Source organism: Argentina silus (genome assembly GCF_951799395.1).
Source record: "Argentina silus genome assembly, chromosome: 1".
NCBI lineage: Eukaryota > Metazoa > Chordata > Actinopteri > Argentiniformes > Argentinidae > Argentina > Argentina silus.
Window position 1 is genome coordinate 15,578,322 of NC_139655.1, and position 60,948 is coordinate 15,639,269.

The 60,948-nt window shown below is 42.9% G+C and overlaps 5 protein-coding genes across 7 annotated transcripts in view; 3 read left to right on the top strand and 2 right to left on the bottom strand.

Annotated features, from left to right (window-relative positions):
• ephb3a (eph receptor B3a) overlaps window positions 1-5,500 on the bottom strand; it is a gene marked incomplete at both ends in the record, with an annotated part of 20,092 nt that extends 14,592 nt beyond the window's left edge. The window contains one exon of the mRNA XM_083679844.1: window positions 5,437-5,500. Coding sequence (XP_083535970.1) covers window positions 5,437-5,500 — 64 coding nt within the window. The remainder of the gene's footprint in view (window positions 1-5,436) is intronic.
• Window positions 5,501-16,529: 11,029 nt separating this feature from the next.
• On the top strand, window positions 16,530-17,864 carry LOC310807347 (neuromedin-U receptor 1-like; the record flags this gene model as incomplete). Its single annotated transcript, XM_083673784.1, has 2 exons — window positions 16,530-17,460; window positions 17,563-17,864. The coding sequence occupies 2 exons, from the start codon at window positions 16,530-16,532 to the stop codon at window positions 17,862-17,864; spliced, it is 1,233 nt and encodes a 410-aa protein (XP_083529910.1).
• Window positions 17,865-22,372: 4,508 nt separating this feature from the next.
• LOC310806697 (UAP56-interacting factor-like) lies at window positions 22,373-27,165 on the top strand. 2 transcript variants are annotated; one of them, XM_083672893.1, is made up of 9 exons: window positions 22,373-22,577; window positions 22,888-23,022; window positions 23,209-23,375; window positions 23,474-23,634; window positions 23,880-23,952; window positions 24,197-24,252; window positions 26,020-26,094; window positions 26,208-26,340; window positions 26,527-27,165. In XM_083672893.1, exons 1-9 carry the CDS (start codon window positions 22,505-22,507, stop codon window positions 26,626-26,628), a joined length of 975 nt encoding a protein of 324 aa, XP_083529019.1. In that variant the 5' UTR covers window positions 22,373-22,504; the 3' UTR covers window positions 26,629-27,165. The 2 variants fall into 2 exon arrangements, with proteins under 2 accessions (XP_083529019.1, XP_083529020.1); XM_083672894.1 differs by having other exon boundaries at window positions 26,530-27,165.
• A 488-nt stretch (window positions 27,166-27,653) lies between these two features.
• On the bottom strand, window positions 27,654-43,964 carry LOC310806362 (TSC22 domain family protein 2-like). Its single transcript, XM_083672418.1, has 3 exons — window positions 41,451-43,964; window positions 30,197-30,248; window positions 27,654-29,642 (listed from the first exon to the last, which is right to left on the bottom strand). The coding sequence occupies exons 1-3, from the start codon at window positions 43,340-43,342 to the stop codon at window positions 29,247-29,249; spliced, it is 2,340 nt and encodes a 779-aa protein (XP_083528544.1). The 5' UTR covers window positions 43,343-43,964; the 3' UTR covers window positions 27,654-29,246.
• A 4,112-nt stretch (window positions 43,965-48,076) lies between these two features.
• Window positions 48,077-52,970, top strand: LOC310806883 (profilin-2-like). 2 transcript variants are annotated; one of them, XM_083673160.1, is made up of 3 exons: window positions 48,077-48,351; window positions 49,418-49,610; window positions 51,325-52,970. In XM_083673160.1, exons 1-3 carry the CDS (start codon window positions 48,223-48,225, stop codon window positions 51,420-51,422), a joined length of 420 nt encoding a protein of 139 aa, XP_083529286.1. In that variant the 5' UTR covers window positions 48,077-48,222; the 3' UTR covers window positions 51,423-52,970. The 2 variants fall into 2 exon arrangements, with proteins under 2 accessions (XP_083529286.1, XP_083529287.1); XM_083673161.1 differs by lacking the exon at window positions 51,325-52,970 and adding an exon at window positions 50,994-51,318.
• Window positions 52,971-60,948: the final 7,978 nt, after the last annotated feature.

Sequence of the window (60,948 nt, forward strand, 5' to 3'; positions counted from 1 at the left end):
ACCTCCCTCCCCTACCAACCCCTCTCACACACATACAGAAGAAACCCGGAAGACACTGACACCTCCCTCCCCTACCAACCCCTCTCACACACATACAGAAGAAACCCTGAAGACACTGACACCTCCCTCCCCTACCAACCCCTCTCACACACATACAGAAGAAACCCTGAAGACACTGACACCTCCCTCCCCTACCAACCCCTCTCACACACATACAGAAGAAACCCTGAAGACACTGACACCTCCCTCCCCTACCAACCCCTCTCACACACATACAGAAGAAACCCTGAAGACACTGACACCTCCCTCCCCTACCAACCCCTCTCACACACATACAGAAGAAACCCGGAAGACACTGACACCTCCCTCCCCTACCAACCCCTCTCACACACATACAGAAGAAACCCGGAAGACACTGACACCTCCCTCCCCTACCAACCCCTCTCACACACATACAGAAGAAACCCTGAAGACACTGACACCTCCCTCCCCTACCAACCCCTCTCACACACATACAGAAGAAACCCTGAAGACACTGACACCTCCCTCCCCTACCAACCCCTCTCACACACATACAGAAGAAACCCTGAAGACACTGACACCTCCCTCCCCTACCAACCCCTCTCACACACATACAGAAGAAACCCTGAAGACACTGACACCTCCCTCCCCTACCAACCCCTCTCACATACATACAGAAGAAACCCTGAAGACACTGACACCTCCCTCCCCTACCAACCCCTCTCACACACATACAGAAGAAACCCTGATGACAGACAATCTGTCATGAAACAACTGTGATGCCTCGTAATTAAGGCTCTTTTACATCAAAAGAAACGGTAATGGAGAAAGATTATTTTTTTCTTCTAGAATTTCTACCAAGTGTCCTGATATCCTTTTTGATTAAAGATGAGAAGATGTAAGATGAGAAAATGTACCCATCTTCCAGGAGAAGAGAAATCATCTTGATTGAATTTCAGACCTTTATTTCTATGCAATACTGCAATCAATCACAACACCCTTGAGGGCTGAGCTATTACTGGTAATTTCTTCTCTCACAGAGAATGACCTCTCAACCTCTCTCGCGGATCATTGTGTGAGAGTCAAGAGATTGAGATCTGTTTGTTCCTGGCAACAGGTGACTCAAGTGTCTTTTCTTCACCTCCCTGTCTACGACTTCTCAACAAGGTGAGAAGGGTTACACAAATAAAAAAGAGAAAGAAAGAAATCAATAAACATTGTTGTCCATACTTGTCTTACATCTCCTTGGTTGACAAAGAGGAGGTATTGCTACAGTTCCAAGGCTATAGATGCTTCACCAATTACTAGCACGCCTGTGGTGAGAGGTTTGATTTAAATGAATATTGAAATAAATGTCAATGCAGATTCATCCTTTATGACGCAGAGAGCATTGAATATCTGTCTCTCCTCCACATTCAACAGGCTTTGATCTTGGGATTCAGTCTGCTTCTTGGATGTCAGATCTATCGCTCCACATGCCTTGAGGCAACATGAAGGCTACTCAAACTTAAGTCGCAGTAGACCTCACTGATGCTTATTTAACGGGGCTTTGCCTGCGAAGAGTTCTTCAGTACAGCACTCACTCTACCACACAAAGCACATTAGCCCATAGTGGTAGACTAATATGTCCATAGGCCTAACACATGAATTATGTTTAGAATAATCAAGAGGATCAAATACAAATTATTCAAACATGCTTCCCTTGCTGTGCATGAGAAGGACCACTGTTGTTGACATGTGATTCCCTGAAAGCAGCTTTGATTGAACACAGGGCCTTAGTGTAAAACTCCCTACCCCTCTATTTACATGTGCCAGTTTCATTCCCTAGCTGCTAGAATTCAAATCTGTCCTCATAAAACTGCAGTAGTGTTGGAGGAACCTTCCTCAGGGTAAAAAAACTATGCTTCTAAGGGAATTTGTTGTCCTTATAGTATCACAACCCATGGTATTTACTGTAGCAAAAACACTTGCCATAACTCACTGCTATAGGAGTACATACATACATATCATTTGTCCCCAGAGCCATACAACTCTACAATAGGTCAATCAAGGGCAAAGAGATGGACTTCTTTGCATAACCTCCACCCTCTGTATCACATCACCATCATGTCACTGTTTCACCTCATTATCTACAATGTTTACTAGCTATGCTAGGTCTCATACACAGCCCCTACCTCCCTCCACCAGCCTGGACTAAATGCACTTTAAAAATAGTCCATATTTATGTAGCCCGTATTTAGTTTTTAGTATTTAATGCTATAATTGCACCTTACCTTTTTGCACCTCACCTAACTGCAAAGACATTTACAACTGCACCTCGCCTGTATAAAATACTGTTAATGTTGTATGTTGTATGTGTATGTTATGTGTGATACCCCTATGTCTGTATGCTACTTGGAACCTGAATTTCCCCCTGGGATAAATAAAGTTTCTATCTATCTATCTATCTATCTATATACACACACACACACACACACACACACACACACACACACACACACACACACACACACACACACACACACACACACACACACACACACACGCTAATGTTTCATTCACTTTGTGAACTGGGTACACTATGAAAGGAAGCCCTCTCCACATATTAATCTGACACACACATCCAACAAGCAAATATGTTAAATATGTAAGACACAACATCATCTCTACTGATTTGTGCATGATCAAATACATGAATAGAAGATCCACATGCAGATATTTTGGGTGGGAACAGTAAACTCCGGAAGCCAGCCACACTGTACAGCTAGTTCTGAAAAACCTTTAACAAGTCAAGCTGACCTAATTCAATATCTGCTTAGGGCTGTTTGCATCTGCTCCTATGATTCAATTGAGAAATATTCATATTTACATTCTAATGTATGGAGAGGACAAATAAACCCTCCATTGATATGGAAATGCTCATGTAATCATATAGACCTGTACATGCAGAAACAATTTAATATGAATGCATTATCTTCTTCAATCATGCATATCAGCTATTTCTATAGATGGTTTTCTGAGTAATTAGTTATGGACTATATCACTGAACTTTCCAAATAGCACAAGCAAACAGAATTACTGTGAAAGGAGCTGAAGCAATGGATGAACCAAAGGATGTCGTCTACGGTTGGGGTCATTTCCATTTCAACTCTTAGGCTAACTGAAAAACAGAGGGTATTTTTCTATTCACTTATTCAAATGCAATTCATCTCTTGAAATGACAGAAAATTAACCAACTGAAAGGGCCTTGGCCCCAAGCACCCCAACGCTGACATACATCTGCCCTCCACCTATCCTTAGAGGACAAATATTACCCAACATCCACTGTTGTGTTACGGTTGTGTTTCTGTTGAGTGACTGTTGAGAAGTTGTTGGTTTGGAAACTGGCTGATCATCAGGCCATGAGAGCCCAGTGGGACCTGGGAGGTTGCTGCTGCTGCATTGATTTAGTTGCTGACACCAGAATTGATGAGGGATCAGGCTGGCCACGGTCCAGGAGAAGCAGATTGTACACAGGGAACTAAGGCATGGCAGGCAGGGTGGCAGAAAGGAAGGGAGGCAGGCAGGGAGGGAGGGGGACGGGAGAGAACTGGGAGATAAATGTAAGTACAGAAGAGAGGAGCAGCCCTGGTGGATGAAGTTGCCTTGGTGCAGGTGGGCTCCTCCCTAATGAAATAGTTACACAGAGGAAACATTGCTTGCCAACCATTGACCCTCTATTCATTCACACGTGTTATTCTGCATGTTTCACATGTGTCCTATGACACCATTGCCATGGATTGGCTGGTAACTGTACCTGCACTCCTGCCTACACAGTCGTCCCTTGTGGCATAAATAAGGTATTTTGAATTTAATTGAACTAGGAGTGTATAATTTCCTGGTACTTGCTGTTAGTTTTGAACATACTTGTTTCCTTTATGTGAAATGAGTGTATTCATCATGTGGCATGAATGTAGCTTCCCCATCGGTGTCAGTGTGTAGTGAGAACTAGTTTCTGACATCCGTGGGAGCATAGCTGCATGGAACTGCCTAATGGCCTTGGTCATTCATATTGAGTGTAATGTCTCGCTCTGTTCCTTAGTTTATGTTTGTCTTCATTCATGTTATTCATTAATTGTTTCCTGTTTTATTTTGTTTTTCTCACCTTGTCTCTCGTTTCAGACACTTCACCACCTGCCCTTGTGTGTTTCCCGCCTGTGTGATTGTCGACCCCGCCCTGATTGGCTTTACCTGTTCCTCATCATCCTTCCCTGTGTATTTAGTCTGTGTGTTCCCCTGTCTCAGTTCGTCTTTGTACCTTTGTGTCAGCATTTCCTAGTGATAAGTATTCCTGGTTTTTGATCTCCGAGTGTGTTTCTGACTGCCTACCCCTTATCACACAGGTGTCAAACTCATTCCATGGAGGGCCGAGTGTCAGCAGGTTTTTGGTTTTTCCCTTCAATTAAGACCTTATCAACCAGGTGAGGGGAGTTCCATACTAATTAGTGACCTTAATTCATCAATCAAGTAGATGGGAAGAGCAAAAATCTGTAGACACTCGGCCCTCCATGGAATGAGTTTGACACCTGTGCTTATCGGATTATCTGCCTGCCTTTTTGTACTGCCTACCTGTGTACCAAACCTTGCTTTGCCTACCCCCTTCCTGGATTATCTGCCTACCCACTGACTGCCTACCTGTGTACCAAACCTTTTTGAAAATAAAGACTACTCTGTTGGATTTAAGTTTTTGTCTCTGAGTCATGCATTTGAGTCCTCTGCCTGAGTACTCCTGCCATTACACTAAGTGGATGAGGAGAGCATCTTCAGCTAGTGGGAGTGACAACAGAGAAAAGAGGACTTAACAACAGCAATACTGCTGCAATGACATAGGGGTGTGATACATTCAATACACACGGAGGACAGAGAATGTACCCGTGTATTTTGTGCTGAAGGCTACCAAACTGTTGCTGTAGCCTATCGGTAGGTGCTTTTTAAATTCATAGAACAAAAAGCAAATAAACACTAAACTTCAAGATGCATTTAACAGTATGAGACCACATTACAATGACTGAATTGTAAGAGAACAGTTTTGATAATGATAAAACAATCAGTAACTTTGTACTTTTTACCATTTTTACACCCTATGGAAACATGAGGAGTTCTTTTAACTGTTTTATATATTGACGTTTTCAACCAAAAAAGCGTCCAGCAAAAGATAGCATTAGAATCGAAATAACCGTTCTAATGTGTTATGCAAAATATTGCATTTACGCATGAGATCATTCTATTTAATATAAATATTACAAATCATTATTGCCTTCGGCGTGGAAGACCATTTACAGCAGATTATTTAGAAACATATACATCTCTCGAAAGAAAAGTTAATAAAAAACGAAAGAAAACGATTTCACATCGAAAGAATATGATTTCACATACCTTCAACCGCTAATACCACGGGGAGCACCAAACTGCATACCCATACCAAGCAACCCATTGTCATAAACCAGGATCTTGCCACATGAAGGGTTTAGACTGGACTCTTCGGATGGTGAGACAAAACACACACCACCTAAAACACCACAGTCGTTCACCGTTTCACAGCTCTCTTAATTCTCATATCTTGGAATAGTATAGGCCTAAGGAACTATAACAATTCCATCCCACTAATTCCAATCGCCGACAGTTATCAAGCACTTTTTGTTTTTCATTCAAAGGATCTGATAATTCCACGACGTCAAAATACAATACTACGGACCATCACAATGCGCCCTGTCTCTTTCGCCTTTATCGCGCTTTACCGATGCCAAATTATTGTCCAAAGGCGCATCCATGTGCTCGCGCATTGCCCCCAATATACAGCAGATCTTTCCATCCAAAAAGTCGATAATCCACTTCGCTAACTCCGTGTAGCTGTTGCTCCTCAAGGAGTGTGTATGTTGGAATGACAATTGGGACAGAGAGAAGCAGAGGGGGGCTGGGGGCTGGAGGCGTAGGAGGGTGAAGAGTGGAAGGAGGGGGGTGGCATAGGCTGAAGCAGCTGCCTGCTCCGCGAACATGCAAGTCACACCCCTTCGAGACGCACAGAGAATGTCATAATGGACTTAGGGGACCAGCATTACAGCGAAGAGGTCCACGGTGGTTCAGCATTCCAATTCAAACCCTAATCAATTTTGGTACCAAATGAACAGTGGATGAATCGTTGACGAACGTCAATTCCAAGCTTTTGCAATGGGCTGACAGCGCCTCCCGCGGGTTATTGAGTGTCTAGTGAGACTGATACCGTAGCCTGCTGTGATTTCAATTACAGTTGGTCGAACGAGCTTCACATCGAGAAAAGCTCCTTACAACAGAAAGAAACATTATCAGCCATAGTAGCCTGTACGTCTCCTGCAATGGCAATCTTTCAAAAGGTTTATAGTTGGGTGTATGAAACATCATCATCATCCTATTATTATTATTATTATTATTATTATCTCCTTAGCTTCTCCCTTCTCTACTCCTCTTTAATCCTTCTCTGTGGGCCATCCTCCTCTCTGACTATAAGTCCATTACACTAGACCTCTTCTCCTTCTTCTCCTTTGTCCCTCCTCTGTCTCCAGTAGTGTGTGTCGGCAGGCAGGCCACGGCTCACATTAATCTCATGGTGGTTCAAACAAGGCTCCCGTTCACACTGCTAATTCATCTGTCTACTCCCCCCTGACTCAAGACACTCTTTACCCCCCTGGCTCCCCCCTCCCTCTCACCAGCTCCCCCCTTACACCCTCTGTGCTCACCCCCCACCTCCACTCCTTTTGTCTCCCCCGGCTTTGTGCACTAATTAACTACAGTTCAGTTCCCAGCAGGCTTGGGTCAGCCCCTCTATTGAAACACTGATGGACAGAGCTCTTTAACCACCCCTTTCTATATGACACTGGACCAAAAATATGACAGTCCTCTTCATAGAATCAATGAAATCATTGTAATTGGGTCATCTAAACAAAACATTGAAATATTGAAGTACTTTTGGAGTTTAGAATCAACTGGTTGCTGTCGTTAGTTGCTTTCATAGTGTCAAACGTATAGCCAAGTGATTTGTTAAATGGTTCCTTTCGTTGTTTTATGTGTATTGAGAAATCCTTGCATAAGAAGGGGGAGAGAAAGTAAGTCTCCATCCTGCCATTTCCCTGTAGACCAGTGCAGTAGTCAGTTGGAGTGGGAGGGAGTCAACTTGTTATGCTCAGAAGAGGATGATCTGGACAAATGTTACGTTTTCAATTAGGGAATTCACAGCTCCTAATACACATACACACACACACACACACACACACACACACACACACACACACACACACACACAAAGTGGCTGGGTGGCTATGACAACAGGTTTTTATAAAGAATAATGCATAAGATGACCTTCACCTCTTATTGCAGAAAAAAAAATCAGTCGTTGGGATGAGAGAGAGAAAAATACATGTTTCACAGAGCATGGAGCGGAGTCAAAGGTCAGTCTCGGAATAGAGAATTGTATTCCAAGTATCGGTTGTGAAGCAGTGGCTGAAAGGGAGGCACAATGGCGGTAAGCCGACAGGAGAGGATGATAGATCAGCACAGTAGAGCTCTCCCGCGAGCCACTGTTGAATTATGGAGTCACACTTACAGTGTGTATTTTATGTGTGTGTGTGTGTGTGTGTGTGTGTGTGTGTGTGTGTGTGTGTGTGTGTGCGTGTGTGTGTGTGTGGACACAAAAGTGAAAGGGCCTAGGACCAGCACTTGTTTATTATTAAAGACCAGACCATAAAACATAAAACACAGAAGAAAAAAGCTTCACAAAAACACAATATTGGGTCTTGGTTTCAAATTTTGTATTTTGAGAATTATGGAAAAAGTCCAGTTTACAAGAACACTCACTAAAGTTAATGATACTGACTGATGGATGTTAAACCAAGTTTCTATCTACTGTATATTTCAAAACTCCCAGATAATTGAGCATATATTTGGATATCTGGGAACCATTCTTATTATCCTTTTCAGAGAACAAGGCCAAAAACAAGACAGACTAGGCTCTACTTTAGCGCTGAAATGACAAGAGAGATGTTGGAGTTAGTGCATCATTGACTGCTAGACACTAATGATACGTGTGGGGAAAGAACTGGTCGGTGCCTGAAGGCTTCAAGACTGGAGGTTTTTTTTACAACATTAGTACACCACAGTTTTTATGAAATATGAATCAATGCTTGGAACCCTCAATGTGTTTGGCTCATTGAGAATGATCCTGAACCTGGATTATTTATGAAGCTGTCAGTGTCAGTGTCTCACCTGATGCAGTTGAGTCCTTCCAGAATGTCAGCACATCCAATGACACCTTGCCGCTATTCAACTTCTGTTGCTATGGGAGACGTCTTTGTTTTGGGAGGAGGACTAGCCTATTGTGCCCACTTTTTCAGAGTGTGCTGCCTGCGTGCATCTCTCGGAGCCCGCTAATGCAGATGATGAAAACAAAGCGAGACACAAAGAAAGAATAATAAAAAACTCCATGTAGGGAGTGATCTTTTTTCGGCAGTGGAGTCTTTTTCCTCAGAGTATTCACAGGAGGCGTTATTGATGATTCGCCACATTCTGGCTATTTTCCCACCATTCTGCTCCTCCATTATTCATTCCCCTACTTTTTAATCTCCTGTGAGCTGACTCAGAACTCGGCTTCCATTTGGAGACTGTTCCTCCTGTATGCACATGTCTATAGCATTGATTAAGTGGGCCCCAGTGGACTGCGGATTACATTGGGGGTCTATTTGAAATGGCATTTCGGAGTGTTTTTTCATTACTAAGCGTAGTATGGGAATTTAGATAAACTTGGCCCTTTCAGTTTTCTGCTGAGTTTCACCTCGTTCACTTGTGGCCCACCACAGCTAGTAACAATTATGGGCCTCCACTGCTTCCTAATGCTATGTTTACATCCCTCAGCCTGATTCGTCAGCCGACAGGACTCCCATAGGAGACGAGTAGGGGGGAGAGAACAAAAGACAATTGTTGTTGGGGTTTTTTATCAAATGAGACAGTGTGAGAAGATTAGACAAATTAGATTGTGTAATGGGGCCTGTAATTGATGGTGTAAAACTCAGGGCCCAGAGTATTGGATATGCAAAAATAGATGCAAGAACTTGAGCGCTCTTTGCAGTGAGAGAATTTGTAAAGGTGACATCAGGCCAAATACTAGAGTCAGCCACCCTCCTGATCCTTCATCCAGCTCTTGAGTCCTCTCCTTGGGAATCATCAGTCTCAGTTCCAATTGTATTCTCTCAATAAGTGTTCTAACCTTGACATAACTGTGTGGTCTATCTACGCCTTGTGAATAACAGGCTGCCTATGGAGAGGTCACAGCCAGCCGGCCTGCCTGCCTGCCTGTCTGTCTGCCTGCCTGTCTGTCTGTCTGTCTGTCTGCCTGTCTGCCTGTCTGTCTATATGTACAGTATGTATGTATGTATGTATGTATGTACTGTATGTGTGTGTCTGTCTATCTTTCTGTCTGTCTGTCTGTACGTATGTTTGTATGTACAGTCTGTATGTATGTATGTATGTACAGTATGTATGTACAGTGTGTCTGTATGTATGTATGTATGTATGTATGTATGTATGTATGTATGTATGTATGTTTGTATGTACAGTATGTCTGTCTGTCTGTCTGTCTGTCTAGGAGAGGTCAGAGAGAGCCAGTTTGTTCCCTGTATGCATGAGTCAAGTGCCTTAAGAAAAGCTCATTTACTTATGAGTGGATGACTGGGTCATCTCCCTCAGGATGAGTAAGTGTGTCTGAGGGTGTTGATGCCCCTAATTCCCTGTGAATCTTTACAGCTCAAAACGTTATCTTCTCATCCCCAAACAGGTGACACAGGTGGGTTAGGGGAGGCAGTTATGACACAAACCAGCATTTGGAAGGGAGGATTGGAGGGGGGTTGGGGGGGGGGGGGTTACTCAAGTTGGCATAAGGACATTGGATATGTTACCCTCACTGGAACTGGCTGACTATTTAGCTTAATCACATTATTTCATTCACTTGTGGAGTGCAGGCGCCATCTACTGCTAGATAGACACACTGCATTCAGAAATCACTCCCATCTCAAAGCCAATTGTAGTGTATTGTTTTATTTGTATTTGTTTGTTTGTTTGTTTGTTTGTTATTATTTTCTTGCGGCTATAATGTGTAGTAATGTGTTATTTGTGGCATGCCACTCCAAGAAGTTCTCTCACAGAAAAATACAGTTCTTGAATAAGTAGATGATTATGGTTTATGAGAATTTATGATTATAATGATTGTCACACTGACACTATGTCATGTGTTACACATGACATAGGTCATATCATACAGATCTTGTAGGCTTTGAATTTTGTAGATACTAGGGGTACAGTACATTAAAGGTACAATGGAGATGTGTAGTATAGGCTATATCTACAAAGGTACATAATGACGCTCATTCTCATGACATGACATCCCAGGTCAATGACTCCCAGCTTAGTTCTGTTATCATAAAAGTACCATTGAGCAATCAGAAAGTGAAGTGGTGGAAAGGATGTTATGCCACTTCAGAGAGGATGTTGTTGCTTATCTGGTCTCTTATATTGTGGAGTTATTTATCTGAACCCAAGTCTGCTTTCCCATGACCAGCCCATCAATAGAGAACATAAATATACCCCACCACTATGAAAAGTCAAAACATGACTGATTGGAGACAATAGCGCTGCTGTTATTAAACTGGACACATAAACCACAAAAGGATAGGATAAGGACATGTGGGAGGAATATAGATAGGACATTACCGACCATACAATGCCCCCAAAACACATTTGTCAGTGCATCTCACCTGTTCCATTTGGTTAAGGAATTCTTTGTGCGTCAATACAATGATCTTATTTCCACTTTCTTCCTGGTAGCTTTTGCCATTTCTTTCTGTTGTCGTAAATATGGATTATTCTTTTGAAAAATGCTTTGAGCACCTCAGCCTTTCACTCAACCCATCGTCTTTAGGCTAGGCTAACCCTAACCCCAAAGCATAACTAAAAATATAACATTTTCTTCCCTGTTGGATGAGAGAAATTCAGTCAATCCTCTCACTATGGTTACCTAAAACAGAGAGAAAAATATGTATGGGCCGATCAATAATGCTCACAGACCTTAGATTATCCATTTAGGCCTTTTATCAAACTGACCCTGCCGTGAATCTATTTGACTAAAGCTGAACATTTTCCACCCACAGTTACACTGTCTGGCACATAGAGGGACATGAAGTTATTGTGATAAGTACTTACTTATCAAGTACTTACTTGACTTTACTTTTCGAGTTGGATGGGGTGTGTGTGTGTGTGTGTTTGTGTGTGTGTGTGTGTGTGTGTGTGTGTGTGTGTGTGTGTGTGTGTGTGTGTGTATGGGTGGGTGGGTGGGTGTGTAAGTGTACATTTGTCAGCACATGCGTGGGAGAGAACAGAACAGAGAGATGATTCAGTGAGTATACACAGACAAAACATAAACAAAGATCTTTTCTCCCATAACAATTTAAAGGAGTGGAAAAACAAAGGAGGCAAGATTTCGTACCCCATCCATTGCCTCATCCACCCACTTCCTCCCATCCAAATATGCAAAATTTTACACAAAAACACTGAGGACAATGACCTGAAGTGCACCTTTGTGAAAGTGAACGTTTCCTACGAAGCCTGTCATATTGGAGATCCTTGAAGTTAGGAATACCTATATTTCCTCTAGTCTTTATTCAGCAGCGGCTGTGTCCTTTGAAGAGACAGCATAAAGAGCTTATGAGTCTGATGCGTGAGGCCACATTGTAGCGTGAGGCCTTCCATGCTCCGACCTCCGTGCTGAGTGTGCTCCCTCCACCATTCTCTCTCAAGCTGAGCATCATTGAGAGATTGACAGGTTCAGAGTGTGAAAAGCTGCTTTGAGACTCAGCTGCACTCATCAATGTCTCTCCTACAGTGCCACTCAAATGGCTGCTCTGGTGTGGTCATGCTGCTCAGACTGGAGTGACAGAACAGATTTAAACAGAAAGAAAGCATCTGCACACACACACACACACACACACACACACACACACACACACACACACATACACACACACACACACACACACACACACACACGTGAACTACACTGCATTAAATGGTACACATTTAGACTATTGTCAGTATTTGTCCATATAACACTCAAAAGACGTTAATGTGTCACACGGTTTGTGTAAATCATTTAATGGTATCAAGTGGGTCCCCTTTTAAGTGTCCTCCTGTTATAATGTCTGGATAATTGTATTGATAATGACCCTTAATCAAAAACCACTTAGTGAGGTAAATAGATTCTATACACACCACTGTGTTTTTGTGTGGACTAGAGGCAGCACTGCATTTTTTCCAAAGTAACTGCTATTTGCTATTCTGCGATAACGAGCACTGGTGAGGAAAGAAGGTCAATGGATGAGAAGCACAGTATGCACTTTAGCTATCCAGGTAGAGAGATGCCCCACTGGGTGAACATTCACTCCAAATGTCCTTAGAAACCAATACTGTCAAATAGTAACTTTGCCATCAGTGTAACTTTAGTGTAACTGAATACGGTTCATGTAAATTATAGCTTGATGAATACCTGCTTGGCAACATAATGGTTACGAATAATATGTAAACAGTGGTTGTTGCTACAATAGGCAAGAGACAGGTTCCATGGAAGCAAGCACACATGCCTCTGTTGAACTTGTTAGGGAGAAATACCAGAACAAAAATGTCAAATACAAAATATGCAGAGGACTAAGTTTAGACTGTATACCGTACAGATTAATTCACTGACTTCCAGCCAAGATTCTTTTAGAATACCAAGGAACCCTACCAAGCACAGTATCCCAGAGAGAGAGAGAGAGAGAGAGAGAGAGAGAGAGAGAGAGAGAGAGGCTTACCAAGTTGGCATAAGGACATTGGATATGTTACCCGCACTGAAACCGGCTGACTATTGAGCTTAATCACATCATTTCATTCACTTGTGGAATCATTGAAGACAAATGATGAACACAGATGATCATCCTTTGATCCCTTCTTTGACATCTGAAGAGGAATAAGAAAGGACATTCAAAAAGGACTCATTTTAAGGTAGGTGAGTTTTCATTTTCAAATACTTTAGTAATAGTGTGGGTATTTGTGCATGATGTTGAGTTTTACATGGTTTTGTTAGAAAATGTCCAGTAACAAATCCAGCACAAAGTGCCCATCGTTGATTCCTGGCTGGCAAATACAGTGAGTACGTTTACATGCACGCTAGTAATATGATATTACCCGAAATATGGCAATACTCGGAACAAGGCATGAGTCATGTAAACACCTTATTCTGGGTTTGTTACTCCGAATTGCTCCTCTAGTGTCCGCACTCTGATCTTGTACGACAGATAAAACATGCCTTTGGATAAGAAAACTTATTGACTGTGCAATTGTGCACACCAAACAGGTCGGCGATGATGCGGTATTCGGCAGGGATATTTATCTTGTAGAGCGCATTTGTAGCCTATTATTTATATTTTACAAACAACATAGTAACAATAAAGGAAATTGTAGAGCGCAATTGCCACTCGTATCTCCATAGGTACTGACGCACGCACGCTAATCGGTGTATGCACCAGAAATATTAGGGGAATAGTTCTTTTTGCAGATCATGTAAACAGCTTAATCGAAATATTGTCTTATTCGGAGTAAGGGCAATAATCGGAGTAGGCCTGTTGTGTGCATGTAGGCTAAACGTACGCCTACTCAGTGAGAGCAGCCTAAACAGTGAATCACGGAAATGTACAAAACCGTTATAAGAATGAGGACAAAAACATGCCCATGATGAATGGGCAAAGGTAAAAGTCGAGTCATTGACCAATATAGTAATATAAACTATGGGATAGTGGGGTTAGCTAGTTGGTTTGATTGAATAAGTCACAGGCCTATTAGTTTAGTCAGGCTGCGGTGGATCGTACGGCTGGGTCGGTGGCTGTGCTGGTGTGGGGCAGTCTTAGGCAGTTAGTGTGTGGCTTCTTCCAACTGGCAACTTACACTAGGTTAAGTGTATACAAAGGTCTCCATTTGAGCCATGGTTTTAAAGTAGTAGGTGCGCATTAGCAAAATTAGTATGTGCTTGGATATGAATCATATTGAAATGGCAAATAACCATAATCCTTTCTCTCTCCTGATTTTATGGTGGATTCACTCACATCTGTAAACATGGGTTTTGAAAGACAAGCTCAGATTTGTCTGTCATGTCCGTGAGAGAAGGTTCTGTCCTTTATGCATTAGAGGTTCTCCCTGTCCACAGACAACATGTGTGCAGCTTATAAATTGGATTTAATATAGTAGTAGCATTTCCCATCATTTTATTGTTTCATGATTTGAGTGGAAAATAAACTTTCATAAATTAAACTCAGTTCTGTTTCTTTTATATCTGAGAAAAAATATGTTTCTATCTTTTTACCTTGGTGCATGAAATGGTTTCTAAGTGGCCAAGGGAACACATCAATTATCATTATTTAAGAGTAAATGTAATCAGAACTTTAATGGCTTGACACAAATGTTTATACTTCAGGCCTATGATTCATACTGTATGTTTTAGCACCATGTTGTGCAAAACCCCAGTGGTTAACATTTTAATCATAACATAATTCATCTTGAAACCCAGAATCTCTTCTCTTTTAGTGAGACTATAACACCATGAACATCATAATCACACAATAACATACATTTCAAACAATCTTATTTTTCTCGAAAACATGAAATCTCCATAAAACATGGTGCAGGCAAATACAACAGGGTGAATATTCCCCACCACTGGCAGATGTTGTTTGTTCAGCATGCAGATAAATAATAATCACAATCATAATAAGCTTTATTTATATTTTTTAAAACAGTGTTACAAAGTGCTTTACAAATAGATAAAACAGATATGCAAATAAAAATATAAGTCGAAACAGTAAAACACAACACATTAAAAAGAATAAGAGCAGCATAAAAAAACAAAATATAAGTAGAAAACAGTAAAACACAACACATTAAAAGGAATAAGGGTAGCATCAATTAAAAGCTTGTCTATAAAAATATGTTTTAAGAAGAGATTTAAAAGAAAATACCTAATAGCCTAATATCCTCAAGCAGGTTGTTCCAAAGTTACCTTTTGTCTTCAGTCTAGACTCCGGAACGGCCAGAAGGGCCCTGCCTGAGGATCTTAGGCTGCGCTGAGGAACAGGATTAAAAGGTCAGAAATATAGTCCGTTGCCAGATCCAGCTGAGCCTTAAAAGTTATCAAATATAGTTTGTAAAATATTAAAATAAATTCTAAAACTAACAGGTAACCAGTGTAGGGAGGCTAAAATTGGGGTGCTCTTTTCCTAGTTCTGGTTAAAAGTCTAGCTGCTGCATTTTGGACTAGCTGTAACCGTGAGAGGGACTTTTTACTGATGGAAGAATAGAGGGAGTTGTAATAATCTAAATGAGATGAGATTTATGCAATGATGACTTTTTCTAGATTGGCAAATTAGAAGAAAGGTTGTATTTTGGAAATGTTTCTCAACTGATAAAAACATGACTGTACAACTGTTTTGATTTCTATCTCGAAATTTCATTAGGAGCTAGGAGATTTCACTAGGAGCTAGGAGATTTCACTAGGAGCTAGGAGATTTCACTAGGAGCTAGGAGATTTCACTAGGAGCTAGGAGATTTCATTAGGAGCTAGGAGATTTCACTAGGAGCTAGGAGATTTCACTAGGAGCTAGGAGATTTCACTAGGAGCTAGGAGGGCCAAATATGAGTACCTCAGATTTACTGTCATCCAATTGTAAAACATTTTTTTTAAACTGATGGGTCCAGACTTGGCTTTTTAAGAAGCGGTTGGACAAGAGCATGCTTAAATTAAGACAGAAAAAATGCTGGGCAGACTGTTTCCGTTACTTCCTTTAATAATCTAGTAGGGACAATATCTAGGGGACAAGAAGAGGATTTCATGTGTGATACAATCTTGATAAGGGTTTCATCTGATACAGGAACAAATTAATCCAGGTTTGTCAGGTCATGTATGGGAGGGATGATCTGTTCTCTGACTTTTAACTTTGATTTATTTTCTTAATCAAGAATTGCGAGAACTTTTCACATTCTTCGGGAGAATGGTTGGTAACCTTGTTTGATGGAGCATTTACAATTCTGTCGATAGTACTGAACAGTATTCTTGGATTATGAGAGAATTTCTCAGAGATCAGATTACAGAAATACTTTTGCTTTCTTTACAGAAGCATTCAATTCCATCATCAGATGCTTCAAACGACTGTGAAAAATGTGCAGAAGAGATTTAAAAGAGATATAAAAGAGATTTAAAAGAAGTCTACAGGCCTTCCATTTTCTTTCAGCCTTTCGACAATCCCTTTTTAAGGTGCGGGTGCTTTCATTTAGCCAGTGATGTTTCCCCCTATCACAAGTCAACTCACCCATCTACTCTCTTAATTTTCCCCATTAGGTGTCGTACCCCCATTCTACCCCTATCGACCACAATGACTCTGTATAACTGTTCCTCTATGGGTCTGTCGACCAACACCACCAGCCTTGACCAGCAGGGCTTCTGTGAGGATCAGAGGGTTGTGTGTGGGAGTAACGTGTCCTGGACGCTGGCTAATGTCAGTGCTGAGGACCTGGCCAACATGTGCCTGAGTCTCAGTGAGCACCTTGAGAAATGCAGAGGTCCCCGGAGGTCCCCCGTGTTCCTTCCCATCTGTGTCACCTACCTCCTCATCTTCGTGGTAGGGGCGCTGGGCAACACCCTGACCTGTGTTGTCATCATCCAGTACAAGGTGATGTGGACGCCCATCAACTACTACCTGTTCAGCCTGGCGGTGTCTGACCTGCTGGTGCTGCTACTGGGCATGCCCCTGGAGCTCTATGACATGTGGAGCAACTACCCATTTGTGTTTGGCACAGGCGGCTGCTACTTCAAGACCTTCCTGTTCGAGACAGTCTGCTTGGCGTCCATCCTCAATGTAACGGCGCTGAGCGTGGAGCGGTACATTGCCGTGGTGCACCCCCTCAAGGTGAAACACGTGGCCACGCGCACCCATGCCAAGCGGGTCATCCTCGCACTGTGGTGCCTGTCCATGCTGTGTGCTGTGCCCAACACCAGCCTCCACGGCATCGACACGCTGGCCTCCATGTTTGGCTGCCACTTCCCAGAATCGGCCATCTGCACCCTGGTAAAGCCGGTCTGGATGTACAACCTCATCATCCAGGTGACCACACTGCTCTTCTTCCTGCTGCCCATGCTGACCCTCAGCGTGCTGTACCTGCGCATCTGCCTGCAGCTCAGGAGGGAGAAGAGGGAGAAAGGCTTGCATGTAGTGGGGACCAGGCCAGGCTTTGGTCCAGATAGCCACAGCAGCAAACACAGGCAGCAGCAGAGAGCACGCCACCAGCAGGTCACCAAGATGCTGTGTGAGTCCTCATTTAGTGGATAATCAATAAGACTATTTAGGGTCTAACAGCACTCTTAACCTTGTGTGTGTGTGTGTGTGTGTGTGTGTGTCTATCACACAGGTGTATTGGTGGTGGCATTCGGAATCTGCTGGGCTCCATTCCACGTAGACCGCCTCATGTATAGCTACATCAACTCCTGGACAGAAGAACACTTCCAGATCTTTGAGTACATCCACATAGTTTCTGGCATCTTCTTCTACCTCAGCTCTGTAGTCAACCCCATCCTCTACAACCTCATGTCCACCCGTTTCCGGGAGATGTTTAGGCAGGTGATGTGTCGGTATTTCCCCTGTAACCATCATGAGCCCCGGCTGACCATAAGTAGCAGCCATAAACAGACCCGATGCAGTTCGGTCTACTAGATGCCTCCACATAGTCCCTCTGGATCCACTGGCTTAGAAAAAGATGGCCATAAGGATGACATGTTCACAGACTCCCACCGCTAACCTGAGTAGGCCTACACCAACACAAGCCCCATGTAGATTAGAGGAGCATCAAAATGGACAAAACCTGACAAACAAGTGAACAACAGTGAAGCTTTGCCCTTGACTTTGGATAGAAGAAGAATTCTCACATACTATTTCTCTCGTGTGAAATGTCCAAATGTTTATTCTGAAGTCTATACAGGTGACATTGATATGCCAATGAACATTTAGATGCATACTGTTGAATAAATAAGCTTTTCTCATAATCGTACTGTGACAAAAAAAACAATACTCAGCTTTGCAATATAGCTTGATATGTATTGTCAGCAGCTTGTATATCTTATGGAGTTCATATGTAAAAGACATATTCTGTAGATACTGTACATTGTCATTGTCCTCTTATCCATGCTAATTGTATTGGTACTGTATACAGGTTAGTGTAAGTGCAGACAGAATGAATGTATGGGGGGGGGCACTTTACTGTATGTTCATTCATTTTCTGTCAACTGTATAGTAGGTAGATATGTGCAAAAATGTGCTTGATATCATACTTATATGAGATATAAAATGTATGACATCTTCGGTATTAAGGTATGACATCTGATGAGTAAGTTGCTATCTTGTACAGTAGGTGCAATATGGGCTAGAATGTTTGCAGCAGACCATTTCATATGTTATATTGTATTCAAATTCAGTTCTGTATGCTGTGTAAATTAAAAACGTTTTATTTGGCTCTGTATGTTGAAAAACAATCAATTAGGTCTACATTATTTCTGTATTGTCTATTTTTCAATTTCTATTTGCTCAATATTATCTCAGTTAATTGAAACTAAATAGAAACATAAATGGTGTATTGCATGAGGATTGCAAATTCTATTCTATGACCATTATGCATTGAATCAGATAGGATTCATTGGGCAGACTTAGTGGAATATGAATAAGATGTCTTTCTCCTTATGACCTTCAGAATATTGCATATGCTTCATTATTGCATTCACAGGCTGTCCAGTTGAACCCAGTGGACCCTGCTTTTCTGTTATTATATATATTTCCTGTCAGTCATATAGGGGTTATGAATGCTGGCTTCTCTACTGGTTTTGAGCTCTCTTCTCTTGGCCTTATTGTGCTCTGGGTCAGAATATTTAATTCAGAGAGTGACCTGACCAGGAAAACACACCAACCTCCTTGAGAATTACAATAGGACCAGAGAAGACAATGAAGAGAAAGAGTAATTCATTGTATACTGCTGTTAGGTCTCACCTCTGCCACATTGGTAAAGCAAAAGTAAAGGTAATGGGCCAAAGTCAAAGTAGTTAAACTCTTGAGAGAAATGGGAGCCTATACTAGCATCATTGCACAACAGTATAATAATAATAATCTTTATATTTACAGGTGAGTTAGGTTGAGGACACATTTTCATCAACAGCAATGACCTTGACATTAGACAACCCCATCAGCACAGAGGCATCAAACAAACAGTGGACCTTGAGTATAAAGAATGGCAGAGAAAAGCGCAGGGCATGAGTTTGGCATACAACTATACTCTAGATTCTGTTAAATAAAGAGTTGAGGCCAGAACCTCATATATTTGGAGTGTCAGAGGTGACATCAATAACCAATCACACAAACCAATGGGCTGAAGCTGCTCATCTTTAGCTGAGGACAATGACTCCACACACTGAACTATTGAATTGCAGAAGCATAATACTTTTTACACACTAGAGTGATTATCCCAGCTATTAGCTGCACTTTTATCCTTCTATGGACATTCTGAAGTAGTAATAATAGGTGATTTTAAACTTGACTGGTTGTCTCAAACCTCAGATAAAATCAAACACCTGTGCGATGGCTTACAACTATCACAGCTAATCTCAAAACCAACTCGGCTTAACTTGAAGAATCCAGATAAATCCACCCCGCTAGACATTATCCTCGGTGAACCATCAGCGATCACAGCCTGCATTAGAGAAAAAATCTGCTCCATGCTTACTTACAAAAATTAATTTTAAACATTTTAGCGAGCAAGGTTTTTTACATGATTTTTATTGGTCTAATCTTTCCCATATCAGCTGCATACCTGACCCCGATATGACTCTAGAACATTTCTTATCTATAAAAATTGAAAATTGTGTTTGTTTTTCTTGATTGTGTTTTATTATGTTGTAATTTTGTATGTGTGTTATGTATTGTTGTAAACTGTGTGTATGCAGGGCTCCCTTGTAAAAGAGACTGTGGTCTCAATGGGACTCCCTGCTAAAATAAAGGTTAAATAAATAAAATGGGCTGTCGATACAATTTATAAGAAAATAAGCTGCTTTCTGAAGAGCCTTTGTTTTATCTCTTTGAGATGTCAATAACACACTAATGTTATCAGACCTTCTCACGAATGCAGTAGGTTGGTAATATCCCTGACTCCCTAGGAAGAAGATTACCTGATCTCTCAATTTATATGCAGGCTTATAATAGACCTTCCGGAGGATAGGACTCACAGTTGAATCCCAGGGCACCTTTGAATTCTGCTGTCATTGCACTTTTACAATTGGCATCATTTGTGGTAAAAGGCATAATTTGTGGTAAAAGCGGAAAGTTCTGCATAATCCTACACATTCTTTTTTTTATGTTTTATCTTTGATAGTTACCTGGAGATACTCAAAAGACGCATGGTAGGTTGCTTGGCAGTATAGACTTTGGTGAAGGGCTAAAGTGAGCAGTCTGCTGGTCTCTCGAGGGTTATCAACTTCAAGATGTGCTTGGATGCTGAAATGTGCAACACACTGAAAAGAGGAAATACTCAATTAACATTATATTACACCTCTCTCTCTCACACACACATACAGAGCCCGTTCGGTCACTTTTAAAATGCATCTGTCACAATGCTAAATTTTTAAAACAATGACTCAAATGATATGATATATGCATATGCCCACACCCACACACCGAACACTTTATTAGGAACACCTGTACACCTTCTCCTTCATGCAATTATCTAATCAGCCAATCGTGTGGCAGTGCAGTGCAATGCATAAAATCCTGCAGATACGGGCCAGCAGCTTTAGGTAATGTTCATATCAACCATCAGTGATTGATTTCGATCATGGCATGATTGTTGGTGCCAGACAGGCTGGTTTGAGTATTTCTAAAACTGTTGATATCCTGGAATTTTCACACACACAACAGTCTCTAGAGTTTACTCAGAATGGTAGAATAAAGAAAAAACATCCAGTGAGCGGCAGTTCTGCGGACGGAAATGCCTTGTTGAAGGTCAACGGAGAATGGCCAGACTGGTTTGAGCTGACAGAAAGGCTACGTTAACTCAGATAACCACTATGTCCAATTGTAGTGAGCAGAAAAGCATCTTAGAATGCACAACGTGTTGAACCTTGAGGCGGATGGGCTACAACAGCAGAAGGCCACGTCGGGTTCCACTACTGTCAGCCAAGAACAGAAAGCTGAGGCTGCAGTGGGCACAGGCTCACCAAAACTGGACAGTTGATGACTGGAAAAACGTAGCCTGGTCTGATGAATCTTGATTTCTGCTGAGGCACACAGATTGTAGGGTCAGAATTTGGCGCCAACAGCATGAATCCATGGACCCAATCTGACTTGTGTCAACAGTCCAAGCTGGTGGAGGTGGTGTGGTGTTTGGGCCCATTAATACCAATCAATCATCGCTTGAATGCCACAGATTATTTGAGCATTGTTGCTGACCATGTGCATCCCTTCATGGCCACAATTTACCCATCTTCTAATGGCTACTTCCAGCATGATAATGCACCATGTCACGAAGCAAAAGTAGTCTCAAACTGGTTTCATGAACATGACAATGAGTGCAGTGTTCTTCAGTGGCCTTCCCAGTCACCGGATCTGAATCCAATAGAACACCTTTGGGAGGTGGTAGAACAAGAGATTCACAGCTTGAATCATGGACCACAATCTCAAAGGAATGTTTCTAACATCTTGTGGAATGAATGCCATGAAGAATTGAGGCTGTTTTGAGAGCAAAGGGAGGCCATACCCAGTATTAGTATAGTGTTCCTAATAAAGTGTTCAGTGAGTGTATACACGAATACACCGACACCTTAAAAGTCTGGATTGAGCAACGTTGCACGGCTGCAGGGACCCAGCCCAGGTCTATACGAGCTGCTCGTGCAGGTGAGTCTCTAGCTTCCACTGCGTACAGAAATGTCTGTAGCCGTCGACTTCGGCTATTGTGTGCTAATGAATGTACTGCTGAATAACGAACGTATTATGTTTACCTACGATACAGCATGCAAAGTCCCTTGAAGTAAAGAACGTAGATTTCCGATACCAAATAAACAACAGCCTAGCTAAACCCCACTCAACTGCACGTGTAGCTTTTTTGTTTTGTGACACCATATGATTCCAAAACCACATATCCCACAATGCAAATCCCTGTCCAAGTGCGCGTGCGTTACGACGTTTACGGAGGGGGTTTGTAGCTGTTGAATCTCAGGCACCACCAGCAATCTAGTTTGCGAACGACTTTTATTGAAGTGAAAGTGCATTTTGTCAGTTTATCCTGAAATATAATTTTCCGGAGTTTAAAGATTCAAAGCATGAGCAACATTGGGTTTTCGTCTGGACGGGGAAGTAACTCAGGGGGACCTGATAAGGTCGACATGTCTTTAGGTAAGGGCCTCGCGGCGACACACTGACTCTCACCACACTGTTGATGTTGGGTTGCCAGAAAGCTTGGTTAGGCAAGCTAGCTACTAGCTAGCTACCTTGCGTTCACACGCTAATGTTATAGCTGAATGCTGACAACTGGACGTAACAGTTGCTTGTATTTATCTGACATGCACTCCATAAGTCCATTTCGGCGTGCAAATATATTATATTCATGATCATGACCATGGGATTGTATCCCTTGCATTTGCTTTGACAAAGATTTCAGTGACACTCAACTAGTTACAATGTTTTGTTCCTCTCACTTTCGCAGACGATATCATTCGTTTAAACAAGAAAGAGCAACAGACAAGGAGGCAGGGTATAGGGAACATCAGGCCGCTACTGAATGGTCGTTCTGCCCAGGGAAAAGGAATTGCATCGAGGGCTGGAGGCCCAATTCAGAGAGGTATACATACAGTGGTGTTGGTGTTCATAACTCTGCAAGCACGAACTGTATAATAACGTCCTATAAACATATGGCGTAGCCTACCAGGGATAGAAGCATTCTTGACTCAATATTGATAATGTCAGTCAACGAGATCTGCCATGCAGCAGATTTGTGTGGATCAAAATATGTTGTCACCATTTCTAGGAGGTGGTGTGACTAGAGGCGGGGTAAGGTTGGGGGGTCGAGGCAGAAGAATCCCTCCTCCAGTTGGTTGGCATCGGGGTCAAGGGGTCATCACTGGATTGGCAGCTCGTAAAACAGCCACATTACAAAAAGGCATCAGTCCACTCAACAGACCCACTGTTAATCAGGTACTAAGGACACACCTTGATTCCGTCTCTGTCAGTATCATGAATGTGGTTGCGGGCCAGATTAAATATTTTCCAAACACCCCCCTCATCCTTATTAGCAATTCCAGAAGATGCAGCCCTTCGTCCAGTCACGGCCCTTCATCCAATGCAATGAAACCCAATACAGACAGACTGAAAGCCAGAGGAGGCCCTACAGACAGACTAACATGCAGAGAGGCCCCAATACAACAACACACAGACCCACTCAGTTGCGGAGACGGTAAGGGATCGGATAGGACCTCATTTGGTACCTTTATTTGACCAGGTTAGCTTATTGAGAACACATTCTCTTGTACGATAATGAACTGTACATCCTCACCACACATTATCTTGCCATTTTAAGAACTTTCATATGATGCGATGAACATGTCCCAATGCACTATGTTGGCTTTTCACACACTAGGGTCCTCATGAGGTCCTGTATACCTCCATTCCTGTCTCACTAAACCTGTCTTCCCCATGTAGGCCCTTACCGCCAGCCCATCAGATCCAGAGAGAAGCCCGTCAGGCCACTTTCCTTTCCCGCAGGGGGCTCAAGGTAAGCTCCGTTTGCCATAAAGTCTCTCTAACTTTTTGTTTACAGCAGTGTCAATGCATTTAAAGACTGAATAAATGTATTAGATACTTGAATACATACAGCCAAAGCATTAAGGATCTGGCCAACTTACATTAAAAGAACCTCAAGTATTACACACATTTGAAGTCATTGACATATTTCCCATTAGAAGTCCTGTATGTGAGGTGTCTCATTGTTAAATTCCTCCTGCTTCTACACTCTTCAGGTACATGCCGAAGTACAGAAGCCAGCTCCGCCCCCTTCTCCAGTCAGAACTCGCCAGTGAGTATTCCACTTCGGTGCAAAGAGTTTAATTGTGTTTGAGATCGACTACATTGCAGTCAGGCTGCCCAGTACACCAGATCACATTGCAACATTAAGAAATAGCAATCTGCTGCACTCCGCAGCCTGACTACAATGCAGTCGCTCTCAAACCCAGACTTTTACTGTTAAGCCCTGGCCGCACTAGTCCGTTTCTGCTACGGATTGAGCCAATGGTTTCTCTAAGGGAGTCATCCGCTGACAGATAACAGAGGTCACGGGTCGGTCACGGGTACGTGTCCATTGTCGTTTTCTTTTTTTTTCTTTTCTTTTTTTTATGGACAAATGTTCTGAGGCGTGTAACTTTTGACAGTCCATTTAGCCAATTAGAAAAGAGGAAGCATTGTTGAATTACAAGACCCGAATTCCACAGATCAAATCAGATGGTGACTTAATACGTTTTTGTCTGTTTTCTGACAGACTAGTGTGGCCTGGGCCTTACCCTCCTGACAAGACAGTATTCCTCTGTATAATACAGTACACCCGTACCATTTTGTTAAAGAACACATCTTCCTTTTCTGTGTGACAGACATTTGTCTGTTCATGTGTCTTTAACCGCTTTGCAGGTATTGTTTTTTGTGTGAAGTGTCAGTGGGAATGTAGGTAGATCGTCTCCTGCAATTTAACCTGCTTGAGACCTATTCATGTTACTTGTAATATGCACCTTTACTTGAACAGCTCCCACTCTTCTGCACTTACTTCTAATCTACTTCATCATGTTGTATACAGAAGAGCCTACTATTGGTTCCAGCACTAAATTGAGATGTTACTGAAAAAAAAGACTTAATGAGAATATTTGGTACCCCTTCTAAAATTGATTTGTACATCCCAAAGAACATTTGTACCACATTTGTCACATTTATCCGCCTTTTTAAATACCTTGTGTAAGGTAATTCATTCAGCAATGTCTGAGTGGTTTACAAGTCCATTTCTGGACTTTGATTTATTCCACATTGGGTAGGCCACCTGTGATAAGTAATGGTATACTATTGAATATTGGTACACTAAAAACAAATAACAAGCAATTGCTTAATGAACCAAAATTAAAGTGTGACATCACCTTCTTGAATGTATGCATGTGCTGTGCTGGCGGCCATCTTGGGTTTTGTCCCAATGAGTCTGAATTTTTTTTATGGATTTATACATCCCAAAGAACATTTGTACCAAATTTGGTGCTTTTTTCCGCCACATAACGATTTCATAAATGTTACGCTAAGGAACCAGAATATGAAGGCACTGTATATTGCAAGTTGAATGCATTTAAATGGTATTAATAGGGTGTAGGAAGGCTACTCTACATAAAGGCTATGGTTGTTCCCTATAGATGGGTGTCATGTTAGTAAACTAATGCGATGTGCACAAAGACTCTGGGTGGAAGTGAGAGTGATAACATTGAAGTGTATGGAAAAGAATGAACTTCAAATACAAACCTAATAAAGAAAACCTTTTTCCGACTGATCAAAGTATCAATTCTGAAAAATGTCTGATTTGGTCCTTGCTGCTTAATACATTTTTTTCTCAAAGTTACAAATGTCTTGTATTGACCGACCGTCAAAGATACCTTGTCAAATGTAAATGTACTGTAGGTGTCGGTCAAAGTTTGTTGTAAATTCATGTTTGTTGGGCGCTGTTTATGCATTCATTTAGACGCTTGCGTTGCTGTGAGTCTGTGTGTGCCTCACATTTGTTTACTAACATGAAATCCATTTATTCTCTTGTAACCACCAGGTGGCGCACGTCAACAAATAGCAGTGGGATCCTAACTGTTTCCATTGACAACCCCACAGCCAGAACGCAGCCTGAGTGAGTAGCAATTGAACAGACAGCCACACAGAACACTATTAGGACTGAGTATCTGAGTTGCTGATCGAGTATCATGTCATAGCTAACTAATGTTCTGTCCTCTGTTCACCCAGGCCTCCCAGTGCATGGGCCCTCCATCCGCCACCGTCCACTCCTCCCCCGGTAAAGATGGAGGTAGTGGAGGAGGAGAAGAAACCACCCAAAGGAGTACCACTTCAGTTTGACATCAACAGCGTTGCGAAACCGGTGAGAAACAAATACAAGTGCACATGACACTGAACTGGTTATTCACCTGCTCTTGATTCTCTTCTGTACATAATGTACAATGAATTAAATTGTCTGTCGTCCTAGTTGCTCAAAATCTAAGTGCCGACTTGCTGGTAAGGGAATGAAATTGTTCTGACAAGCTTTCTCTCCCAACTGTTGTCACAGCAGACGGCGATGACTTTGAATGAGCGATTCCGCATCCTGAAAGATCAGCGCACAGCCACTGCGCAGACCAGCAAAGGCAGCAGATTTGTCACTGTTGGTTAGCTAATGACGAGAGCAAAAGAAGAGGGATCCTCAAAACCCTTTGTGTTCCACTCAGACCTGCACACTGCCCCCCCCCCCCCCCCCCCCTCCCCACTTGTCTGATAAGATGGACGGCCTAAAAAGACCACGGTCCTCAAAAATAAGCTGATCCTCTGAATGACTTTCCACAAGTGGGAGAAGTATAAAAACAAAGTGCACTACTCCTCAAAGATGAGAGCTCCTGGGTGTAATTGTTATCAAAGATGGAAAAACGTTTATTTTATACTTCGATTATCATTGTTCACATTGTACTCGGTTTGTATTGTGTTCTGGAACTCCTCAGGACAATGTTTTTTCCTATAAGGAGTTGGGCCGCTGGAGTTGTCAGGAAAGCCATCTGAAGAATATTTTTTCTTAGGGAGTTGTGATTTGCCAATACAAAAGGGTATAATTTAGCTGTTTAGAATGGTGTAAGTTATTTTTTTGCTTCTTGTTTTTTGATTGAACCAATATTTTTGAAAGTTGTTTGTTTTTTAACTGTTTCAAATAAATAAATGTGCCACATTTGTGTTTTTTCCTCAGTTTGGGACAGAAATAACTGCTTATGAATATTCAAATAATTTGTACTGAATTCTGATTTAATTTATTCCGGCCCCATCAATTAATGTGAGGGAAAACGGGATGAACTCAGAATATGCCTGTCCTGGCAGCTTCTCCTGACACTCCCCTTTCAAAAAAAGTAAATTATAGCCAACACTGTCATCTAGTGGCCAAACAACTCAAACACAGGTAGCCTAATCTGAAATCACCACTGCTCTCAATCATTAGTAACATGAAATCCAAGAAACAATCATTGTATACCTCCAAACATAGTCATGATACACTATAAAGATTTAATAAATCAGTTCATTTATTCTCATTGAACCTTTATTCATCCAGGTTAGTCTTGGTATAAATCCTCTTACAAGAGAGACCTGTCTGTCATCAAATTGGCACACAGAGTAATTTAAATGTACAGCAGGCCTACTGTGACCAATCTCAGTTCTTAGAAAAGCTATAAACACAAGACAGGTGGGAGGCTGTATGTAGAATGTGTTGAAATGGTTTATAAAAAACACTCAATTTTGACAGCATTTGGAATCTGAATATTGCATTTATTTAAATACATTAAAATTTGCAATGTAACAAAACTATTGGCATATGAAATTCAAACACCATTAAAATGAACAAAACATGGCTCACTTCATTTTCTGTAGCTAGTGTCCATAACACTAGTTTTTTTTCTCTACACCAACTCTGCCTCTTTGCTCCATGTCCTTTTCCCCATTTACATTGTTCACAGACTACTATCTTACAATAAGAGTGCTGAATAAAAATATGAGGTAAGAAAGTGGTTTGAAGATTACAGATCATGCAGAACATGCTAAACAGCAACAAAAATATGTTGTTGTGAAGAAAGTAACAAAAAAACAGAGAGTGTGCATTACAAAATAATAATCTAATTACACAGCTTTGCATCTTTGGTTACAAAGTAGGTTGAACGATTTCACAGCTTTTTTCCCTCCCACCCCAAAAAAAGACATATGCACAAGACATGAGGGTAGGGAGGGGGGGGAGTATGAGGGTAGGGAGGGGGGAGTATGGCAATAAACTTAAAATTTTTAGACAAAGAAACTTGCAATATAATTGAAATTGTCCTCATCAAAACAGCCTACTGCAAATTCATGTTAAGATTTCATGTCACAAGAATTGGTGTTCACCTTTACAAACTTGCTATGCTCGTAATACTTTACACTCTATACAAAATGTACATTCAATTGGATATTGACTGTTGTGAACAAATAGTTGCAAAGTAAAATTGCTGTTTAGTGTTAGACTTGTCAGAGTTTCTTTATTATTGCCTACATATTTAACTAGGTGATGTAATACACTGCCCATTGGGTGTACGGCCTATTATTTTAAACACTGTAAAGAAAAGAGGAAGAAAGGCTCTCGTCGTTCTAAAACAGGTTCCCGTGACATTGTTCCTTTATGAAAATAGCAGCCCTGTAATAAATAATCATAACAATAGAACTTAGACTGATGCATGAATTGGACTCAGGTGGAAGTAATGGCAGCGGTGGCTCCGAAAATAGACTCTCCCACTTCTTACTTACAACATGAAACAGCAAGGCTAAAAATAAACCCCTTTTCCCAGACTGGAATATCTCTTTAAAAAAATATCTCTCTGACGCTCTCATTCGTCCCTTCGGTGTGCTGCACCCTCCTCCATGTTGGGTTGGGCCGGGCCGGGCCGGTCCAAGCCTCGCCCACAGGGGGGCATCTGGTCCACAGGTTCTGACCAAGCACTCAACCAGTCCAGGCTCCAGCATGGCACCCCATGAGAAAAGCCCGCTCTCCCTCCCTCTTATTCTCTCTTACTCCCTCGCTTGATGATTGCATTAACACTGGGAAGGCCAATAACACGCACACACGCACGCACACACGCACGCACACACGCACTGCTCTTGGTTGTGATCAAGCTGGTGGAGGATAAGACAAGATTTTTTTTCTCTCTTTCATATACTAAATGTAATAATTTGAGGATGCTCTGGTTTTTCTTCTCTCCCTCTCAGTAGCGGAGAGAGGGAGGATGTACTTCAAGCGGAGGTGACGTTGGGCGGCGGTTGCTGCGGGGGCTGGCTGGGGTCAATCTGAGGCTGAGGCTGGAGATGCTGGGCCTGGGGTTGGAGTTGAGGCTGAGATTGGGCCTGGGGCTGAACTTGAGGCTGAGGCTGGGCCTGTGGTAGAGCCAGCGCTGGTAGTTGGGACTGTGGCTGAGGCTGGCTGACCATTTGCTGGGGAGGAGTGCTGCAGGAGTTTGAGGCAGCCGGCTGCACAGAGAGCTGTGACAGCTGGTCGCTGTTGGCCAAGGATTTCAACACAGCGTTCTCCCTCTCCAGCATAGAGTTCCTCTCAAATAGCTCCTTGATCTGCTCCTTTAAGACCTCCACCTCCTCACGAACCGCATACATCAGATGGCTTTTCACCAGGTCCTGGGCAGGCGAGAGAAAAACAGGACGCAAGCAATTAGGCAACTTTGGTGTTAACAGGGAGAACAGACAACTGCCTATGCATGAACATCATCTGTGCACAAAAGGCCCTGTTTGTAATGTCTTCCAACATGCACATGGTACTGCAAACAAAATGGTCCCTTAGGTAGCAATAAAGTAAGTCAGGCCACAATGTCTCCTTGTTTTTTATCCTTATTATTTCCATAGCAGAAACTAAGTGATGGACTCTCTAGACAGCAAGTTAGTTTAATTACTGTAATCTTTAAGTTAAGCACAGAGGAGAATCCTAAACCAGAGGCCTTTGAGGACATGGGTTGCCCACACAATCTTATGATATATGAAATTAATTCCTTGACAATACAGTACTGTACTTCCATTTAAACAAGACTGGTGGATAGATGATTCACTTACTTAAACAAATGTATTTGTTGTAAGTCGCTTTGGATAAAGGCGTCTGCTAAATGTTGTAAATGTACTTAGACATTTTCTTTTCACATTCAGTTGAGCAAAATATGAATCTTGAATGAAGTACTTACCATCGCCTGTTCTATTTTATTATCAATGGCAACAACACTGGCTCCAGAGGCACTGAAATAAGAAAGAGAATGTTAGAATAAAGAACGTATATAATTAAGAATAAGAGGACATGGCCTAACTTTGAGTTCAGATACTTTTATCTGAGAGATACTATGGGCAGGATGCTCCTGTCTAGTAAAAGGTTGTATCCATTGCCAAAACAAAACATCGTTCAAATAATATTGGTAACTGTTATTAAAAAGTTATTAAAAAGACTGAATCAGTAGAACAGTCTGAAATAGGTTATCAGAAATACCTATGCTTGATAACAGCGCAACGCTATACGTATACTACTATACTGTTGACCCTTGCCATCCTTCGTAGTGCAATGACTGGATGTAGGTCACGGCCCACGTGAGAAAGCCTTTCTTCAATACTTGTACCATCACACTAGGTTAAATGTAAGAGTAACGGAAAGTGGATGAAATCACATCTTATCAATCTGATGACTGCTCTCCATGCCTAATGTATAAAGACGATAACGTGTTTGTCATTTTAAGTAGAAGACACATTTAAATCAATCAAGACAAACTATGGAACTAGAACTACTATACAATAACTAATTGAAATATCAGACTTATTTTACAACAAAACATCCAAAGGCATATAGCCTAAACATGCGCTGCAAGACACACCAACAGCGCTTCAAACACCTTATATGTATCTTTAAACGAGTGACACAAAAGTTCTAGAGGAATATGCGGTTACCTGCGACGCTCTCTGTACGAGACTAGCGACCCCGAAAAGCTACGAGGGTACCCCGGACAGCAAGGTTGTGTGTAGGACAATGTGCACCGCATGGTTGGGGGAGAGGTACTCCTTCATGGGCAGCGGTGGAAAAGAATTATACTAGAGGGGTTGAGCCGATGTAGGAGCTGTTGTACCAGAGAATTTAGAAGAGCTGTGGTTGTACTACATTTAGAAAAATGAAACATGAGCCGCATATGAAGAAGTCCGATGGACTGACAAGTAGCCTTGACGGGGTGAAGCTACATACCTCGCGCCTTCGCTTTGATGCGTTCGGGACGTTTTTCCATCTCCAGTTATGTTATCATCACAATCAAATCGGATGGAATCGTAAATACAAACGTATTGATGGTTCATGCGATGGTTTATGACCAGGGTCAATGGAATTTATTTAAGAACGCATGACTCATCCGATCAAAAACAGGAAGTAGTCAAATCTAATGCGTCAACAACTATCACCTAACATTTGACAACCGAGATCATGAAAGCGTTTTTCTATCAGGACTATTCAAACCATTAATTAGAATAGAAATAACAAATCTAGGCCTATCCAAATATGATATTTTTTTCAGATGAAAAATATCATAGGTCTGTAGGCCTTTGTAGGATTGAGCATCAGAAATAGATGTAATAATGTGTCATGTCAGGAAAGCCAAATAGCATGATGAGGTCAAATATTTTCTTTTGATGCTATTTTTAGAATGGTCATCATAATCATTCATTGATAATACATACAATCATAATCAGCATTAATCAACCTCTCTCTCACACACACACACACACACACACACGCGGCGGAAGCCCCCGGTTAGATTATCATCAACAAAAGGCTCCTCCTGGGATGTAATGTCCTCATACCTCTGCAGCCCAGTGACATCGTTTGCACAGCAAATCTTTCGCATTGATCTTTTTGACATACGTGAACGATGTACAAAGGATAAGTATGAGACACAAACATGTCACTTGATGCAGACACACTCCAAAAAAATGTCCTAAAACATGCTCACATACACACTTTTAGGACCCCCCCCACGACTTGAGTGGTTACATAAGCAAGAAAAAAATGTGGAAAAAGTGGGGAGACCAAAACGTCACCCTCCACGACCCAAATGTGTGTTTCATTAGGTCAGGGCAGGCACACACAGGCCCTCCTATAGGTTTCCTGCCTGCTTTGAGTTTTAAGGGGTCGAACCTGACATATCACTCTTTAAAAGCACAAGTCAAATTGCTAGTGTATGTTCACTGCATAAGACGTTTCAGACTATGGGGAATGTGGAGAGACTCTGGAACAGACTATGGGGAGTGTGTTTATTCATTTTAATTAAATATGGCTCGGAAAGACAAACAAGGGAGGACACAGGCCTGGTGTATAGGAGAAAATAGAATAGAGCACAGTAGGGTAGTTCTTCAGAATTTGCTCATGATGGGCTTGGGTGAAGTCAGCCAGTGATGGATGTTGGCAGGGAGTGGGACCCTCAAACCACATTTCAAGGAGGATGGTTGGGTCTAACTATACCATGGTTGCAGAAGTGAATTAACACTGCAGGTGTGACCATGAGGAGAGTCTCTGACACCTCTGTCTCTTCTTGCCAATAGGAGCATTGAATGGAGGAGCCTGTGCTACTTAGAATAGAGGATTGGGAGATGCTGAACATAGATCAGTCACTGTCCATGGTGGTATTCAACACTGGTCAAAAGATCTACCACAAACCAGCTGATCATAGATCTGTATGGACAGGGGCCACTGAAATGAGCGTTCTTTAATACTGTATCTTGTCCTTGAATAGTAACTATTCTGGTGGGGGAAATGCATCTACAAAAGAAATATGAACAATAAAATGCCTCCATTGGCATAATCATTGGCTGCTTTTATCGTCTCACAACCTCTTCATAACCTACACATAATAGTAGCATCAAAAAGTATCACCAATACAGTATCTATGGGTAACAAAAACAACAATATGTTTGTGATGCTTGCTTGGCTGTTTACGGTTGGCATGGAACAGCCACAGATGTCTTCAAAGCTTCTCTTCAGATGACTTGGATGATCAACAGCAGCAACAAAATCAGCTGGTTGTACTTCCTGGAATCATAAACAAAGTAGAGCAGTACGGAGTAATGTTGTTAAGACATCCTGAAGGGTTGGGTACCACTCACTCACTCCAGCTGCAAATATGCTAGGGACTAAGTGGGAATAACAGTCCAAACCAAAGACAAAATTATTTGAAAGACTAAAAAGTCCTGGCGTAGATCCAAGCACAACAGTGCTAGGAAGAGTTGGTTGGGGTCACAACATGAGGCAGCACAACATTGTGTGAGTGTTTTGGAGCCCAAGTTTACCCAAGTCCACACGTAATCTTGTTATAGCCACTTTCTTGTCCAAGCCCAGGACTTGTTGTTTAAGCCACAGACTTGTAGCAGGAAGAGTATGCAGTAAAGCAACCACTCAGGCTCTACCTAGGTAAAGGTAAATAGTGTAAAACCACCTTAGTTAGTCAGGTCCCACCGGGTTTAGGGTTTGGCCGAGATTAAACAGAACGCCGTCAGGCTCTTATTGTCCCTCTTTGGCGCAACTCCTCTGTAGAGTTCACCTTTCACAATAAATAGGACAAATACATTTTTGGAGCTTGGGAGTGCTCATGAATAACATTTCACAATCATCCTTAGGTGACTACAAGCAGATTCCATCCATAGCTGGATAATCAGTTAAGTAATGTACTGGCTCAGGGCATAAGGGGCACCACTGAGATCTATAGACTACTCTCCAAAAAGCCCCGCTCATCTGGTGCTACTGGCTAGCATGGAAAGTCACTTAGTAGCTTACGGAAGTGTGTGCCCATGCAACACCACAGCACCTCTAAAACAGGAAGTGAAGCAGGAAGAGAAGCAGGGGGTTCAGAGAAAGATGTACGCTGGCATCCCTCCGCCCTTAGTACATCATCCTGTGGGGTTGATGGAAATTTCACATAAAACAGAACACTCAAGGTGCTCAGTAATCAGAGGTTTCCACACAACAACTGAAATTGTCATGTAGCCCCTTTCTCTGAAGAGGTACATGATGTTACTGCAATTAGCGTCTCAGTTAGGAAAGCACTAACAAGTCAATAATGGGCTCAGGCAGGCACACAGTGTAATGTTCACACAGCCAGGGGAGGTGACTGGGTATGAAATTACTGCCTGTGTGCAGTTCCTCAGTCAGTGATGGTGGTGGTGTCAGCTTGAACATTTCTTTAACAGTTTAATTTCCCTTCTGGGGCACTCTCTCTCTCTCCATATGAAACCAGATATGGGGGTGTAAAGGTATGCAAGTAAAGGTATGTAAGTAGGTAGGACAAAGTATGAAGCTAGGATGATGTGTAGGGTACATTACGGACATGATCTATTTAGTCATTTGATTTTTTCAAATATGACTAAAAGTGTTTTTCTGTTTATAGCACATGGTCAAGTAAGACCAGTGAGAGTCAGATGAGGGGCAGGCCATGGAACAAGTCTGTTTGTTTATGTGTAGGCATTGGTGTAACTTCGGAAGAGGCTACTGGCTATTAGCTAGGCTAAGTGTGAGAGGTTCTGCTGGCCAACACATCCCTGCTGCCATGGTCTGTTTCCATCCATGCACATCCACAGCGGTAACAAGTACAGCTAATGTGCAGTGCAACACAAACGCAAGCGCAGGCACGCACGCATGCGCGCACACACATACACACACACACACACACACACAAAGGCCTGTCACATTCAATCCAGTCCAGGCCAGTACAGTACCTATCACTGTGGGCCTTAGAGTCCCGCAGCCTGCTGCCAGACTGGAAGGCCTGGTAGAAAGCCATGGAGGGGTTCCTGTGCCAACCAAAGGCAGAGAAAACAGGGGAGCGGGAGAGGGAGAGAAAGAGAGATGAATCAGAGAGGAAAGAAAGACAGAAAGCGAGAGAGCAGGCCTGGTGAGTATTTGAGTAACATCCTGATCAAAAGAATTAGGTGGTACCCTAGTCAAGTTAAAGGATATGCCTGAGGGTGTTTCAGTGCATTGGTTGTCACAAGTTCAAGGTAGCAAACAACACACAATTTACACATATTCAAACAAAGCTTTCTGAGTGCCCAGAACAAGAATCAACACTATGCATACTTATCTAACCCTGGACTCGTAACTGTTCAAAAGCCACACAGCCAAAAAGCTGGAAAGTAAGTGTTGAGGTCTGCCTGAGTAGGAAAGGTTGTCTTTTGCCAACCACTGTGTTGATAGGCAAGCTCAGATGGTTAACATTACCTCCTATGCCCCTGACTATGGGGCCTGAGAGGCCCAAGTACAGCACACTGTGTTCTACAGCGAGGGGCGTATGAGGGGGAAGGGAAATGCCCCCCCCCCGCTCAAGTCCATTAAAGCTAATACACACACACACACACACACACACACACACACACACACACACACACACACACACACACAAAGACACACACACCACGGGGGAGCAAGGGGTTGATTTACAGCATGTGTGTGAATATCTTAACTCCGAGCCAAGGCTCTTTTCCTAGAAATCTCTGGCACAAACTCCCTTTGTCACATTACCTCATGACCAAACACTTTTATGGAGCTCCTCCTTCCCGCTCTGTTTCCCTTCACAACCCCCCCCCCCCCCCCCACCCCAACTTAGTGTGTGTACGCACGCACTATACATACAGATGAGGACCAAACATCCTTCTGAGGCAAGCACAGAGGGGGAAGGAGGTCTTGTGGGCTCATATGACATTGGAACTTCATCATCAATGAGGTCAGAAGAGTCATCCTCCCCTGTTTTCAAGTAGTAAATATCCAACTCTGAAAGGGCCTCTTTGTAACGAAAATTATAAGTTATCAATATGTGGAGAAGTTGAGATAACACCAGCAAACCCTGCATCCCTCTAAGACCCAGGGTATGTGTCTCTCTCCCTCTCTCCCTGCATCTCACACACAGCCCTTAGGGTGCAACATAGACCTTAACCTATGAGTCAACATACGTGAAAATTAAGTGACTAGGGCTATATATCTTGATTGAGGTGTACCAATAGCAGCCATATCCACAGAAAAGATAATGGAACTCTTCATTCGTCAAACCCCAGTGCCCTTGGTTTCTTCCCCCCCCCCCCCCCCCCCATTCTTTCTTGTTGAGGTGAACATTTTACCTGGTCAAACATTGGCTTTGTTCACCCTTCCTGCACAGTCAGTGCACACCATCACCAGAGCACTGGCTGGGCCTGTAGCCTGTGTTTGATTGCAGAGTGTTAGCAAACTTGCTAACTCATGGAGCATGTGAGAAGCTATAGAGGCTTTGTGAGGGAAGGGTGAGGGGAGAAGAGAAGGGTGAGGGGAGAAGAGAAGGGTGAGGGGAGAAGAGAAGAGAAGGGTGAGGGGAGAAGAGAAGGGTGAGGGGAGAAGAGAAGGGTGAGGGGAGAAGAGAAGAGAAGGGTGAGGGGAGAAGAGAAGGGTGAGGGGGGAAGAGAAGAGTGAGGGGAGAAGAGAAGAGTGAGGGGAGAAGAGAAGAGTGAGGGGAGAAGAGAAGAGAAGGGTGAGGGGAGAAGAGAAGGGTGAGGGGAGAAGAGAAGAGAAGAGTGAGGGGAGAAGAGAAGAGTGAGGGGAGAAGAGAAGGGTGAGGGGAGAAGAGAAGAGAAGAGTGAGGGGAGAAGAGAAGGGTGAGGGGAGAAGAGAAGGGTGAGGGGAGAAGAGAAGAGAAGGGTGAGGGGAGAAGAGAAGAGAAGGGGAGAAGAGAAGGGTGAGGGGAGAAGAGAAGAGAAGAGTGAGGGGAGAAGAGAAGGGTGAGGGGGGAAGAGAAGGGTGAGGAGAGAAGAGAAGAGAAGAGTGAGGGGAGAAGAGAAGGGTGAGGGGGGAAGAGAAGGGTGAGGGGAGAAGAGAAGAGAAGAGTGAGGGGAGAAGAGAAGAGAAGGGGAGAAGAGAAGGGTGAGGGGAGAAGAGAAGAGAAGAGTGAGGGGAGAAGAGAAGGGTGAGGGGGGAAGAGAAGGGTGAGGAGAGAAGAGAAGAGAAGAGTGAGGGGAGAAGAGAAGGGTGAGGGGGGAAGAGAAGGGTGAGGAGAGGGGAGAAGAGAAGGGTGAGGGGGGAAGAGAAGGGTGAGGGGAAAAGAGAAGGGTGAGGGGAAAAGAGAAGGGTGAGGGGGGAAGAGAAGGGTGAGGGGAGAAGAGAAGGGTGAGGGGGGAAGAGAAGGGTGAGGGGGGAAGAGAAGGGTGAGGAGAGAAGAGAAGGGTGAGGGGAGAAGAGAAGGGTGAGGGGAGAAGAGAAGGACGTGGGGAGCTCTTTTGGTGTTCATAAGGCCTTCTGTCATCTGCCCCATCCATCAGATACAGATCAGAAGTAGGTCAGGACTATTTAGATTCCAGCGCCCTGTGGGAGCACCCTAAGGCAAAGCTTCATCTATGGAGGGAGAGAGGAGGCCCGAACACTTCTCTATGAATTTTAAAATATGGCCAATCTTGGGGAATGTTACCTAGGCCCCTTTAAGGAGGCAGGGATCAAACTAAGACTATGGAGACTGTGGGAAAATGAGGCATAATATCCTGTTTCTGGTTAGGTGAGAACCAAAACTATGAGATGGATTTTCTGCCATATTGTGTTAACCTACAATATATAGTCTACATAGTCTACTGCCTACAGTTTCAGATGTAACAAATTGAGAAAGTAGGGCACACGAAAAAAGGTTCCTTAAGAGAAGCATCAATCACCTAGGCTACACTAAAATACATGAACCTTTAACTCACCTCAGTCACCTAAATACCATGCATCACAAGACAGAAACGCAATGCATCACAAGACAGAAAGTTATGCTAAAACCCTGACGTGATGTAAGGTACATCCCAAAAATGTACTGGTTAAATAGTCATTAGTAGCTGGGCTGCCACAGGCCTGAATGGCTGACATGCCATTCTCTCCAAACAATGGAGGGCCTCTGTACCTGGGGCAGAGGTGATGATGACTTGAGGAAGAATGTGAAGACAAGAAGAATGGCAGAGTCAGTCTACAAAGAACAATGCACCCTTTTTTAAAATAGCATTGAAGGCTAGTGGGGTTAGGATAAGACGACAAGCAGTTAAAGAGTTCAAAGCAGCACAAGATTACTGGTAATTCTGCTCACCCGTTTAGAGACTGAACAGGGCCCCCCTGTTGAATGTTAAGGAAATTAAGGGTATGGGTCTGGGTGTAATGTCTTAATGTAAACAAATGGCAGAGGTCGCAGCCATGATGTGAGGACATAGTGATCACTCAAGCCTGCCCCTCTTCATGTCTCTAACCAGCAAAACAGGATACAGCAGGACACCCTGGGGTCAGAGGCAAAGCGCCACTCGTTGCACAGGCGGACGTGGACATGGACACACATACAAATCATATGCATTCAACTTTGTGTAACTTTTCACACACACACACACACACACACACACACACACACACACACACACACACACACACACACACACACACACCTCCGACTTAACCAACCCCTCCTCCAGACACACCCCCTTGTCCACCCACCCACAGGCTCATTTCACAGTCAGTCACTGCTTCACTTCTTCTAGAACTAGAACCCCCGCTCTATCTGGCCTGCTGCAGAGGAGTCAGGTTGCACAGTATTTCACTCAAGGAAACTCATTCCAACCACCAGGTTATAATGAATACAGTATTTGCCACACAGAAAGATTTGTATATGTGCAAATAGCCAGTGCATTATCCAAGTTGACAATAAAACCACCATACTTCTATTCCTTTTCCTAAAATATCTGTTACTGAAACATATAAAGACAAGCACTGCAACTTGAATAAACCTGAAAATGATCCACGACCCAGTTATTTTGACCATCTGGCAAACATTAAATGTCTCCAAATCTTGGAGAGTAGATAAACGGAGGGAGAATGACTTAATCATCAATCTTCATCTATGGCTGAGAGAGAAGACGAGACAATAATTACTTGCAGGAATAACTGGTGGGGGGCCATATGAAGCAACACTGGTTAAATACATTGTAAGAAGCTTTGGGAAAGCATGAGCTGTGTCTTATTTAAAATAATAATTATATATATATATATAACGTATTTACTGTAACAACAGTTTGCATTCACTGCAACAGCATGAACCAGAAACTTCAATATCTCATTGATATCTTTGAAAGCATGTGACAACATTTGTGAGACGTAGGCCAAGGCCAAAGGCTAGTTGGATACCATAGCCAAGATGATCCCAGGGGTGAGAGGGAGCATTGCTCACATGCCTGTTCTGCTCTCTCCTCTGGGGCTCTACTGGTTTCACTATGTGGCTCCAGAGTTCTGGGAATACCTCAGTCACTGCTGAACAGGAATGTCATTCAACACTTTATCTTACGTAAACAACTGCCTCGCCTTGCCTTGCCTGTCTATCAGTCAGGGGCCCCTGGCTCTAGACACAGCAGAGGATGTTCCCCTGCTGGCACAAAGGCACAGAGGTGGTACAGAATGTACAGATAGATACACCACAGGTCGGTCTCGATACACCAGTGATTCACATACACACTTCTCTTTCTGACGAAGGACTTACAAAGTTTCGTGAAAAAAAAGAAAAAAGAAGACGACTGGTAGGTTATAGGCCCCAACATGGAAGAGGAACAACAACATGTTACATGACAACAAGCGCTGTGTGACTGAGTGACACGCCCCACTGACAGGGCCTTATCTGTAGAATGGGGGTACGGTGGAAAGACCACTGTTCACTATCCGATAGGGCCTATGCTATCACAAGAGACTCCCGCTCCCATCAGCTGGGGAGAGGGTCTTCACACAGGCCACAGACAAGTGGCTCCTTCACTCACAGCAACTAAAAAGAGAAGACCCTCTCCCTTCGCCGGGGACCACGCCATCTGTATGATCAGTTTAGTGATACAAAATATTGAAATTATGCATATCAACACACTAAAACTTTTAAGTAAAGTCTTGGCAAGTTGGGTTCATCAACAAAAGGCCAAACTAGGTAAGCTAAGTGAACAAATGCAAAAGGCATGTTCTGCATAGGCTGGTTTATATTTTGGTCTATAAATCAGTCTGTAAATGGAAACCACCACGAGATTTTAGGCGCTTTACCATTTCCTCTCGCACTTGCCAACCCTAAAGAGCGAGCGCGCAACTCAGGAACTGAAAGTCGAGCATTTGAAAAGAAAGCAAATGACACCTCTCAACCAAATCTGCATGACAGCAGATGAAATTGATTTGCATTAAGATTCACTGAAAATATATGCCTTCCTTTTAACTGTAAAGTAGGCCTACAGGGCCCTTAAGCAAGCCAATGGCAATCTGGTCATCAAGCCATTTTGCAGACAAAACAGCAACAACCACCACCAATAGTCTCACTAACAGAAACATGCAGCAATTGGCCCATCCTCTGAAATCACCAATAAACTCTTTCCAAAGAGACCTACATGAATGGAAATTATGACAACATGAAATGTGGCAAGACAAATGTTCTAGACAGCCTTTTCTGGGGCAGAATATCCTATTTCAAAAAGGTCAAGCTTGAAGTTGCCAAGAGAAGACTAAGACCTAAGGAATGTTTAGACTCTGGTCAACATACAGTAGAGTTGGCTTGGTTCTAATCTATGTTTTAAGTTGTTATCAAAGCCAAGCTTAGAAACTGAGGTGTGTTAGCTACAGCTAGAGAGAAACTGGAGGATGGATGCATTTACCAAACATGAGATTGAGAGCGTCAACTACAACAACTGGAAACTAGGTAGCTGTGTAATACATGCCTGTTCTACGATACACAAACACATGCATACAGTAGGCTTTGTCTGATGTACATGCTCTCTAACCCCGTTGTTTTTAAGATGGGATAGTCATGGGTGTTTTCCTCAAGTGGGCTACACTCCAGCATTTTTTCAAGCCCTAATGAGAAACTCCAAACATTATATTTCCTTCCTGTGTGCCCCCTGCTCCCTCATTCCCCTCCACTCTGTTGCTTCCCCTCCATGTATAGTGAGGAGGGGAAAGCTGTTTCTGTCTGTCCAACCACACTACCAGAAACAAAACACTGATAACGAAACTTCATTGTGACAGGGGAAAAGAAAGAAATGTAAGCTCTGCTCTTCCTTCTCCTGTCCGTCTAACAGCTCACTGGCCACATTTAACAGTATTCCATTGGAGTTCACAGACCCTCCCTCTAGTCAACACACACATGGCCCTGTGCTATACACCTACTCCACAGCTTCAACGTTTTTTCCCCAACACAAGAATCTGCCAACTATATCATTTAAAGAGACACAACATATGATTTAGCTTTAGGCGGCTCCATATAACTTTGGATATTTACCTTACATTCTTTCATTAATAGCTAACAAATAGGTCTAGGCCTTTGCCGTATGAATGTATGTGGCCTAATTGTAACACTACCTAGCTCATGTTTCTGGACAGATCATTCTCTACCTACTCCTTGAACTTGGGCCTATGTGAAGGTGGAGGAGGCTTATTACCTGTCCTCATCCCCGTCGATAGGTATGGGTATTCCAAACAGGCTGTTCACAGATGGACTGGCCAGCTGCAGGCTCTCAGGGATGAAAGGCTTCATCAGGTCTTTCCCAGAGAAGACTGGAGGCTGGCTGGCTAGGCCCTCCGTGGCCTTCCTCATACTCTCCTCCACCTGTCCAAATCCAGCAGTTGAGAGGCCCTGCACCCCCCCCAGGCTCCCAGGTGCCCCACCATTACGGGGCATCTGAGCCTGTTGCACTGGCAACAAGGAGGGGGGGTTCAGGTTTGGCATGGCATGGGCTGCGCTGGAGGCACTGGGCATTGCAGCTGGCACGGTGGTGGGCACACTGGCGATGCCGGTGCTCACTGCTACGGCAGGCACATTTTGAACTCCGGAAGAGGGTGCAGAGTGTAGGCTGTGGAGCTGAGGCTGCTGCCCTGAGGGGGCGTACTGACCCACAGGCTGCTGCTGCAGACCCCCTCCCAGCATTGAGACCCCAACACCTCCCATCCCTCCAGCCGTCTGCTGCAGTAGGCCTGGAGCTGGCTGGCTGACAGGTAAAGAGCCACCCACTACTCCGGCCATCTCTCCTACATGCCCCAGCATAAGAGCCCCACCAGCGGCAGCAGTCATGACCTGTGATGGGCCCTGGCCCACAGGCTGTCCCACGCAGAGGCTGGTCACAGGTAGGGTCTGGCCAGTGGAGGCCACTGCCTGCATGACAGGCTGGTGCTGTTGGTAGTAATCAGCCTGGTTCTGGGGCACACCTGAGGACTGGTTGGGCAGGTGGTGGTGTCCCAGGGGAAGCTGCTGTATAATGTGCTGCTGCTGCTGCTGGGGTGGGTAGCTAAGCGGCTGTGCCTGGGCTGCAGGGGGCATGCTAGGGGATTTCTGTATATGGATACCACCTTGAGGCAGACCATTGTGCCCCACAGGAAGGAGATTCTGAGGGGCAGCTGGTTGAGCCACTGGCTGCTGAGTTGGACCAGTCATGGTCTTGTTATTGGAGAAAGCATTCTGCATGGTTGTTCCGGTCACAGCCTGTTGCCCCACACCATAGCTTTGGTGGTGGAGTTGCTGCTGTTGCAGTGTCTCCACTGGGTGCACGTGGGGGGCAGTAAGTGCAGCATCTGCTACTGAGTCTAGGCCGTGACCTGAGAGAGTAGAAGGGGCAACCACCGAACCACCCGTCAACCCCAGTCCACTGTCCCTGTCGGCACTGGGGTCCAATGCATTTGCATGCCTAATGCTATCCACAGTCCTGCTAACAACAGAGCCCTCTGAGTCTTTCTCGTAGAACTCCATGCATGTCCATCTGCCCCTTCTGAAAGGCTCTCCAGTACCATGATCAAGTTTAATGACCCTGAAACGTGAACTGCAACTCGCTGTGGAAGTTGTAGAAGTAGGGGTTGAACTAGTCACTATTGGCTGGGACGTGCTCACTGACACGTTGGTAGCCCCCCCACTGGCTGCTGGGGCAGGCTGTTGGACGACCCCGGACTGAGTGATAAGGGGCAGGCTGGTTGACGCGCCCGTTTCCAGAGCTTGCTGGCCACCGTGAGTTGAACGTGCCACTCCTACCTTTCGAAAACCCCCGTTAGGGGCGCATGGCATAGCAGATAGTTGCACAACTTGAGGTATATGCTGCAGTGCCATAAAACCAGGTGCCTCTGGATCAACATTGTTTAAGGTTTCCTCAGACGAACTCCTGTCACATACCGGCTCGTAATCGGCCCGGGACACGTCGAATATTTCCGACGACACGTCTTCAGTCCGTGATTCATCTGGTTCGTCCAGGCTCTCCGTGTCGTCGGTGGCACTGCTGGCTGCCACTTGAGCCTGTGTCACACTTGTGATCTGAAAACAGCTCTTCTTCTTAGCCGGCATTTTAGACATTTTGAGAGCTTATACGTACAACTCCCGTCTAAATGTCCTGCGTTAAAAGCGAGTGAGCTACTATCCGCTGACAAATAGCGATCTGAAACAGCGGATTTGCATCGATTTCAGTTTTTCTAACTATTATCAAGATGAGTGTGCGTCATCCTTCTTCCTCTCGTCTCCTGTTGCATTTTACGAGTTCATAACATTGAAGACCAACCCTTTCAAGTCCAGCAATGCGGCGTTTGCCAAGTAGCGTTTCAGAAATTGTTCCAAAGCGTTGATAAATCCTGACTGGCCTGCCCAGTAAAGTAATGTCCCGGCTCCGTAGTTGTCAGATGGCCGCTGTCGCAGATAGTGCTCCCCAGCTGCAAGAGCTACTTTAGTCTGAGGCGGGCCCGTACCCCTCCCCTCATCAAGCTATCCAACTAGCTAGCAAGCTAGCTGCAACACTCCTCTACGTTGGGACAAGTATGTAAGACATCATGCGGAACAAGTCCTCTCTTCCCACTCTACTGACGTACTTGAGATTATTCAATACTAACACTAGTTTCAAAGGTAACTGTAATATATATCCAAGAATAAGTCGTCTCTATTTCACACTTGAGGGAACAGAAATTCTAAACAGCGCCTACCTCCTTCATTCTTGACAAGATGGCTATGTATAAGCGCACTGCATCGTGGGTAGCGTACGCAACAATATTTACGTACAAGATGATTGAGAATCTCTCTCTCTCTCTCTCTCTATCTCTCTATCTCTCTCTCTCTCTCTCTCTCTCTCTCTCTCTCTCTCACACACACACACAAATACACAAATGTTTTAGTAGGCTATACACATTATTCTTAAACTATTTGAAAGGCATTCCTATTTTCAAATACATGTCTAGACATCATTTTTAAACTATGAATTTGGCTGGCAACAGGTATTATTTCAATTAAAGATGTGTCTTAGTCACTTGGTCCCCCCCAAAAACCTGCACCCCCACTCCCCTCTCAATTCCATAAAGGGATGTGTGAATGACACTATTGAAGGGTCAGGCGATAATCCCAAGTGAGACTCCTCGTTGGAACCCTGGGGGTCTTTGTGCTAGTTCACATTCTGCACCCCAATGTATGCAAATTGAAAATATATTCAGTCAATTCAATAGAGCTTGTCTAGAGGGGTGTGAATCCCGAGTGAAATTGTTTTCAGTACCCCAGTTAGAGCAACATATCCTGCACACAGACATGTTCATAAGCAACAGCCCTTGTTTATTTAAAGCACATGCTCATATTTCTTTGTTTGAGTACTTTAGATTATCTGATTACTGTAGGCTGGGTTGGAATGTAAATTTAGCTACTTAGAAATTATTTCCTTATTCACCTTATTTGGATATGGATTTGTTTACATTTCAGTGTCTTTACAATCGAAGTCAGTTTTCCAGGTGAGAACAGAGACATATGTATGATAGACCAATAAGACCATGTATGCAAGGCACCGTAATGTAACCAGTCTGATTAACTATAGAAATGAACGGCTTTTACAAACACGTTGTGAACGTGCCTTAGCATCATTGAGCTTCTTATGAGCAGGAATAGAAGATTGTCAGGTTGAATTGTCAGGTCTGAATGCAAACAGTGGACTGAAAGAGGATGAATTAATCAAATGTGATTATAAATAATATTAAAGCAGTATCTCAATTGTACAGATATCGCTAATGATCTGTTAACACATTCCAATTTGTCCCTGAAACTTATAAGGCAGTGTCAAGTGTGTGTGGCCTTCAACAATCATTTTGAATCAATAGGAAAAATGAATGGTCTCGTCTTTTATTCTTTTGAACCTATTTGTGCATTTGCATGTTTTTGTCTTGTTTGGCCTCATGACAACATAGTTCTGTTCAAAGTATTTATTGGCTCTCTATTAACTGACACTACTTAAACAAGACTCAACGTCTGTTTGTAAAAACACCATACAAATATTGCATAACATCATGACATATTTTGGGGGTTGCAATTGCATCAGGTAGTGACATTACTAAGTAAGTGAGAAGGGTGCTTTGTCACTAGATGATCTTATATAAGCATTAACTGAGATCTCAAAACTAATGTGTAGTGACATACTATGTAACAACAGTTATGGCAAATGCAGTGGACATACATCATACATACATTTTACATACACTAGAGACAAACAGGTTTCCAAAGGCATTTGCATTTAACTTTCACCCACACACAATATTTTCAAGGAAGCCATTGAAGCACACCAGAAGGTACTAGTAATATGGCAATGCAATGCAGCTCACAAACCTAAGGATATTCTGCCCCTAGTGGCCAATGCAGTATAATTTCAATCACTTTGTATTTCCAAAAAGTACTTGTGTATCTTTTTGAGAAACTAAACAGGTTTGTGCTGATAATAATCAGAATAGTTACAACCACACCATCTGTTTGCTTTCCCCATCTATCCCCACCATGTCCTAGTAGCCTAATGTAATAGTTCTATAGGACAGTCAGCCATAGAATCATATGAGAAAGACTTTCAAGGTTTATAAAAAATAAACACATTTTAGGTGAAAGGAACAAAACTGCTCAGGAATGCGATCCTGAGGCCTGGGGAGACTTACAAAAATCTACAAAGCTGAATGGTGGAGAGGAAAAAGCACAGTTGATAGGACAACATCATCTTAGTCACTCTACAAAATTGGTCATTAACCATGTGGCCAAAAAGAATACCTTCATGGAAAATAATCTCTCTCATATCCATATTGTGTTTGCAACAATGAATTCAAGTGATACAGCAAAGAAAGTGGCTGGAAATGTGTTTATTTGGTTTTACTACAAAGCATTAAATTTGGTGCAAATCTAGCACATGCAATGCAGTTTCCACATCATCTCTCATGTGAAGAATAGTGGTAGCTGCATCAAGTTATGGGTATATTTGTCACTGGCAGGGACTGGGAAGTTTGTCAGGATCAAGAGAAAATTATGAAATTTGCTGAGTTGGTAGTGACATCCTAATCTACACAGTGTGTAATTGATTCCTATGCAAATCAGAGACACTAAAAAAATATTCCAAAATTACATTAACTATTATCCTTGCATTAAGATGGACTCAATTCAACTTATTGAGTGATTTGTTGATGATATTTTTGCATTTTAGCTAATTTTAAGAGTGTCATAGCAAAGAGTCTGAATACTTATGTATATGAGGTATCTCTGTATTTCAATTTTAATACATTTACAGAAATTTCAAAAAATGTGTTTTCGCTTTGTCATTCTGGGGTATTGTGTGTGGATTGGTCGCAATTTATTTTAATTGTATCCATTTTAAATTGAGTCTGTAACACAACAAAATGTGGAAAAGGTGAAGGGGTCTGAATACTTTCTGAAGGCACTGTATATGCTAACTGTGTTGATCTGCTAAAATTAACAGATGAGATCATAATTTGAACAATTTGACAGTCAAAATGCAGTAGTTCATTGATATATATAACCCTAACCCAAGTGGGGGGAAAGTTATACTTAAGTATATTTCTTTAAAAAATATTTTTAGTATACTAAATTATGCATATTTAATGTGAACTTAAGTGTAATATTTTGGAACCACTAAAGTTGTACTTTAATATATTTCTATTTAAAGAGTAATTTATGTTAAATTTGTGTTCAAATGACCCAACTTACTTATTTAATACTTGGCATGGTATACTTATAATAGATTATTTCAGATGTACTTTCAAACCACTTAGAATGTATTTTTAATGATATTCAAAGCTACTCTTATATAGTATGACGTTTAATAGAAGGGGTATTGATGTTTTGTTAACATTGAAGCTTTATTTCTCCATTAATTCCCATTGAGGTTGAGGGAAACAAGGCATGTTAACATGCATCTCAGTAACTCTTGCAGTAGGTCAACTGCCAAACATTGATGCCCATAGGCTTCTGGCGGTTACATGGGTTCTGAATGGCGCAGACTTTCTCGGCCTTAATTATGTTATAGTTTATGTTACGATTGGCAACTAAATAGATGTGTGTTGCGAGAAGGCAAGGGAGGCAGTGCTTCCTCAAAATTAAAAACTAAATACACAGAATTGAGGGATAGCAGGCAACATGACAACCAAGTTGAATTTCTAAGTACAATTTAAAGCATATGACATTCTAGTATACTTTTGTAAGTATACTTGAGCACAAGTTTAAGGGCAGGAAATAAAGTAGCCTAAATCATAGGGAAAAAGTTAATAATTTGGAGATTTCTCTATTAATGAATACAAGGGCTTAAACATCACATTATTTATTGTATGGCAACCCAATGGCATCTTGCTTTTGAAATGGGATTGTGCCGTGTTTTGTTGAATGGCAGAGGTTCAACTGCAGAGAAAAAGGGAGAGCAAGATAAAAGGAGTATTTGGCACAAGGGCTGTCTTCATTTGGGCATTGAACAGTCTCAGCCACTTTCGCTTAATAAAATTGCAATTTACTAGGAAAACTCAGTAGACCCATACGAATCAGGCAATCTAATTTTTTGAGAAAAGTATGTTGACCAAATCTCTACTAAATGGCAAACGCACAAATCTGTAGGTCTACGAGATTGACCACTTTACCACTGCACAGTCCCCAGCCAAACAACTGTAGGGTACACTGCACGTCCCTTTTTGATTCCTCCGCCCTCATTTGCCATAAAGCGCATGAGAGCCCATTGTGCGGAGTGATCTGACACGGACTACACCCAGGCGCTGCCTGATTGCATCGGCTTTCTTTACTGCCCGAATCAAGACGTGTGAGAACGTCGAAGTGTGGGTGCAATTGGAGGCACTAAATTAGCGTGTCAGCAGTGCAAAATCGGCGCGTTCTGTTTTTTCCAAGAAACGACATTTCTGAGAGTATAGAGAGATACACATTTAAACACATTCTAAAATATGTCTTGGCAAAGCTACGTGGATAACCTGATGGCCGATGGCAGCTGTCAGGATTCCGCCATTGTTGGGTATACGGACGCCAAATACGTTTGGGCAGCACATGCCGGGGGTACTTTTAACAATATAACGGTAAGAAATATAATCAAACAAGTGTTGAATGTAAAAGCCACTGTGTGGATATCTGTCAGAATCGGCTCCTCTAAATTAATATGTAGCTAGCTGGGATAATTCCATTGCCTCGCCGTACCTATCTCTTAGCTAAACGCGTTAGCGTTGACCATCCCGGTGAGGGAACTAGCATCCCGGCTAGCGTGCAACACAACAGCGGTGCATACGACTTATTGGCGAAATTTACTACATTGACAAACAAACCTATGGAATATGTGCTAAATTAACTCGCGCAACGTTTTGCTGTCTGTTCAGATGTGCCCTGCTTTGAAAGCTGAACCACCTGCATAAGTCTCATGATTTAGCTAGCTTGCTAGCTATGTCAGCAAGTGTCATTTCCCTTTCATTCGTTAGAAGCTAACTAACTAGCTAGATAGCTAGCTAAGCTGTACTGCAGTATTAGCAAGAACCATAGGATTAGACATTGTCTATCAATGGCTCTGGTATTAGCCTGCTGCTAGCGAGCTAGCCCGTGTGTCACTGACTTATGCAATGGTCAGTACAGGGCGAAGATTTTGGCATTGAGATTCTAGCGTATAGCATTATAACGGGATAAATGTCATAGCACTACACCAATTGTGCTGTAACTTAAGCAGGGCTCAAGTCAGGACCCAGCTTGGCATGTTGCTTCCCAAGATGGCTGCGCCCCATTCCATGCCAGCCATAATGGCTAGTATAAGTTTCAAGTCCCTATAGTTACAGATAGACTGTAATGGAACTCTGATATCAGACTGGCGGCCTTTAGCATTTTCATGCCTAAATAAACAACCGAACAGGTAATTAAGCATGCGTGCAGAAAAGTGCACAGGCTATTCATTTAATACTCCTCAGTAAACCTCCCCTCTTGACCAACCAACATGACCGCCTGAAAACATCCAGGAATGTTTCTGCCATTCAACATTTGCATTCTTACTGATAACTTGTGCAGTTGAGTTCAAAATGTGTTAGCTATGTAACTTTTAGGACATGCTCAGCTCATCTTTGAATATGTGTGAATCATATCTCCTTCCTCCACAATGTTTTACAGTCTCAAGAAATTGATGTCATGATCGGAAAGGACAGGCAGAGCTTCTTCACCAATGGGCTGACCTTGGGCCAGAAGAAGTGCTCTGTCATTAGAGACAGCCTCCACAGCGAAGGGGACTGGACAATGGACATTAGGACAAAGAGTCAAGGAGGAGAGCCAACATACAATGTTACTGTAGGAAAAGCTGGAAAAGGTAAAAGGGGTGACCACATTTAGGCCAATGGTGGATGGGAGTCAACATTATTGGATACATTTGGGGCTGTATCATGCACAAGATTTGTCTATCAAAGCATCTCATGGATAAGTGTGATGTGTTGTGATCTATCTATGTTTTTAGGTAGACCATAACACTCATCACCTTTCACTAAGACCCTGAGGCAAAGCTCATGTATGATATGCCCTCAAATCCATAATTTGTAAAGCTGTAATACTTTGATGGATGCTATGGTTACATTTACTTTCTTATTCCTATTATAAGGCTTTAGATAAAAGTATGCCTGCCTTTGATTCTCATTCTGAACTGTCAAAACAAGGGTCTTTTATCTTTCCTTTTGCCTTTCCCAAAGCCTCTCCGTAATGTTGCTCCACGTGGTGTTCAGTTTAACTAATTTATAAGACGCACGCTTTGGGTAGACTGTCTCTGGGCAGTTGCCGTGCAATATCTCTTCATGTTTTGGTTTGGTGCCCTAGATTCTAATAAGCAGCGCAATGTAGTTTTGTGCGATCAGATGCCAATTAGCTGTTATTTAGTTTGCCTGTGCTGTGACACTACCATTTGTCACTGGCGCAAAAGTCTTTTAGGTAAAACACCAACCAAGTGTTTTGAAGAGATATTGAAGGTGATGTTCCAATCTCCCTGTGACGCTGTAGCCTCTAACATAACAACTAACCCTCACTAAGATGCAAATATAGCAATATGCCACACACATGATTCCCCCCCCCCTCCCATTTCCTAATGTAAGGCTTATTGAACACCTTAGATGGAAGGTTTTGTATATGCATGTAGTAAATCAGGCATCCCCAGCCCTGTTGAGTGGTAGTGATGACCCCTGAAAGGTAATGAATCAATGGGAATACAAGCTTGTCCCATAGCCAAATATTTAATACAATCTTGAAAGGTTATTGCTATACCTTTTAGAGGCACTCTTCTGCGTATCTACAGTCCCTTTCTTACAGAGTTGCCTAGACATTTAGTGGGTTCAAGATTAGTGGGGTTCTGCCTCGTTCACATCAACAGTTCTTCCCGCAATTTAGTGGGTCGGTACCATTAACACTGAAGATGTAACCTAGGTCTTTGCATAGCAACGATCAAATGTTTACGTTTGTTACATTCTTTGCAACGAGTGCATCAATGCCATTGCAACTTTTATAGCAACACCACTGTGCTGGTTTGAGTTCCCTGCCTGGTTGGATTATTCATTGTTATGAACAATGCCTGGACAGCACTATTGTCTACAAAATACAACACACACTTCTACACTTACACTAACCTTATTAGTTATTTTCCTCACTAGAATGCCTTTCCCATAACCTCTTACCACTCTAAACTTTCCCTTTTCTATTTCTTCTCTTTCAGTCTTGGTTCTTGTTATGGGCAAAGAAGGGGTCCACGGAGGCGGATTGAATAAGAAGGCATACTCAATGGCAAAATACTTGAGGGATTCAGGCTTCTAGTGTCGTCAAGCTTGCTTAGTTTAAAATTGAGGGACAAAAAGAAGAGAAAAGAAATATTGCTGTTAAGATTTCTCCTGCAAGCAGTCAAATGTCTTGGAAACTTTAATAGCAATGAAGAGTAATGGTGGTGGTAAGATCCTATGTCACCTTTGTTCCCCCTTCTTATTGAGGGTAAAAAGACTCTTTCTTTTCATTTTTGTTCATTTCTCCTTTTGTTTCCTTGTGTGCTCCAGCATTAGTTATAGTCATGGGAAAGGAGGGGGTCCATGGAGGACAGCTCAACAAGAAAGCATTTCACATGGCTGAGTACCTGAGGAAGTCTGGATATTAAAGCAGCCTCTACCCATCCATCCACCTACCTAACAGCTCATTCTTTACTCGCCCCCATTGTGTTGACAGTACTTCTGGGATTAGTTAGCATATACATTGTTACTCACCCCAGTCCCATTTTTGTGTAACTACGACTTTTTGGTTTGTTTTATTTTTCTTGTTAATCATGTTTTTGCTCCCCTGTCTCCCCCCCCCCCCCCTCACATTGTGTATTGAACTATATCTTTGACACTAAAGTAAGGGAGCATGTTCATCTGAAATGGTTCAAATGTATATTTACCAAGAGAAATGTGCAACAACAAAAAAATACATTTAAAAAAGTAATAAAAAAAATACTGTATAACAAATTTGGACTCACCTTGTATAAACAAATACTTAGCAATTGGCAAATGACTAAAGGGGGAAGCACACCATGAGTGTAAGTGATGCAGATAGTATTAGACAGGGCAATGTCTTTTGAGCATTTTGAAGAGGTGCCAGGCTCACATTGTCTTCCTTTTTGTCAGCATGTCAGGTCTTGAAAGTTGCATGCATATCTTTTAGCATATAGAACTACTCTATTTTCGCGACCGCCCCAAAACTTGATATTCCAGCCAAAATGTTCTATTCATTCTGCCATCTGTTTCTTGCTTTGTCTCTTAAAACATTACCATCATTAAAGAAGTCAAGTTTTCCTCTGGCAAACTTCTCTGTACCATAAATGTTCTGCAACCCCCCCCCCCAAGCCAACCATTTTTTGAAGTTGCAATATCTTCCGTCAAATGCTTTTGCTGTTGTACTTGAATGTGGTCTTGCAAGTCATTGGTGTGGTGTTGGAATACTGTTTGAGTGTAATGGCAGATCAGCATCTTTGAGGTTTCTAGATAGATTTTCCTCCTATGATCCTTCACTACATTCTGGGGTCTCCATGGACATTCCATCTCTGCGACAGCTCAGGCACTTGTCTGCTGTGCTAGCTCCTACAATTTTATTTCACGCTGCCACATTTGTTTTGTTGGCAGTGTCCCCTCAACCATGTTGGCAAGTTTGTTTTTCATAGGACCAATTGTGATGTCACAGTTAGGGAGATTTTCAGATTGACTTCAAACCGTTGTAAAGGATGATTGATTGTTGGCCTCATTTGTTTGTTGACTGTAAATCATTAGACTCTATACTTCAGATTGCTGTAAAAAACAAAAAACAAAAAAAACAACACTTACTGCTTCTTTAGATGGCTTTTAAACACTAATTGGTTAACTGCTAATTTGTCTTTGACAGATGAAATTGCAGCCCTTTTTGACAACTGTGGTAAACTGAGTATTCTCTCAGTGAATGCATTAAGCCTGAGCTCTGCTGGGCAACAACCTCTTGGAAATAATTGCCTTGTGCTCTACTCATCATCAAAGATGTATCAGAACTGTCATAGCACGGTACTTTAACACTATATTAAAAAGGAAAAAAGAAAAAAAAAAGACAAGTGAAACTGTACACTAAATTTATGGAAATGGTGTTGGTTGGAATAAGAACATTAGTAAGTTGTCTTGTGAACTTTCTAATAAAAATTTTAAAAGAAACTGTATCCTGTGCCATAACACAGATCTGATCTGTTGCTACTGTGAGTTGGATTTCCAACTGCTGTTCCAGCAAGAAGTAACTTTTAATGGCACTTTCCTTATAGGGATATATTGGCATCAACCAATACTCTCCAGGCTTTGTGGAATACTGTATGTACAGAATTAAAAGTACATTTCTTGCTGATTTGTCCATTTCTCTCCTTTCTTTTGCATTCGGAATCTGTCTAAATTATGGATTATGCATTTCAAAAATAGTGGGGGGAAAAATGCCATACATTGATAAATCACTTTGTTTACAGACGGATCAAATAAAAGTTATTCCAACCAGAACTATAACCCTGTGTGTTCTTGCTTTGTTCCCCAATACATTTATTTTCAGAGGGGGCTGTTTAGCAGTTTAACTGGAGTACTACTGATGTAGTAAAGGAAAGATCTTTTCAGAATGGCGCACTATGGCAATACTGTCCAAACACAACATGATATAAACACAAGGACAGAAATGTAAATGGTGATTCCACTACAGTCAAGGTGGGAAATCATGTATGCCTATATTCTATATTCTGAGTGAAATAGATTGAAATGCAACATTACACAGTTGAATGAAATGTGTAGGCTGAGGAAAGTGCTACGCACAGCTTACAAAACAATAGTGACCAAGGCCACCCGACCACACATTTTTATGTAATTGGCAACACCTGTGTATGGGAGCGCTGAAGTAGTTAATCATGCGCAGCCAATAAACTAGCCTTATGAACTCTTCTGGACACTGGTAAATCGACTTTTGCGGTACACTGATGTGGTGATCTGGTGTGTGCAATAAGTGACTCTTTTTCAATGTCTTGGAAAGAGGAAGGTTGCTGTCAAGCTCTGATATGTCTAAGCCTGGTTTTGATCTCTCTGAGTTCTTGTAGTCATGGCAGTGTGTTACCGCAGACAAGACCAAATTCATCCAAAGTTCTGAAGATCTATTTGAGAGGGAATGCAACAACTAAAAATTATGGAGGCCTAAATAAGCGATCTACAGGTGAAGTGCAATTTGGAAGGCTCATTGTTGGTCGCACAACACACCAAGAAAAGACAGTTTTTCCAAAGATGTGGATGGTTAATAACTCCCTGGATGATGATGCTGACTACCAGTCGGATATTGGTATGTATAGATGGTAGCATTTGGCAGGTAAAACTCTGGCCACCTTATTCCCGAGATGTTATTCAGCAAAGTGAATGGTATTATGTGTGGGGAGGCTGATGGTGGGCTTCCATTGGCCAAGATTGCTCTTGTCAGTGGTGAAAATGGAATTAATCCATTGGGGGGGAACCCTGGTGGATCCAGAGGCAAATTGAGTGCTGAAATTAGAGTATTTGATACCAACCACAAGTTAATTCCTGGTTCCTGTGGGTCCCCCTCCATTTCCACCACTGGCAACAGTGTATATGAGCTTCTTTGACCATAAAGATTAGCATTAACCTGGGTTTTCACTTGTATTCTACTGCAACATTCAGTAATGAGTAGCCTGTTGTGATCTTTCTGAATAATCAAGAATTGATTACTTAATAAGTCAGCTACATTATTTTTTCATTTTAAGTAAAGAGGGCTTCTCGTTTGTTTCAAAGGGTGGAATGAGCCTGAGTACCTTAAAGGACAAGTGTATAGCACGGCTAGCCCCAATAGATCCATGATGGAACGTCTCCTGCAGATGGAACCAAGGGTAGAATGTGTCGGTCACTCCATGAAACTCAGGGTCCATGACACCGGGTCTACATCAGGCTCCTGGTTTCATGTGGACAGAGGCAAGTGACTATACATCTCTGCAAGTCTTGCCCTCTGATTTTGTTATCCATTCTTCTTTGCAGGAGGATTGAGTAGCCTAAATTAAGACACTTCACCATTTTTTTTTTGTATTGATTCATTATCTCAAGTGTGTGTGAAAAAGCAGATTTTCTACCTTCTGTAGTCAAAAAGAATGACAGCCACAAACACACAGTTTCTCAAAATCACTGAATACAAATACATAAAATACCCCTAATTACATTGTTTTGACCTAAATCTTAATCTTGCAGGAAGTCTCCTGTCTCCCCTGCCTCTGTCCCAGTTGCCCCATAGTTGTGGTTACACTGTGAAGGCAACAAGGAGGGACTTTATGTTCATTGCACCATATGATGGCTGCTACGTGACCCGAGAGGTGGGATCATTATTAAAAAAAACAAATTTTAACTCATTCTTTTCTGTATAAGACTTAGAATGGACCTTTTTTTTAAAAAGGTGGATTATGTCCATTCTTTACAGGAGGATAGCTATGTTCTCCCTTTGCGTCTGTGGGGTTTGCGAATGAGAATGTCCTGTCCTGCCACAAGGCCATCGACACCAAACCCTCCTATGGTTTCCTGCTACCCTGAGGGCATGATTGTAAAAATGGAGCGGGCCATCTCTGACAAGGACATCAAAGTAAAGTGTAAGCAGTTAATCTAAACCCTTGTGCTGTTTCCCCCTTGATATAGTGTTTTGTTTTGTGCATCTTTATTTTTCATACATAAACCACATACACAACATAAAACGGTACCATACAACACAAAAGCAAAACAAACCATGCATGTAAAATGTGTGTTGTCTCTGACAGCGGTGGGTATGGGCTGCTGCATTTTATTATTTGTTTAGCACGTGAAGTAGAATGATGTTTCACCTGTTTGATCCTTGTCCTGCAGTCAATGACCAGTGGCAGCCGTTAATGATGGTTTCCCTTCAGTGCGGATACAATGTAGTAGCTCATCCAGAGGGTGTGGTCATATCTGTTCGTTATGCACCCTGTGTGGAAGTCAAGGTAAACTGTAGCAGCCTGCATTTTTAGGCCAACATAAATATTGGTGTCATTGATGGTTTAGAGGACACTACTTATTTCATTTTGAATGTTTTTGATTGACTACTTTAACCCTTTCCCTGTACTTTTGTTTCAGGATGGGATGTTTACTCTTGAACTTGCTGGAGAGGGCGAGATTGAAGTGTCCTGCCCATATCAGGCTGCCTCTAATCCGGATGTACCCAAAAATCCAAACCAGCCTGACCCCAACACAAAAACTCCAGAAAACCCCCAGAAGCTCCAACTTAGTCCCCGTTCTGCTCAGCCTACACCTGCCATACCTCCTTCTACTACCCAAGCCCCACAGGGCAAGGTTCCACAACACTTCTACCCATATCCCTTCTACCCCCAGTGGCCCCAACAAGTCACCCGTCCCCCTCCTGACCAAAACCCTACTCCTGTCCCTACCCATGCGTCTAAGGGCCCTGTGAATACACCTTTTAATCCAAGTCCTCTCTTACCCCAGAAGCCCCAACTAGTTACGAGTCCCCCTTCTGCTCAGCCTACACCTGCCATACCTCCTGCTACTACCCAAGCCCCACAGGGCAAGGTTCCCCAACACTTCTACCCATATCCCTTCTACCCCCAGTGGCCCCAACAAGTCACCCGTCCCCCTCCTGACCAAAACCCTACTCCTGTCCCTACCCATGCGTCTAAGGGCCCTGTGAAGACACCTTTTAATCCAAGTCCTCTCTTACCCCAGAAGCCCCAACAAGTCACCCATCCCCCTCCTGACCAAAGCAAGACTGTGTCAAGTCCCCTCTATCCCTCTAATCCGTGGGCTGGTCTTCCCTTTTTGATTCCTCCACAGCCGACTCCCTCCCCCTTTATTTTCCACACTTGGCCAGCCAAGCCTGAAGCCCGTCCCCCTCCTACCCAAAACCCTACTCCTGCTGTGCAACCCCCTGTCCCTACCCATGCGTCTAAGGGCCCTGTGAATACACCTTTTAATCCAAGTCCTCTCTTACCCCAGAAGCCCCAACTAGTTACTAGTCCCCCTTCTGCTCAGCCTACACCTGCCATACTTTCTTCTGCTACCCAAGCCCCACAGGGTATTTCCAGTGCTTACCTGCATTGGCCTGCTTCCAGGTATCTCCCAGACTGGTTGTTTAACAGGGTCTTTGATCCACCTACCAGTGACTCCAACAAGCCCTCTGAACCGCAACCCCCAACATATGGTCCAGCCCCGCCCAGTGACCCCAATAGGTTCTTACCCCAGAAGCCCCAAATAGTTACTCGTCCCCCTCCTGCTCAGCCTACAGGTGCCATACCTCCTCCTACTACTACCAAAGCCCCACAGGGCAAGGTTCCTCAACACTTCTACCCATATTCCTTCTACCCCCAGTGGCCCCAACAAGTCACCCGTCCCCCTCCTGACCAAAGCAAGACTGTGTCAAGTCCCCTCTATCCCTCTAATCCGTGGGCTGGTCTTCCCTTTTTGATTCCTCCACAGCCGACTCCCTCCCCCTTTATTTTCTACACTTGGCCAGCCAAGCCTGAAGCCCGTCCCCCTCCTACCCAAAACCCTACTCCTGCTGTGCAACCCCCTGTCCCTACCCATGTATCGAAGGGCCCTGGGAATACACCTTTTAATCCAAGTCCTCTCTTACCCCAGAAGCCCCAACTAGTTACTAGTCCCCCTCCTGCTCAGCCTACAGGTGCTATACCTCCTTCTACTACCCAAGCCCCACAGGGCAAGGTACCACAACACTTCTATCCATATCCCTTCTACCCCATGTGGCCCCAACAAGTCACTCCTTCCTCTCCTGACCAAAACCCTACTCCTGCTGTGCAACCCCCTGTCCCTACCCATGTTTCGAAGGGCCCTGGGAATACACCTTTTAATCCAAGTCCTCTCTTACCCCAGAAGCCTCAACTAGTTACTAGTCCTCCTCCTGCTCAGCCTACAGGTGCTATACCTCCCCCTCCTGCCCAAAACACAACTCCTGCCATACTCCCTGCTGCTACCAAAGGTAACCCTACACCTGCTAAATCACCTGCGTTGATTACAACAACCCTAACTCCTCTGCCAGTTACCCCACAAATCCCACCCCGTCCTGGGTATTGTCCTCCAGTCTGTCCCCCTGGCTTCTCTAACTGCTGCCCCCTGCCTATCTCTAGTCATCAACACCATCATATAGTTCCTGCAGCATCCAAGGGCAATGGCATCCATCCCATCTTACCTCTACTTACATTCATGCCTGTAGGTCACTACACCATTTATGGTTATTCCTCAGACCCTGGGCCTGGCCTGACTCCTAATCCAACCGAACCCACAAATGCTCACTGGCGTCAGCTTGCATCCAATTTACTCCCAGACAGGTTGCTCAACAGTCTCTCTGAACCTATACCTCCTGCCAGTAACTCCAAAAAGGCCACTGAATGGCAGCCTCCAATGCAGCCATATCTTAAGCTCTTTAACCAGCCACCCCCAATGTACGGTCCAACACCTGCCAGTGACTCCAAAAAGAAAATGCAAAATCCAATGCAGCAATATTTTGAGCACTATAGCCAGCAACCCCCAATGTATGGTCCAGCACCTGCCAGTGAACCTAAACCCTTAGTGCAGTATGACCCCAACATGTTCTTTGCACCCAAACCTCCGATACAATTCTATGGAAAACCCCAACAGTCTACTCATGACTCAAAGATTCCGGGCCATGGTGCTCCAATTCCAGCTTATGACGAATCCCAACTATCCAGCAATCCTCCAAAGCAACCACATGGCAAAACTCAGCCACCAAAAAACCAGTCAAGGAACAGGGTGGTCCTCTTCCCAGTAACCAGCATCGTATCCCTGTCCACCAGGAACCAAACCCTTCAGGCCAGGAAATGCCCATACATTATGGCTCCCCGTTAGCACTATATTACCCTGATCCATCCTAATGTAGGCCCCAAAGGCTTGTAGTTTCAACTCCCCGTAGACCCTCTGCGCCTGCCTTCCCGGAGTCATTCCAACACTATTGGAAGCCCATCATGCCTCTAGGCTCTCTCCAGAGGTTTCCTGTTTCTTACTCTGCCAAATCATCTGAAAATCAAGACCCTGCTGCTGACCACCAACCAAATGGCATGTTATTTTATTATTCCCTTTTTTATTGTATTTATTTGTGTAGTGTTGATCCATGTGAACTGCATTTTACAAAATGTTTACATTTAGCCTGTAACCCCTCAATTGAGTATTGTGGAGTGAATGTGTATTGTTCTCTTGCAGAGTTCATGAACCAGGGTGTCCAGTCAAACAATTGAGATTATCCGAAACACCCAGTCTTTTCCCTTTTTAATTATGAATAAAATTATGGAAACTGAGAATTGCCTTCAGTGATTTGGGCCTTGATGTAGTGATTGAGTGAATGTAACAGGATCTTTGAGACAGGTCTGAACTATATAAGGGTGAAGGTCAGGCTGTATGGTAGTAACTGCTTCCAAACACAAGTTAAGCCTACCCTCTAGTGGTGTGAGTGCACACATTGTTATGGTGTATGTCTTTGGGTGGTGGGGGTATCTAAATGTGTGCATCTTGTTGTACAGTCTTACATCTTGCTTAGCAGTGATATTAAGGCCATTTGATTTGGTATAACCATTGTATAGCTTGTTGAAGTTGGGTTGCCTTCACTGCTGTTGTGTTGCTTAATTCTTAAATGCATGAAAGGAGAATTATTGACCATGGAAATGTTACACTCCAGCACCCTTACAAATCTTTAACGATTGTCAAAAGCATGAAATGTAGTGCAGGCAGCACTCAGTGGACTTTGAGCAGTTTCATGCAAATAAAGATTTTATTTGCTCATTTAGCTGAAGGCCTTCCTGCTGAAGTATCTCACAGGACCATGTTCCAAATTTTGTCATACCACTTTGAATATGTCAATCTGATATTTGTCTAAGCTTTCAGACCCTTGAACTCCTGGATGGTCTTGCCTAGGCCCTCCAGGGCTGTTCATAAGCCCTGCTAGGCAGTGGCAGGATGGGGTGTCATCCGGTCCACAGGGTTTGCATTGGCAGAAGAGGCCAGCATCAGCAAACAGTGGCAGATCTTCAACCTTGATCCCAGTGCTTTTGCTGCCAGACAGAAATAAACAAGTGAATAATAGAAATGGTGCCAAGTGATCGAAGATATCAATGTTGAGCCAGGGTGACATTGCCGTTCCAGTCGAAACCACTTCCCCTGAATTTCTCTCACTTTCACTAACCCAGGCTGTCTGGCCGTGGTGGTGGAGTAGCAGTCATCCACAAAAGTGATCAAATGCTCTCCTAGTTATTTTGGTGACTTCTCATTTGAATCGCTTTGGGGATTTTAATGTCCATTTTGTTGCCCTTCAAATGTATTGGCCTCTGATTTCACTAACCTTATTGCATCATTTGATCTTGTTCAAGCCTGTAAGAGATCCCACACATCTGAAAGGTCACACCCTTGACCTAGTGATGTCCACTTGTCTTACTATTAATGACGTAGAGACAAAATATATTCATCTTTATTAGTCGAATCTTTCCCATATCAGCTGCATACCTGACCCTGATTTGGCTCTACAACATTTCTCATCTATATTTAGATCTCAAACATGTCCCCTTTAAACACCTTTACACAAATTAAGAATAGAACTAATCCTTGGTATTCCACAGAACTTTCAGATCTCCTGGACCTGGGCCAAAGCTCGAAAAACTGACTGAGTAGCTGATTGGCAGGTTTTCAGACAACTGTTAAATAGATTCACCTCATCAATTAAGAAAGCTAAACTAAGCTACTTCTTAAGTGCTATCTCGGATTCTGCAGGTGATCCTAAAACATTTTGGAAAAGCATGGAAATTCCTCTTGAAGCGTGGAATTTCTTCTTGCTCTGTACCTAAAGAAGTTTTGTCAGACTTTGGTATCATTACAGAGAAAATTGAGATAAGTAATGCCTTCAATCAGCATCTTATCTCTGCAGGCTTTCTATTTGAGAGAAATGGTGGTTTGGCTGACCCTGGTCAGACGGTCGACTGCGCTTCCGTCTCCCAGCACCCAGTTGGCTTGATAGGAGATCAGTCAACAACTCGCAAATCTTTGTTTTCTTTTCAACTTTCTACTTGTGATGGACTAGATGCCCTGCTTAAAATTGACTCAAAAAAGTAATTGGGGCTGATCTGC

Excerpts from the sequence above, each read along its gene's own strand:
- LOC310806883 (XM_083673160.1), top strand. The coding sequence starts at position 48,223 with ATGTCTTGGCAAAGCTACGTGGATAACCTGATGGCCGATGGCAGCTGT. Across the intron at positions 48,352-49,417 it reads GTACTTTTAACAATATAACG|TCTCAAGAAATTGATGTCAT; the intron begins GTAAGAAATATA and ends AATGTTTTACAG. Across the intron at positions 49,611-51,324 it reads TGTAGGAAAAGCTGGAAAAG|CATTAGTTATAGTCATGGGA; the intron begins GTAAAAGGGGTG and ends TGTGTGCTCCAG.
- LOC310806362 (XM_083672418.1), bottom strand. The coding sequence starts at position 43,342 with ATGTCTAAAATGCCGGCTAAGAAGAAGAGCTGTTTTCAGATCACAAGT. Across the intron at positions 30,249-41,450 it reads ATCGACGGGGATGAGGACAG|TGCCTCTGGAGCCAGTGTTG; the intron begins GTAATAAGCCTC and ends TTCTTATTTCAG. Across the intron at positions 29,643-30,196 it reads ATAAAATAGAACAGGCGATG|GACCTGGTGAAAAGCCATCT; the intron begins GTAAGTACTTCA and ends TCGCCTGCCCAG.
- LOC310806697 (XM_083672893.1), top strand. The coding sequence starts at position 22,505 with ATGAGCAACATTGGGTTTTCGTCTGGACGGGGAAGTAACTCAGGGGGA. Across the intron at positions 23,023-23,208 it reads TGGAGGCCCAATTCAGAGAG|GAGGTGGTGTGACTAGAGGC; the intron begins GTATACATACAG and ends CACCATTTCTAG. Across the intron at positions 24,253-26,019 it reads TCTCCAGTCAGAACTCGCCA|GTGGCGCACGTCAACAAATA; the intron begins GTGAGTATTCCA and ends TGTAACCACCAG.